General features: G+C 37.1%; 10 protein-coding genes across 23 annotated transcripts in view; 7 read left to right on the top strand and 3 right to left on the bottom strand.

Annotated features, from left to right (window-relative positions):
* LOC141652999 (F-box/kelch-repeat protein SKIP30-like) overlaps window positions 1-118 on the top strand; it is a 4846-nt gene extending 4728 nt beyond the window's left edge. For all 5 annotated transcript variants that reach the window (XM_074460644.1, XM_074460647.1, XM_074460646.1 and 2 more), the window contains one exon: window positions 1-118. This exon is cut by the window's left edge and continues 1280 nt beyond it. The gene's annotated coding sequence lies outside the window, so the exon portion shown is untranslated.
* A 1912-nt stretch (window positions 119-2030) lies between these two features.
* On the top strand, window positions 2031-7768 carry LOC141652998 (uncharacterized). The gene is made up of 10 exons (XM_074460643.1): window positions 2031-2352; window positions 2969-3133; window positions 3954-4134; window positions 4225-4281; window positions 4362-4432; window positions 5733-5811; window positions 5943-6006; window positions 6432-6516; window positions 6655-6715; window positions 7113-7768. The coding sequence occupies exons 1-10, from the start codon at window positions 2165-2167 to the stop codon at window positions 7509-7511; spliced, it is 1350 nt and encodes a 449-aa protein (XP_074316744.1). The 5' UTR covers window positions 2031-2164; the 3' UTR covers window positions 7512-7768.
* Window positions 7769-8132: 364 nt separating this feature from the next.
* Window positions 8133-11303, bottom strand: LOC141652997 (uncharacterized). Of its 2 annotated transcripts, none has more exons than XM_074460640.1 (3): window positions 11112-11303; window positions 8830-10954; window positions 8133-8408 (listed from the first exon to the last, which is right to left on the bottom strand). In XM_074460640.1, exon 2 carries the CDS (start codon window positions 10634-10636, stop codon window positions 9980-9982), a length of 657 nt encoding a protein of 218 aa, XP_074316741.1. In that variant the 5' UTR covers window positions 10637-10954; window positions 11112-11303; the 3' UTR covers window positions 8133-8408; window positions 8830-9979. The 2 variants fall into 2 exon arrangements, with proteins under 2 accessions (XP_074316741.1, XP_074316742.1); XM_074460641.1 differs by having other exon boundaries at window positions 8830-10976; window positions 11112-11298.
* Window positions 11304-24897: 13594 nt separating this feature from the next.
* On the top strand, window positions 24898-25881 carry LOC141651080 (uncharacterized). The gene has a single exon (XM_074458805.1). The coding sequence runs from the start codon at window positions 24898-24900 to the stop codon at window positions 25879-25881; it is 984 nt and encodes a 327-aa protein (XP_074314906.1).
* A 483-nt stretch (window positions 25882-26364) lies between these two features.
* On the bottom strand, window positions 26365-28949 carry LOC141652996 (small ribosomal subunit protein eS24z-like). Its single transcript, XM_074460639.1, has 5 exons — window positions 28763-28949; window positions 28605-28646; window positions 27053-27223; window positions 26781-26867; window positions 26365-26670 (listed from the first exon to the last, which is right to left on the bottom strand). The coding sequence occupies exons 1-5, from the start codon at window positions 28832-28834 to the stop codon at window positions 26641-26643; spliced, it is 402 nt and encodes a 133-aa protein (XP_074316740.1). The 5' UTR covers window positions 28835-28949; the 3' UTR covers window positions 26365-26640.
* A 923-nt stretch (window positions 28950-29872) lies between these two features.
* On the top strand, window positions 29873-31921 carry LOC141652994 (uncharacterized). Its single transcript, XM_074460638.1, has 3 exons — window positions 29873-30241; window positions 31013-31154; window positions 31523-31921. The coding sequence occupies exons 1-3, from the start codon at window positions 29937-29939 to the stop codon at window positions 31604-31606; spliced, it is 531 nt and encodes a 176-aa protein (XP_074316739.1). The 5' UTR covers window positions 29873-29936; the 3' UTR covers window positions 31607-31921.
* Window positions 31922-32594: 673 nt separating this feature from the next.
* Window positions 32595-34105, top strand: LOC141652993 (splicing factor SF3a60 homolog). The gene is made up of 2 exons (XM_074460637.1): window positions 32595-32918; window positions 33020-34105. The coding sequence occupies exon 2, from the start codon at window positions 33034-33036 to the stop codon at window positions 33976-33978; it is 945 nt and encodes a 314-aa protein (XP_074316738.1). The 5' UTR covers window positions 32595-32918; window positions 33020-33033; the 3' UTR covers window positions 33979-34105.
* Window positions 34106-47950: 13845 nt separating this feature from the next.
* LOC141652991 (splicing factor SF3a60 homolog) lies at window positions 47951-52344 on the top strand. Of its 9 annotated transcripts, XM_074460634.1 has the most exons (5): window positions 48013-48111; window positions 48927-49377; window positions 50240-50355; window positions 51040-51186; window positions 51288-52331. In XM_074460634.1, the coding sequence occupies exon 5, from the start codon at window positions 51302-51304 to the stop codon at window positions 52244-52246; it is 945 nt and encodes a 314-aa protein (XP_074316735.1). In that variant the 5' UTR covers window positions 48013-48111; window positions 48927-49377; window positions 50240-50355; window positions 51040-51186; window positions 51288-51301; the 3' UTR covers window positions 52247-52331. The 9 variants fall into 9 exon arrangements, 6 of the variants coding, with proteins under 6 accessions (XP_074316731.1, XP_074316732.1, XP_074316735.1 ...); XM_074460630.1 differs by having other exon boundaries at window positions 47951-48111; window positions 48927-49395; window positions 50240-51186; XM_074460635.1 differs by having other exon boundaries at window positions 48013-49377.
* Window positions 52345-52479: 135 nt separating this feature from the next.
* Window positions 52480-55120, bottom strand: LOC141652992 (uncharacterized). Its single transcript, XM_074460636.1, has 2 exons — window positions 54382-55120; window positions 52480-52904 (listed from the first exon to the last, which is right to left on the bottom strand). Exons 1-2 carry the CDS (start codon window positions 55015-55017, stop codon window positions 52614-52616), a joined length of 927 nt encoding a protein of 308 aa, XP_074316737.1. The 5' UTR covers window positions 55018-55120; the 3' UTR covers window positions 52480-52613.
* Window positions 55121-60908: 5788 nt separating this feature from the next.
* Window positions 60909-62836, top strand: LOC141651079 (F-box protein CPR1-like). Its single transcript, XM_074458804.1, has 3 exons — window positions 60909-61984; window positions 62404-62551; window positions 62663-62836. The coding sequence occupies exons 1-3, from the start codon at window positions 60909-60911 to the stop codon at window positions 62834-62836; spliced, it is 1398 nt and encodes a 465-aa protein (XP_074314905.1).
* The last annotated feature ends 7325 nt before the right edge of the window (window positions 62837-70161 follow it).

Genomic DNA, 70161 nt, shown 5'->3' with positions numbered 1-70161 from the left:
TGGTCTATTGCTGAAAATTTCGAAATGAATGGAAGTATGGCTAAAACATTTTTAGTGTTTCTGTTTGAAGAATTGGCTGAGTTCTTTTAGTAATATTGAGGATGGAATACAATTGCAATTTAGGATCTACTGTTGAATGCTGATAAATGTGATTACAATTACTAGGCTCCATTTGGCACGATACTTCAGGTAACTTATTTGACCAAAATAGCTTATTTGACCAAAATTTCAGCTATCTGATTTTTTTGCAAGTGTTTGGCAAGTAGCTTATTTGGTCCAATAAGGTACCTGAAATGAAATGCTACCACATGTAGCATTTGAGAAATCAGGTACCTGAAATGACTTATTTTCCATTTTTTACCATTTTATTCTATAATATTAAATAATTTATATATTCTTTTACGTCATTTTACCAAAATCATTCCTTTTTCAATTAGTTTGCAAACACATTTTTATATAATCGATTCCTTATCAACTCCTAATTTTCACTACATTATCGATTCCTTTTCAGTTTCGATTAGTTTTTCGATTTTATTCTACCTTTTTTCGAGTTTCAAATTACTTTTTTCGAGTAGTTTTGCCAAACAGAGCCTTAATCTCGTGCAATAAATTGCACGGGTATATTATTATAAATATTATTATCTTCATTATTTTCTAAGATGGTTTATCTTTTACAAATATGTCATATTTAAAATTTTAGTTGATAAATTACATTTGCAATTAAGAATTTCTTAAAAACGAATCTAATTTAGACGTAAAAAATATATTGCACTTAAAAAAATATATCTATAGAAGTTGTCATCTAAAAATAAAAAAAATAAAAAAATGGTAATCCAAAATGTTATATAAGTAAAATGATATTACAAATTTTGAAAATTTTATTTGTACATAATGACAAATGTTGTGCTACTTTTTCAATGGCCCTTGCCACAATTATCATTTTTCCATTTTTCCTTTGTACACAGTAGGTATTAGACCCGTCAATTTCTGAACCGACCCGACTCAACCTGTTTTTTCCAAGGTCAAGACCCAAAAAATTTGACCCGCAACTCAAATCCGAAATGACCCGTTAATTTAGGGTTACGACCTGTTTTGAACGGGTCAACCCGTTGGGTTAAAGATAAAGATATTTATTAAAGTATTAATATTTATATGTTATATTTGAAATAATAGTTAAAAATTTATTTTTTTAGTACTTAAAGTTACAAACATGAGTAAAAAAAATCATTTTTTTTATACTTTTTATAAAATTAAAAATAATATTAAAATAATATTATTTTTATAGTTATGTCAATATAATTAATGAAAAAACTAAATGTGATTAAATATTAATTTTAAATATGTTTTAATTTTTTTTTAAAAATAGTTTTTTTTTTATTTTAAAAATGGTAAAAAAAATTGTCGTTAGAAAAATAGCGTCAAACTAAAGAAATTAACGGTTTATTGTAAATCTCTTTTTCTACTCGTATTTGATTTTTAATAAGTAAAAGGGCGTTTTACTGATTTTTAATAAGTAAAGAAGTTGATGACGTGGGTGCATAAAATTGTACTAAATGTTCTTGAATTTATTAAGATAAGATACGAAGTAATTTTCCATTTGTTACACATTGAATGAATAATGACTCGGGTTTGCTTCATTGTATACATACAACTATCTTATGTAAGTTTTTTTTTTTTTTTTGTTACTATTGTGGTCAATGATAATTTAAACCTTATTGCGAGTGTTGTTTTTGAGTGGACGAATTGATTAAAGTGAGTTTACCATCATGTAGATAACTAACACTCGAGAAAAAATTGCAACGTGGAAACTCTTTTAATCAGCGTCTAATCAAAAATATCATAAATTCATACGAAATTGCATTTCTTTTGTGTATTGAAAGGCACAATGACGAACATGATATTGACGAGATTTGAACTCAATTTACGAGTGTCACCTCTCATAACTTTACCATTAAATTAGTTAAAATCTGCACATTTTATCATATAACCAAACCCGTTTCGATTCAGATTTCGGATCGGATACTCTCCTTAGACATCTCAAGCCCAAACCAAAATAATTCAAGATAAACCCTCCAATTCCCCAAATCTCCAAAACCCTAAAATACCAAAACTTTCCCAGTAAAACTCCCTGAAAATTAAATCAAAACACTGTTTGATAGCAAAAATGGAGGACCCAAGAACAAATGATGAAGCTTGTAATAATAATGAAGAAACTGAAGATACCCAGATTAATTTTGATGACAAAGATTCATACTTGACTACTGAAGTTGCACCTGCTTTGATTGCTCTTCACCCTTTTGATCAATTTGTTGTTGTCGCTGTCGGTTCCGAGCTCCGTATATTTGATCTTAAGTACGTCTTTTTTCTTATACTCCCTCCATCCCAGTCAATTCTTTATTTTATTTTATTTTTTGTTCGCGGGGTTTTTAATCAAAGGTAAACAAATGACGGGTATTAATCTATTAGTTATTGGTGCAAGTTCCTGTCTTTTATTTGAAATTGAGCTTCTTGTAGTAAATTTACTTCCTCTAATTATATGGGTGATTGGATTGTTAATTTGGTACAATATTATTGAAGAATTTGTGTAATTGAGCTGAAAAGAATGGATTTTTTTGGTAGGGAGTAATGTAATGTACTTGTTTAGATTTAGAGAAGATGATCGGAACGAAAATTGGAGGAATTGTCTTCATTTGACTTTGATTGTCGAGTGATTCGACTTTGATCAATGATTGTTCCAACTGTATTTAGAAGTGCAATGTGAAAATGTTTGGTTTATTTGTTTCGTAGAAATTATATAATCATGTTCTCATTTTCAACAAGTTGTAGTTTTTGCACATTGTGAAAAGATGGCAGAGTTAAATGAGTACATTATAAATGGGATAGACGGAGTAATACAGTATTGCATCTGTACACTTATCAATCTTGTTGGACTTGAGTGCAAAAATGTCAACCTTTATCATCTTTGCAGGAAAAATTGTCCAGTGTCTTTAGCAGATGAATCAAAGGAGATGCTTCATAAGGAATCTATAAGAGCGGTGTGCTTTAGCAAAAACGGGAAGTTTCTAGTGTCGGGAGGTGATGACAAGCTTGTTAAAATCTGGAGCTCAGATACATGGCAGTGTTTGTGCACTATGTAAGTTTTTGTTCAGCTACTGGACTGTGTGTTGGTATTATCAGAAGTCTGACATAGTCAAGCGATAATTGACGTGTCTTATGCAGAATAATATTCGTAGACCCATTTTTCATAACTAGGACTGTTTTTGGCTCAGATACTAATAGTATTGGTAGGGTAGCACTTCTTCTATTTGGAACGTTGTTTCCTTGGATTTCAGCTACTAACTACTAAGGGAACTGTATTTCAGTGTTGATGGTTACTCTTTCCGTCTCAGTCATTTGTGTACCTTTTATAGTGAGGGGTATTTTAATCAAAGGTTAATAAACGATTGTGATCGAGGGTGTTCTTGATAATGGGATGTCCTTTATCTTCAATATCCGATGAAGCCAAGGATTCTCTAATCTTTGGCTTTATCGTGATAAAATTAAGTAAATGGCTCACTAAACTATTGGCACTTCTTACATTGCGGAATATTACCAGAATACCAGACAATCAGCACAATTCTTAAGTTTGTCATTATGAGTCATCTAAGAACAATTTATCTTGGTTTAAAGATTAAACAAAGAGGAAATGTACACATGCAGTGTGGTTGCAGCTATTGTTACGAATTATAATCAACAATGCATTATCATCCCAATTCCCGAGTGTAATTGTGGCTGAAGAGCGTATTGAAGCTTTGATTGACTTATCGGGAGCAACAGAAACTACATTTATAAGATTCTTTCCTATCTGGGATGCTTTTCTCTTGTAGCATTGGTGTTAGTCATTTTGTGTAATCGAACTTCATTGGCTTTGTACGCTTGCCTTATTGAACCAATATAGATGTGTAATGTAACAGAAATTCAGAGAAGAGAGTGAGTGCAGTTGCTGTTAGCAAAGATGAAGAATATGTCTGTTTTGCGGACAAATTTGGAGTTGTGTGGATTGTAGATATCGCAGAACTTGCTGAAAATCAGCCTATCCCAAGTAAAAAAGCGGTGGCAATGTTTGGCCATTATTGTAGCATCATTACCAGTCTGGTATGTCAATCATTGCTACCCACCACTTTCTTTTCTTGTGTTGCGTGGATTGTAGATATCATGTCCTCAAGTTGTGATATCTTCTTGCAGGAATTCTCTCCAGATGGACAATTCATAGTCAGTGCAGATCGGGACTTCAAAATTCGCGTAAACTAACTTTTCTCACAATTGAGAGATTCTACTTTCGTATCTCCAACTTGTTTAACCTCAATTTGTTCTGGTGACAGGTTACTGTTTTTCCTAAGAAACCCTTGAATGGAGTCCATGAGATTCAGAGTTTCTGTCTTGGTCATTCGGAGTTAGTCTGCCTGTCTTTCTTCTTCATTTTTTTTTTATTTTGTTGGTTGCTTTATATGGTAGACAATGATTAAAAATAAAATTCTATAATGTTATGTTTGAGTACAGAATATTAATGAACATTTTACCGGGGGAATGTATAGACTGAGTGATCATTTTGGTGCTGAATCGTTTTGCCACGGACACAATATGCTTGTAACATCTCAAATTCTCAACTAGTTTGGCATCTTAAATGTATAGATTTATAGAATGCTACTTTTAGTGACCTGACTTACTGACGAGCTCTACACCAGTACAGACGATTCCTTTCAAGGATTGGTTAAACTTTCAATGACCTGAAAGGGGGAGATGTAGCAAATTACCCCCATAACTTATGAACTATGTGCAAATCAGCCCCTTAAGTTTCACTTGTAGCAAATTAGCCCCATAACTTCCAAAAATGTACAATTAAGCATAAATCAAGTTTTTTTTTTCCAATTTTTAACTAAAACCTATTGTTTTCTATTATAAAAACTATTATAAATATACTCCCTCCGAGTTCCTATTATCTTCCCCTTTCAATAAAATACTCCTGACATATATTAGAGAAAGGGGAAGATAAAAAAAAATTGGAGGGAGTATTTCTTAAATAATTAAGTATAATATTTACATATTCAACGAAAAATGCGAACCAATTTTAGTATAAGCAAAAATTTGGTATGTGACTTTTCATTGTAACATCGTTAACAATTCTCATATTAGGAACATTTTTCGCCAAAAAAAAATATTTGAATATGTTTTTTAATAAACAAGAATTTTAGGATTAAAATCTGATCAATAATTTTGATTTTCAATAATAGTAAAATATTTAATTAGCAAATTTTATTCTTAAAAATAAGATATGTGGTTAATTGCACATTAAGAGAAACTTATGGGGTTGATTTGCTACATTTGTAAGTTAAGGGGCTTGATTGCACATAGTATCAAACCTATGGGGGTGATTTGGAATTGCTATATTTACTAACAAGGGGTACACCAGTACGGACGATTTCCTTTGGAACGGCTAACCAAAGCCAAATGACGTAACCTTGATCTTAACATAGCTTAATTTATAAAAGTAAAAGTAATCTGATATTATGGCTTACCAATTTGTAGAATGGATTTTGGCATATTACAAGGGTTGAGACTGAACTGTTACTAGTGTAAATAATTTATGCAGTTCACGATGGTGTTAGAATAATTTCGTGTGAACCGTTATCTGGCACGCTTAGACTAGTGATGGTCCACAAGCTGCTAAGACTTCCATCTTTTTTTGTCTTCAGGTTTGTGACTTGTCTTACTTTTGTGCATAACTCAGAGTTTCCACAAGGCTATCTAGTGTCTGGAAGTGGTGATTCGACGGTTAGTCGAAATTTCTTACAGAACATATAATACAAACAATACGTTCTCTTTTCTGTTGCTGCGATAGGTGGTAAAATCCAACGGGCGAGAAATTCTGATTTTATTTTTCTTCTTCTCTTTTCTTACCCCAGGTGTGCTTGTGGGATATAACATCTGGATCACTTCTCTCTTCAAGTGAAGTGGGAAAATATGTTGGTCAGTACTCCTGACTCGAGCAATAATCCTTTCGTGTCTTTCTAAAGTCTTCAACTTGCGTTCTTTGTTGACCTAGAAGAACTGTCATTTCTGTTCGCTGCAGTCTCTATGCTGCGAAGCTTGTAATTTGCTACTAATGGATAAAACGACCTTGTGTGAACGTGTGATTCTTGTTAGAGCACACGCAAGCTGTTAATATGTGTCAATTATTTAAGGAAAATAATGATGAGCTATTGAGCGGGAAGCCTGGAAGTAGGATTTTCACATATATGCAGCCTAATACAACCTCTGTTCCGATTTATGCAGAGCAAGTTGATGTCATTTGATTGTAAAACGTCAAAATGGGACAATATGCTCCTTTTGATGGTTTCCAAAACTGTCCGTATCTTGAAACCATTGTTAATTTCGCTGTTTCGTGAAGGTAGGTACTGAAGACCATCAACTTCCTGCTGCTGTAACTGACATATGCGCCACTCCTGATGGTTCCTTGGTTGCTGTTGCAATTCAAAGGTCAGCTATTGATATTCCATGACTCAATGGTTCTCTCAAGTATATGTTGCTCCTATATTGCAAGTCTCGATCACTTTTATGGCTTTCTTATTATTCTCCTAGTTCAGTTAAATATCTAATCTGTTGTTTCGTTCTTAGTTTGCAAGGAATATTGATGATGAGCTGTGACCTCTCCAACAAAACACTCAACATTCTCGAGGTTCGTTCCTCTTTTACATATTAGCCGATTTTGGTAAAAGAAACAAATGCCAACCACCATTCACCATTCACCATTCACACCCCCATACACTCAACGATGCCCGTGTGTGTAACCGTTTAAGGGTTGGATAACAATGTTTATCCATAGAATTAAACTTGGATTATTTACAGAAGCCTTCAAACTCTTTCTTACATAGTTACGTTGTATTTACTCCGTCTCAACCATTTTACATATTAATGTTGGCCTTTCTTAGTCAAACCGCTTCCTACATTTTTCCTATTTAGGCAAGTTTTAAAGAAACTAGTTTGCCTTCATTCATTTTCTTATGGGTTCATCTGACAAGTGAATCCCGATTCCCGCCATTATACACTCTAACAAAACACTCTGTGTACTGCAGGTAGTATCGATACAGGAAGAAGCATTCTTCCCAACAAGTTTAAAGATGTCATCAGAGAACAAGCTATGGATGGTCTTAGGTGCCTCTAACCTACCCGGTTCGAACCCCGGATCCTTCACTCGTCTGAAAGTCACATCGGATATCAAGAAAGGATCCTGTGATGACTCTATTGAAGCTAAAGGTTTGAAAGATGACGAAATACCAGGAGGAGAGCCTTTACTCGAGAAATTACAGGGCAGTGTGGCTATTGAGAGCTCAGTCATTTCTGCTGTTTCTGACGCCGTAAATGTTGCAATGACTAATCTGTTGAGAAAGAAACACTACCCTGACGACAGGCGTGAGCTGAGAAAAAAGACCAGAAATGATAAGAAATTCAAACAGCGAGTTGGAAGCGATTGAGTTTGTGTATTGCTATTTAGCGGCAATTGAAGACATCATCTCGTCCGCCTTCCGCCTTGTAGTATGTGATATTTAGAATGAGTCATTCAGAAACCATTTCTCTGTTGAACACACCTAAATTTTGACAACCCTGCCCCTTCAGTGAGGTATAACTTGTAAGGTATTTGATTTGATGAACATTTTTTTATTATAGAAACATCTCGTCGGAATATGATGCAAGGTAGATCAGAAATTTATATTATGCTTGCATCTTCTCACCAGTTTTGCACCTACTGTCTCTTTGACAGGACAATTTTTCCCAAGTGTCTGTTTGAGTGACTTTTACCAAACAAAATAGGTTTTCCGTTTTCCAAGATCTACAGAAATGTGATGGTACTCTATGGAAACATAATCGCGATAGTGATGCTAGAAGTGGCTTACTTCATATCATTAGCTCGTTCAGATTTCGAATAGCAGTCAAAGCGAGTCCAAACATAGTGAACGTGCAAACAAGTCGATAAGACCAAAGAAGGAATCACTTCATTAAAAGATGCTTTCACAAACTTCAACGTCAATGAGCAAGGAAAAACGCCAAAACACAGTGACGCGAATATTGAACAATAAATGTCTACGAGAGCAAGATAAACAGAAATAACAATGCTACATTGATACTAAAGCTGGAACTAGGAGAAAACAAGAGTCTACATTGAAATTGTAGGAAAACCCACACGAAACACGATTATGTAAATATTAAAACTACTTGTTCCTGGATATGAAGTACACAAGCTGAACAACGAAAACAACTCGAGAGCGAGAGATGGTTCCACGACAAGTTTGATAAGTGCGTATTTGTAGTTAACCAGATGCCATCGTTGATAAGACCCTCCAAATCCTTTCTCCAGTGACAGATTAGTTCCGCTGCAGACATGATAAAAACATATTGATCAAACCAACATGAACATTCAAACCATAATAGTCGAGCAAAAACTCTTTCGTAAGACGATTATACTTCAATATTATTGTAAACCATTGAGTTATCTACCGAAATATCACAAGATACCCCAATGAATCAAGGATTCCTCCACAATATAAAAGAGGCTATTATTAAATGACCCATAATGAAAATTGCGTCGACCATTGCATCTTGACTAACTGAGGCTTAATAATAAGAAACGCAATTAATTTATTAAGTTATTTTGCATTATTTCATCATAATCAAACCCGAAGAATAGCGAGTATGTGGCTCTGTTGGAAACAAGGTTCCCCTTTTCCTTTTTACAGAGTAAAAAAAAAGGTTACTTAACCAAATTAACAAGTACAAGTAAAGCAGAGTAAATACCTTAGTAAGAATCAGCAGTTGATCACCAGCAGCCACGTGAAGAGGAAAAGGAGACGACGAAACTCTAGAAATATTGCAAAATGAGAGGGAGTGTAATTTAAGAAGCAGAGGAAGGATGAACTACAAGTGCCATGCAATCTTTACCACTCAAAAAACCGGAAAGAAGGCATGCACTGATTCCCGATACTATAGTTATGTAGAAATTATCTAGAAGGAAAGAAGGGAAAAAAAAAGAAAAAAGAAAAAGGAACCAAGGGAGTATGAACAGCAGGGTCATTAAGAAGCCATTTCATGATTTTGGCCTAGCAAGGGGAAAGAAGACTTAAGTAAGGAAGATTAAGAAGGAATACGTGTTATAAAGGAGCTGAACATATAAGGAAAAGAAAAAAAGACGGGGATCAAAGTTGAAGGTATTATGTTCAGAAGCCAAGAAATATACAAGAAGGTTAGTTTTAAAACTATAGGCAAGAGTATTTGTCAAATAAACTGAGGTAAAGAGTAAAAACCAGTGATCGGACATCATCTCGACTTGATAGGCATGATTTTGCAAACCAATCTGAGAAGAGATTTACTTCGTACTTCATGTCCAGCAGACCCACAAATTGCTCATTCACTGGCATCCGCTATACATGGGATAAAGTATCGCCCTTTCGGAATTTGGTAACCCAATTGCATTGTCACTTCTTCACCTTACCAATATTCTAATACAACTAGTCTCCCACCAGCATCACTACCCTCCACTGTTATACCGTCAACTTGAACTGTATATTACTAACTGCACTAGAAAAGCCACATCTTGAACTACTGAACCACAGTTACGTGGCCCTGGATTCGGCCAGTAAACTCCTCAGTGGCACTCTATGAACTCGAACCGTTCCACGAACCATATCAAACAACAAACCATGCTACAGCATAACTAAGTGTCTAAGTGCATCTTATCAACTGCACTACAAATACTACATTTTATAAAATCTTAACGATATGAAACCTCTCCCGTTGATACCAGCTGTAACGACTGTCCAGTGCACCATCTACTATAGCTACTAAGACTTAATATGTGCCTTGGTAAAAGACATTTTTATTGATCGATATACCTACATAACTACACTACGATTCTCCTAGTACCTAACCCAGCACTCCCAGCCTCCACTCAATCATCAGCTATATCAAGATTAAGGATTCGGCGGAGTGTTTTAGTGGCAGAGTCATCATCACTGAAAAAACCATTGGATGAACGGTCACTTTTGCTAGTTGGGGAAGTCGGAGCTGACATGGCCATTGGTGACATATTCAAATCAGACACAAAATCAGGCAAGTCAAGTGAGACACTCCTCTTTGGTTTCATATCAAACTTAGGCATAGGCAAAGAAGTCGGAGGAGGCGAGTTTGAGTAGGCAGGCCCAGCCCAAAGCTCCGAAAAACAAACATTCTCTCTCACTTCCTTCTTCTTACTACTACCACTACCACCCTTAAGGTTAATCGCAATCGGACTACTTTTCACAACCTTTTTCGACTGCTTAATATCCTCACTCTTAGACCTCACGCCAGTAACACTGCCAAATGGTGACTTCCCACCAACACCAACATATAAATTTTCTGGTTTCTCAGACAATACTCCGCGGTTCGACACTGGAGACCCATAACCCCTAAAAGGGATAGGAAGCAAACCCCTTCCAGCCTCAACTCCCCTACAATTAACATCCATAAACCCTCTAGAAGACGAGCCAAACCTCGCCGGACTATCGCCCTTTCCATACCCAATATGATACTCATTCCTATGATGTGCTACTGCTAAGAGAGTGGCCATTTCAATCTCAATACTAATTAGAGAAAACTTAATCCTTCAAAACCCTACAATTTTTCAATTTCTTTCAACAAATTATTATCAAAAACTACTTCCAAATCTACTAAAGTTCCAATCTTTTATCAAACTACGATCATCAAAATCCACAAATCACTCACAGAGTCACAGGTCACAAATATCAAATCTTTCTTCTCCAGAACTCAACAAACTGATCGAAATTACAATCATAAACAACAATAAGTACAAATAGATCGAAATTACCCAGATTTTTTCCCTCTTTTTGCTCAGATTCAAGATCAATACTTGAACAAATTCAACAAACTGCAGAAACCCAGATAAAATCCTTAGAAAATACACAAAACCCATGTTACAAAATCATGAAAACTAATCAAAATCAATCAAAAAACAATGTTACAAAATCATGAAAACTAATCAAAATCAATCAAAAAACACAGTATAAATTCAACATTTTACTTACCCTAAAGAAGAAGAAGATGAATTAGAAAGTGTGGATCAAAGTGATGTGAAATATTATTTGAAGTTGTTGTTATATAGTTAGTGATTTTTAGGAGTAGGGTTGTTGAAGGTGATTTTTTTTAATTTTTTTTTTTTTTTAGATTTGATGTATAAATATATGAGAAATGGTGTAACAGAAAATGGAGGAAGAGAGAGTGGAGTGAAGGGAATATGGAGGAAATGGGTGTGGTTAAAGGGTAGTTTGGTCATTTTGGTGTGTCATCATAAATTGATAACTATGGAATTGTATTCATTTAATTTGGTTGTTAATTATATTTAGCTTAAGGTAGGTTGATGTTTGACCTATAAATCTCACCTAATTTCCAACATTTTTAAGTACTGATTTAGGAGTAAAATTTACCCTGTCGATTCTGATTTATACCCGTAGCTATCTTTGTTTGAAATCTTGTTCATTAAAAGCAAATAGATAAAACCCTAGTTATATATGTTATGAGTATTAGATAAAACCTATTTTTATAATTTATCTGCACGAAAGATCAAACCTCATCAAATAAATACTCGATAATGTTTGTTATATTAGATAAACCTATGTTTACAATTTATTAAACGAAATATCAAATCTCTCATGAGCCCAATCGTTTACTCAACTAAAAAGATTGTAATTTAATTTTAGATATTCGTATAAGAAATCGACAATAGTAGACTGCGAATTCAGTCACATCTTCGTATCATATCTTGTATCTCACTACCGTTGGCTTTTGACACGTGATCATTTTATGACATTTACACAACAATCTTTAATGACGAACATTTATACTTCAACTGATAGGTGAGAAACAAGACATACGAAAATGAGACCACCCATGAATAATATGAGAAACTTCAACTCAAAACACACCAGTTTAACACTAGTTTAGTTATACACTCTCGCCCTACACAAATACTACTATACAACTTTAATCGAGCTTATGTGTATTTTTTTCAAGCTTTTATAATTTTTGGTTTATATTTAAATTTTTTTATATCAAAATTAAAATCTAATTAAGCTTATATATACTATTCTTGAATTTCATTATAATTTTTTAAAATCAATATTTTTAAAATGGAGCTCAAGTTCTTTCTAATAAAAAAAGTAATGTATAGGTCTAATTTCAAATAATTTATTATAAAACTCAAATTCTTACTATACAACCAATACAATTTGTATTGGTGAAGGGAAAACAAGGAGCTCAAAAGGGGGGAGGGGTTCGAAGTTATAAGAAGTTAGCGAGGAATATTGGGCAGGGCAATGAAAGTGGTGGGGGACGTGTTTGAGGAAGGAACAGGATAGCAACAAGAGGAGCCGTGAGGAACAGGAGGCCGATGAGAATTCGAAGCGTGCTAAACCTTTTATAGACGGGGGCGTCTTAATACCTGAGGCGGAGGTTGACGGTGGTCAACCCCGCCAGGCCCAATGAATATCTTAAGTATCAACTGTCGGGGCTTGGGCAACCCCGACACAGTTACTGCACTCTGTGCGCTTGTACGGAGAGAGGCCCCGGCCATTTTGTATAGAGGCTGGATGGGTACTTTGGTATAGAGGTGGATAGTGTGGGGAGATCAGGGGGTCTTGCTATGCTTTGGAGAAAGGAGGTTGATTGTGTTTTTGGGTCTGCGTCGGTCCATCACATGGACTTTACTATCCGGGAAGAGGGTCGGGAATGGCGTCTTACTGGTTTCTATGGTTGGTCATCGGTGGCTGACCGGCATCTCTCCTGGGAACTTTTTCGGCTGCTGAAGAGCCAATCACAGCTTCCCTGGGTCTGTATTGGTGATTTTAATGAAATTTTATTCTCTACTGAGATGAAGGGAGGCAGCCGCCCTCAAAGGCAGATGAATAATTTTCGTGCGGCGATTGAGGACTGTGGGTTACGTGATGCCCCGTGGGAGGGGTATAACTTTTCGTACGATAATGGTCAGGTTGGCGAGGCAAATAGACAGAGCATGATTGATAGAGCTTTAATTTCGTCGTCATGGTTAGACTTGTACCCTTATGCGAAGCTTCTTTACCTCAATAGGGAATGGTTGGACCATGCCCCTATTAAACTTGTTCTAAATTATAGGGAGAGGGAAGAGGTGAAGCGCTCAAAATTCAAATTCGAGCAAATTTGGGTAGAAGAGGAGGGATGCACTGAGGCGATTGAGAGGGGCCGAGGTAGTCTACCTGGGCTGCTGGAGGCGTGCGCACAAGAGTTGGGGGCATGGAAGAGGATTAATATCTCGAAGATTGGCAGGAGTATTGGGAAAAAGCTGAAGCAACTTGGCTCCTTAAATGAGATGGAGAGGACAGTGGGGAATGTGAACAGGAGACGGAAAATTGTGGCTGAATTGGCAAGCTTGCGAAAACAGGAGGAACAATTTTGGCGACAACGATCTAGAGCGCTTTGGCTTAAGGATGGGGACAAAAATACAAAATTCTTTCATACTCGAGCCGGAGAAAGGAAGCGGAAAAATTTCATAGCTAAGCTTGTTGACGATGACGGGGTGCCACGCGTGGGAGATGAAGGCGTGGCGAGTGTGGCGAATGCCTATTTCCAGCAGCTGTTCACGTCGTCGAATCCTATTGTTGATCATAATATTTTGCAGGGACTTCATAATCGGGTTACTGATGAGATGAATGCCGAACTTAGGCGTGAATATAGCGAAGACGAGGTCTTAGAAGCCTTAAACCAAATGCATCCTTTGAAGGCCCCGGGACCTGACGGAATGAATGGGCTTTTTTATCAGACCTACTGGAGCAAGGTGGGAGGCAAAGTGATGAGTACTGTTCTTGCTATCTTAAGAGGTGAGCTCTCTCCTAGGAATTTAAACAAGACAAATATTGTCTTAATTCCAAAGAAAAAGGCACCGGATAAGATTCGTGACTTTCGACCAATTAGCCTGTGCAATGTGGCGTATAAACTTGTCTCAAAAGTGCTGGCCAACCGTCTGAAGTTGTTCCTTAATGAGATCGTCTCGGAAAATCAGAGTGCTTTTACTCCTGGGAGGGCTATTGCGGATAATGTTATGATTGCTTTCGAGGTTTTTCACTATATGAAGTGTTCGCATAGCACAGAGGGTTTTATGGCTATTAAGCTCGACATAGCTAAAGCGTACGACAGGGTGGAGTGGCATTTTCTGAGGAGTATACTTGATGCTATGGGGTTCGATAGGGCGTGGGTTAGCAGGGTGATGGCCTGTGTCTCGACTGTATCTTTCTCTGTGCTTATTAATGGTACACCGTCTGATGAATTTACACCTTCTAGAGGACTCAGACAAGGTGACCCGCTATCACCTTATTCATTTATCCTTTGTGCTGAGGCCTTATCGAGCATGATGCGAAGGGCTGTGGAGCGGGGTAGTCTTCATGGTGTAAAGATTTCGAATGGAGCACCAATTATATCGCATTTGCTGTTTGCCGACGATAGCATTTTCTTTACGAGAGCTAATGATGCGGAAGCAGATGTAGTGTTGGATATACTTCGGCAATATGAGTATGCCTCGGGTCAATTAGTGAGTGTCGACAAAACCACTGTCTCGTTTAGCAAGGGTATCCCACGGGTGAAGAGGAGTAATTTGGCGAGGCGATTGGGCTATGTCGAAGTTGAGGAACAAGAGCGCTACTTGGGGTTACCCACGGTTATAGGGCGGTCGAAGAAGGTTCTGACGGATATTTTGAGAGATAAGCTAAGCAAAAGACTGAGTGGCTAGCGCGGGAAGATATTGTCTAGGGCTGGTAAGGAGGTTCTTATAAAGGCTGTGGCCAATTCACTCCCTACCCAAGTCCTACGATTCTCTCAACTCAAACATTGGACAAGGAACACTATTGACGATATAACCAATCTAGCGGCAAACTTTCATTGTATTACTTTTGCTTATCTTCCTAGAATTTGTAACAAAGCCGCTCATAGGATAGCTAAGCGTGCTATTAATATGTAAGTCTCGTTAACCCGATTGTCAAAAAAAAAAGAGTATTTTTAAAATTCCCGTCAACTTTTGCGACGAGCTGAGATCTTTGATATCCCGATTTTGGTGGGGACATGAAGAAGGGAAGCAGGGTATTAGTTGGGTGGCGTGGAAGAAGTTATGCAAGTCGAAGAGTCGAGGAGGTATGGGTTTTCGAGATTTTAAATTGTTTAATGTTGCTCTTATTGGTAAACAAGTTTGGCGCTTGATGACTGAGAATAATGGGTTATGGGCACGCCTCATGCGTGCTAAGTGTTGGGAAAAGTGTCCTCAACAATAGTGCGATTACATGATTTAAATATCATTATTAAATCTCATTTTAAAGAATACAATTGGGAAGTATTTATACTGTCAACTGGTCAACATATATCGGTAATGATTGGCTGACTAGAGTTTGACATTACTGTCGTGCGACGGTGGTGATCAGTTGACCCCCTAGGTCATACCTATAGGGCAACACTCTTAATTGATTATTTAATTAATCGTATAACGTTACGAGTTAATTAAATTACTTGAAAAATTGACGGGCGATTTTGGAAGTGAAATTTACGTATCAAATTGAAATGTGATTAAATGAAATACGGTCTGAGTAATCGAATTGTATCATTACTCGGATGAAATTATTGTTTAAAGAAACAATCGGAATTGAATGAATTATTATAAATACATTCTGTTGTGATTTATAAATTGGTAAAATATTTTGGCACAAGTAATTATGAAATTACTAAGTCGATTTTTGTATGTGACGTATTTTTATTAATACGTTGATTTTTAATATGTTAAAAATACATAACAAATTTATGTGACATGTGACATGTGACATATTGACAATTGACAAAAATAATATGGAATCCATATTAACTAAAAGTGCCGAAATATTAGAGGAGTATTAGGCTAAAATTGTGTTTATATTTTAAATAGAAAACATAATGATTAAAAAGCTAGAGTAGCCATGCAACCCTATTTACCTTGTGAAGACAAATATGGGCATGCATTGGCTCCCCTAAAGCTCATCCCCCCACCGGTTTTTCCTAGAGCATTTAGAGAGTTTTTCTCCTCTAAATTATTCATTCATTCACATTCATAATTTCTAGTGTAAGAAATAAAATTTCCTCTCTACATTTTAATGATAAATTAGAGAGATAATATACTCCAAAATTCCTTCTCCTCTACCCGGTTTTAGGAGCTAAAAACCAAACATTTTTGGTTCAATTTTTCACAAGATTAATATTATACTAGATCAAATAATATTAATTAGATTAAGGGTTAGCTTTGGGTATTATTCCTAAGGAGAGATCCTACACTTGGATCTTGTTCTTCCATTAAAGGAAAGCTCAAGAACAAAAGAAAAGGAGATTTCTTTTGTGCCCATTTGAACCGAAATTTCAATGTAAGGATATGATTTCTTCTCTATTTTATTATATTGTTTGCATGCATAAAATCCACATTTAATTTTATGACAAATTAATTTCGACATATATGAGTATGTTAGTATGTATATGAATCTACATTTCCTTCAATCGGTATCAGAGCCGCGGTTGTTTGCATGCAAATCGGTTAAAAGTTTTTCCGAGTTATAAGAATAACAAATAAAACTTGTAAAATTTGTGTTATTATGATATATCACGAAATTAAACCATGCATGTTAATATTTCTGGTCCTAAAATGTTTTAGGATATTTTGGTTAATTTTTCGGATTTTTATTGTTCATAATTTACAATAATGGCATTTAAATGTGATTTTATGAGTAAAAATGTCATTTTTGGTCTAAAATTATCTATACTTCGAATTTTGCATTGATTTTTGGATATGTTTTCACATATATTATTTTGAGATAACCTGTAAATTTTCATAATTTTTGGACTTGTTATGCTCGAAAAATGAATTTTTCATTATTAAATTCGGATTTAGGTGAAAAATAGGTTAATATGAGTTAAATTTCGAATATGGTCATAGAAAATTAATATGTTGTCAGATGCAATTTTACAAGATGTGTGTAAAATAATTGAATATAAAGAAGTATTTTTGCATGATTTATGGATTTTTGAAGAAAAATAGCATAAATAGTGACATTATTAGTGGAAAATTAATAAAACATAATCTATGACTTAGGAAAAACGTCTAATGTTGTATTTTATTATCTTTTTCAGATCTAAAATTGAAAAGTTAGTGAAAATAATTTTTCCATGTTTTTATGATTATTTTATTAAAAATCGATAAACCGCAACATTGTTTTTCCGGTAAATTTTCGAAATTTTTAACCTAAGATTTTGAACATTATGAGTGTCATGGAAATTTTCCAGAATGTTCATGAGTTTAAATTTCAAATTTTGAATTTATTTGAAATTTTGTGATTTATTTGAAGTTTAATAGCTTATTTTTGTAATTTTTTGCCCATTTATGAACAATTTTTATAAAATATGGGTTAATTATGGTCAAATTATTAGTGAAGACTAAATTTTGAGTCCTAAGAGGTTAGGGTAATTAACTTATGCATAAATATGAGTTTATGCATTTTTGTGATTATAAAATGTTGAAATCACGCAAATCCGTAAAAACCGAGTAATATACGATATTGGCTAATTAAAAGGCGATTTAGCATAAAATTGAGTATGTTCTTACATATTATAATGCTGCATTTTCTTTATGATTGTCATAATTTTAATTTATGTAATTTTTGAATTATGTAATTTTACTTAGTATGGCCTTAGATTTTAATTGGTATTTCCCGAAATGTATGGGAATATCAATTCGGTTGTAATTTTTATTGTGATCTCGTATCACCGTTTTGTAATTTAATAGATTTATTTTATTTTAGTTACAAATGTATAATAGGAAATTATGTAATTTATTATGTAATTTTATTCATTCTGGAGTTCCAAAAGACGGATTTCTTCAAGAATGACGATACATAAAGACGGTGTTACCTCGAGATGCGTGCCACAACCGAAGTTCAAGGGACCAATGGAGTTGGTTTCCGAATATGTAATAGTTAAATAGTTTTTCTATTTTAGGAAAGGCCATACTAGGATTTATTTATCTTTATGCTTGCATTTTAGTTTATGTCACATGCATCGCTAAATCGCCATAACTAAAACATGCATTTTTTATCTTATCGAGTTTATCGACCGTGTCAATTCAAATTATCGTAGTTCACCGCTTTAGTTCACTTAAAACGTGATAGATAATAAATTGGCATGACCTCTCGCTAAAACAATTAATTGAGACATAGCCTTACCAAATAGTAGAAACCATGAAAACCTATTTCGCGAGGGAGTGCACTCGGCTACCCCGGGGTACAAACCTTGTTACGTAGGGGAAGTGGGTGATGAATGTTAATCCACCGAATTCATGTTGATAAGGGATGTATCGGCTACCCCGTGCCCAAGTTGATGTGGGTTTGGATAATGGACACATTTATTCGAAATTTGGATTGAACTCAACAAAAGTTATTGATAAGGGTTGCATCGGCTACCCCGTGCCCTTGTTGATGTGTTTTGGGATATAGATAAACATTAGAGTAATTTTATCGACCAAGAGTTCTAAAAGTAGAATCGATTAAAAGGTTAATCCACCGAGTTATATTAATGAAGGTTGCATCGGCTACCCCGTGCCTAAGTTGATATGAATTTGGGTCTTGGAATCATTTATAATAGTTGGGTAGAGGTCACTATATAAATGTTCATATCTTGTTAATTTGCAAGTATGATTTAAAAAGACAAATGTTAATATTTCCTTTCCTCCATATTTGTAGTGCATTACAATGAATCCAACAAATGCTACCGCAACGATAACTATTGAGTCATATCACCATGTTCTTGACGACGTATGCTCCAACAATAATTTCGATACAACTAGAGAACTTCATTTCGGGATAGGTTCAGATGGAAACCTTAACTTCATCACCTCTTCTAAACCACCCACTTCTACTAGACCTTGTGTGAGTCCGTCTCAGGAAGACTACCTCATACGATCTATAGGGTCTTTATCTCTGGAAGATAAGGATGCCAAAGCTAGTGGGAGCTCTAGCAATCAAGTTCTTGCTTCAAAGGGCAAGAGGTTCAAGAAGAAAGGAAATAAAATCAAAAACTTCAAGCAAGTTAATGATGAGTGCCATTATTGCTATGGCATGGGACATTGGCTTAGGAATTGTCCCATGTATTTGCGAAATATAAGGGAAGGACTCATTGCTCCAAAAGGTACAATTCCTAAAGAAATTTATGTTATTGATATAAATTATACTTCCACTACGACATGGGTACTAGATACCGGTTGTGGTTCTCACCTTTGTAATCATTTACAGGGTTTAAGAGATGTGGAGAGGCTTAGCAAGGGAGATGTGGATCTACGCCTTGGAAATGGAGCTCGGGTAGCGGCCGAATCCAAGGGAACTTATGTTTTAGCTTTGCCTAATGGATTTGAGTTGTATTTGCATAATTGTTTTTATGTGCCTACGCTCTCTAAAAACATTATTTCAATCGCCATGCTAGACATGGACGGTTTTTGTTTTGTCATTAAGAACAATCGTTGTACTATTTCTAGGAACGACTTGGTCATAGGCCAAGCTTCCTCTATCAATGGCATTTACATTTTAGAGACCTCAAATCCGACAAATGATATTTATAACATTCAATCAAAGAAACTCAAAACAAGTGACCCAAGTGAAGCGTTCATTTGGCATTGTCGATTAGGTCACATAAACGAGAATCGCATCAAAAGATTAGTTTCGACTAATGTGATTACACCATTTGATTATCAATCATTTGGTACATGCGAATATTGCCTACTTGGCAAAATGACTCGTAATCTTTTTAGTGGTAAAGGGACACGAGCTAGTGAGCTATTGGGACTCATACACACCGATGTATGTGGACCAATGACTATCACCGCTCGTGGTAATTATGACTACTTCATAACCTTCACCGATGATTTAAGTAGATATGGGTATATCTACTTAATGAAACATAAGAGTGAAGCGTTTGAGAAATTCAAAGAATTTCAAAACGAAGTAGAGAACCAATTGAACAAGAGGAATAAGGCACTACGATCCGATCGTGGTGGTGAATACCTTAGCCTTGAATTTGATTCACACTTGAAAGGTTGTGGTATCATATCACAACTTTCTCCACCCGGAACACCACAACTAAATGGTGTTGCCGGAAGGAGAAATCGAACCCTACTTGATATGGTTCGATCCATGATGAGTCAAACCGAGTTACCTAACTCGTTTTGGGGATTTGCAATCCAAACTGCAATTCTATCTTTAAATAATAGTCCCACTAAAGCCACCGAAAAGACTCCATTTGAAACATGGAAAGGAAAAGTTCCTAATCTATCCTACATGAAAATCTGGGGATGTGATGCTTACGTCAAAACTAAACCCGACAATAAGCTTGCCCCAAGATCTGAAAAGTGCATCTTTGTAGGCTATCCTTTGACCTCTCGAGGTTACTATTTCTATAAACCTCAAGAGAACAAAGTGTTTGTGTCTTGCGAGGTCATCTTCTTAGAACGGGAATTTATTTCTAAGAGACAGAGTGGGAGAAATTTGTAACTTGATGAAGTTCAAGAGCCACAAACCGAGGTAGAGACGCAAGAAGATGTTCCTTCGTCGTCTAACGCGGTTGTACCTCCTCCACTAAGAAGGACGAGTCGAGTAATTCGCCATCCCGATCGATATGTGGGACTTATCGAGGAAGATGGAACACTCGATGTGTTACTTATAGAAAGTGACGAACCCGCCACCTACAAGACCGCAATCTCTAGTCCGAATTCCTCCTTATGGCTTGAAGCCATGAAGTCCGAAATGGATTCTATGCATGAAAACCAAGTTTGGGACTTGGTAGATTTGCCTAAAGGGGCAAGACCCTCCAATGCAAATGGATATTCAAGGTCAAAAATGGCATAGAAGGACATGACGATGTCTACAAAGCTAGGCTAGTGGCAAAGGATTTACCCAAGTCCAAGGTCTCCATTATGATGAGACCTTCGCCCCGTAGCCATGCTAAGATCCATACGGATTTTGTTAGCGATCGCCGCATTTCATGATTATGAAATTTGGCAAATGGATGTCAAAACCGCTTTTCTAAATGGGCATTTAGAAGAGGAGGTGTACATGATACAACCCGAAGGTTTTGTTGATTCTAAAAATCCTAACAAAGTGTGCAAGCTTAAGAGATCCATTTATGGTCTTAAGCAAGCATCTAGAAGTTGGAATCATCGATTCAATCATGTTATAAAGGAAAATGGTTTCACTCGAAATATTGAGGAACCATGTTTATACATGAAATTCAGTGGGAGCAATGTTGTGTTCTTAATCTTGTATGTCGATGACATACTACTCATTGGAAATGATATTCCAATGTTGTCTTACGTAAGAAGTGGTTAGGTAACCACTTCCAAATGAAGGATTTAGGAGAGGCACAACGCATATTAGGTATCCTGATCTATAGAGATAGATCCAAGAGGATATTGGCACTAAGTCAAGAGTCTTATGTTGATAAGATTCTTCGACGATTCAGAATGGACAAATCCAAAAGGGGTTTGGTACCTATGGTAACCGGGACGATATTGAGCAAGACTCAATGTCCCTCCGAACCCCATGATGTTGAACGCATGAAGTTGATCCCTTACGCTTCCGCTGTTGGATCAATCATGTATGCCATGATATGCACACGTCCTGATGTCTCGTATGCCTTGAGCATGACGAGTAGATATCAAGGAAATCCAGGTGAGAGTCACTGGATTGCTGTCAAGAACATCCTTAAGTACTTGAGAAGAACTAAGGACTCTATCCTTGTGTTTGGAGGAGACACCGAGTTGCGTGTTAATGGATACACGACTCAAGTTTTCAAATGATAGAGATGACATGAAATCACAAGCGGTTTTGTTTTCATGCTCAATGGTGGTGCCGTAAAAGTGGAGAAGCTTCAAGGAAGTCAGAATCATGGATTCGACAACGGAGGTGAGTACATAGCAAAGATCGGGAAGCTCGCCAAGGAAGCTATGTGGATCAAGCAATTCACGGAAGGTCTAAAAGTAGTACCTACCGCCAATGATCCCATCACTCTCTATTGTGATAATAGTGGGACGATCTTCCAAGCTAAGGAGCCCAAGTCTAGTAATAGATCTAGACATGTACTTAGAAAATATCATGTAATAAGAGATTTCATTGAAAGAAAGGAAATTGCGATTTGTAAGGTTGGGACGGATGACAACATAGCCGATCCGCTCACCAAGCCTTTATCGCAGGCTAAGCATGATGGACATGTTACGTCCATGGGACTTAAACGTGTACCAAGTTTTTGTTAGATTTTGAAATGAAATAAAAGTGTTGTTTTTGTTCATGTTCACAATCACATTTGTCTTTTATCTTTAAATTTATACATTGTTACATCCAAACGGGTTGTAAAGACAATTGAACCCCGTTAAAGTGAACACGGATTAACATTGTATTTGCCCATAGTCACTTGTATGAGGTGACGTCTCGAAGTGACTAGAGTGTGACGCGATTGATGGCAAGTTCAAGTGCCATAGAGTCATGTGAGATGACTAGTCGATCACATAGGCAATCAGAACGTTTTGTCGGGCCTTATGACCGCTTATAGAGTTCTGGCAAATTTATATAGCCTGGTCGTGGTGAGAGCTGCTATAGTATTCAAATGAGTCGATTCTTTTGACTAAAGACTATTCACCTAAGATGGCTCGGGCCGATTAACTTTGATTTGTGTTACTACGACCTTCGTAAATGGGGTCAAATGGGCATATTTTGGGTTATGATGGCTGTGGCTAGTCGAAGGGAATGAGTGCGATAGGAATTGTCCATCCCCTTGTCAGGGTTAAAACAATATCTCAGGGCCACTCGAGGAGTAATGAACTGGAAATGCGTGGCCACGCTCGGAAAGTATCTATGATAGATAAGTCCGGTCAATCAGTTATTCTCCAGATCGAGGAAACCACTCTCGATATGATCACTTGCAAGTACGACCTGAAAGTCACCTTGCATTGAGTGGGAGATAGTAATAGGACAAGAGAATTGGTGACGCACACTTGTCGAGGACAAGTGGGAGATTGTTGGGAAAAGTGTCCTCAACAATAGTGCGATTACATGATTTAAATATCATTATTAAATCTCATTTTAAAGAATACAATTGGGAAGTAATTTTGTTACTGTCAACTGGTCAACATATATCGGTAATGATTGGCTGACTAGAGTTTGACATTACTGTCGTGCGACGGTGGTGATCAGTTGACCCCCTAGGTCATACCTATAGGGCAACACTCTTAATTGATTATTTAATTAATCGTATAACGTTACGAGTTAATTAAATTACTTGAAAAATTGACGGACGATTTTGGAAGTGAAATTTACGTATCAAATTGAAATGTGATTAAATGAGATACGGTTTGAGTAATCGAATTGTATCATTACTCGGATGAAATTATTGTTTAAATAAACAATCAGAATTGAATGAATTATTATAAATACAATCTGTTGTGATTTATAAATTGGTAAAATATTTTGGCACAAGTAATTATGAAATTACTAAGTCGATTTTTGTATGTGACGTATTTTTATTAATACGTTGATTTTTAATATGTTAAAAATACATAACAAATTTATGTGACATGTGACATGTGACATATTGACAATTGACAAAAATAATATGGAATCCATATTAACTAAAAGTGCCGAAATATTAGAGGAGTATTAGGCTAAAATTGTGTTTATATTTTAAATAGAAAACATAATGATTAAAAAGCTAGAGTAGCCATGCAACCCTATTTACCTTGTGAAGACAAATATGGGCATGCATTGGCTCCCCTAAAGCTCCTCCCCCCACCGGTTTTTCCTAGAGCATTTAGAGAGTTTTTCTCCTCTAAATTATTCATTCATTCACATTCATAATTTCTAGTGTAAGAAATAAAATTTCCTCTCTACATTTTAATGATAAATTAGAGAGATAATATACTCCAAAATTCCTTCTCCTCTACCCGGTTTTAGGAGCTAAAAACCAAACATTTTTGGTTCAATTTTTCACAAGATTAATATTATACTAGATCAAATAATATTAATTAGATTAAGGGTTAGCTTTGGGTATTATTCCTAAGGAGAGATCCTACACTTGGATCTTGTTCTTCCATTAAAGGAAAGCTCAAGAACAAAAGAAAAGGAGATTTCTTTTGTGCCCATTTGAACCGAAATTTCAATGTAAGGATATGATTTCTTCTCTATTTTATTATATTGTTTGCATGCATAAAATCCACATTTAATTTTATGACAAATTAATTTCGACATATATGAGTATGTTAGTATGTATATGAATCTACATTTCCTTCACTAAGTATTACCCCCATGGGGATGTGATGACGGCAACCTTGGGCACTTATCCGAGTTATACCTGGAGGGGCATCTTAGAGGCGAGAGATATGTTGCGAAGTGGCTGGAGAAGAAGAATTGGAAATGGTTTGTCTACTCGGGTTTGGCATGATGCGTGGTTGGTTGGGACGCAAACAGGGAGGGTTCTTTCTCCTAGAGTGGATGGGTTAGACGGTATGGTAGTTGCGGAGCATATGCATCCTAATGGTAGCGGGTGGAATACGGAGCTTGTCTCGTCCTTGTTTCTTCCGTTTGAATGTGAACGCATTCACAACATCCGGGTTAGTGCGCTGAAGCCGGAGGACACGTGGTATTGGGTGGCGGAGAAAGATGGCGTCTTTACTGTGAAAACCGCCTACTGGAGACTAGCCGGGGAGAAAGAAGCTTTGGAGTTTGGGGGAGTGTAGAATGGGAATATGGAGAAATGGCTCTGGAACAGGCTCTGGAAAGTCCCGGTGTGGCCCCGAGTGAAGCTCTTTTTTGGCAGCTTTGCAATGAGGCATTGGCAACAAGAGCGAATATAGCAAGCCGGGTTCGAGGTGAGTGTTCTTTCTGCTCCTTTTGTAATTCTTTTCTAGAGTCTAGTGTCCATTTATTTCGTGACTGTCCTATCGCTAAACGGGTGTGGGAGGGCCTTGACCTTTCGATGGAGGAGGAAGAGGGGTGCGGGGACTTGCGTAGCTGGGTTGAGGAAAGGTGGAGGGTGTATGGCAGCCGGGAGCATATGCTCTTTATGGTGGGATGCTGGGCCTTGTGGGAACATCGAAATAGTGTCATTTTTTATACAAAGGAGGTGAATCCGCAGGGGGTGATAAGGAGGACGTGGGATGTGGTGGAGGAGATCGAAGGTGGGGGTTATGGTAGGCTGAACCAACGAGGTGTGGGAGGACGTGAGGAGCAGGCTGTGAGGAAGGGTTGGACTCGGCCACCTGAGGATTTTGTCAAGGTGAATGTTGATGCGGGTACTAAGGAAGGCGAGGGGATTAGCGTGGGGGTGATTTGCAGGGACGAGAGGGGTGAAGTTATGTGGGGGGTGTCCGAGGTCATGGAGCAAAATTGGGAGCCTCAATTTGCGGAAGCTGTGGCGGTGCTGGAAGGTATGAAGGAAGCGAAGAGGCGCGGGCATCAAAAAATCATGGTAGAAAGTGACTGCTTGGTGCTGATTGAATCGTTGAAGAAGAAGAAGTCCGGAAGAAATATGTTTGCTTTAATTTTAGATGTAATTTTATTGTTATGCATCTCTTTTAATTCGGTTGCATGGTCGTATACTAGTCGTACAAACAATGGTGCGGCGCATGCTTTAGCTCATTTATTTCCTAGGGTAGTTGGTAGATTGCTTTGGTCGGGAGTTTTACCACCGACTGTGGACGATTTTGTTACCGTTGATTCGTTATTAGTAATGCAGTAAAGCCTTCGGGCTTTCCCTTTCAAAAAAAAAAAAAAATACAATTTGTATTGGTTGTATAGTCTACTTCGCCCTAAGAACCAACCTATCCACTAATCTAGCAATTTATCCACTAGACTTGGGTTGTTGCAAAGCAGTAGCGGACTACAAAAACCACTAGGGCAAGATGTATACACGTTGCCAAATCGATAGACACAAGAATTAAGGTAGAAATACTTGACAATAATCACCCTTCTTAGACGTTGGGTTCAGAAGCCACATAACAAGGGCGGTAAAGCAATGGACAACTGTGCAATGGCAACAAAAGGCAACCGTTCCAAGATAGTGAAGAATTTTTTCCCCAACAATAATCAAGCAAGCCAATTCACATATACTCTGTACAGTACATATGAGGGTTGAGGCCGTCTCATTTTGGATAAACATACAAGTCGCACAATATAACATCGAAAATAAAGCACGTGGACAAGAAAAATTACGCAACGAGGGTCACCAAAATTTGAACTTCCAAAATATAGTGCAAACTGCAAGGAGTGGAGGTCCTCAAACTTGAGTAAATAAAGATCTTAAAAGCTAATATTGTACCCTGTTATAACAAAAATAATCCATTGCACGACAAAAGTCTAGAAACATTAACTCAAGCGACTAAGTCGAATTAAGGAGAACAAGATACAAAAATAGCCAAGAGGGAAAATGTAGGGCGATTTTAGACCATGCTACGACAATAACTTCTCCACCAAGGCATACATCATCATCAACAGCAGCTTACTTCTTCTTAGCCTCGTTAGCCTTGATCTGCCAGAAAATTACAAGTCGGTTAGACATGCAGATATACGTCTTTTTGGAATGTGACCACTAAAATTATCTACAACTTTAAACAAGCATTTTCAAAATATAGTGCAAACCTTCTTGACACCACGGATCTTCTTTGCTCTGTTCTTCCTTTCTTTAAGCTGTTTCCTGGACTTCTCAACCCTGGTGTCCAATCCATTCTGCATCATAGAAACCAAATGAAAAAGGATCAAATACAAAGGAAGAATTTGTAGATGTATTAAGCATCAAATACAAAGGAAGAATTTGTAGAGGTATTAAACAGTAGCCAACTTTGAGATCTAATACAGTCCGTGTAGCTGTATTAAGCATCAAATACAAAGGAAGAATTTGTAGATGTATTTACCCTAACAAGTCTGTATTTGGGCTCAAACTTCTTGGCGCTCTCAACAGAGTCGTAAATCAGACCAAAACCAGTGGATTTGCCTCCTCCAAAATGAGTACGGAACTTAAAGACAAAGATTGCATTTGGGTCTCGTACATCATACATTCTGGTTAGCTTTTCCTTCAATTCAGCCTGAAGGTAAATAAGATAGCCAATGTGTAAATAGTAGCAAAAAAACAAGGTAAATAACTATCAGGAAGCCAACGCTAGTAAACAAGAGTAACAACATAAGAGAAACGATTAATCCTGTGAAAAATCCCAGCGTTTCTGATATAAACTCGGAAGCACATCGTTATGGTGTACCACTTAAATCAATACATAGATAAATAGACAAACATGACCATAAGTCTATGCTTGATAGATTTGAAATCATCAAATATCAAACTAATACTCCCTTCTTTCAAATGAATTCCATATGTTCGATTAAAATATACCTCACATATGAATATAAAATGTATGGAATCCATTTGAATTGGGGGAGTATGAGTGATAAATATATCTCATCCACGGTTTTAAGGCAATGAATACGATCAAACAAATGAGAACCATAGACACACTAGGCTTAAGCTCAACGGGAACGAGCTTAAGAGGCTATAGAATCATAAATGTAAGCAAAAGAAAATCCATAATTTATGGAAACAAGTACCCAATTAGAAGGCATTTCCTCCTAAAATGATTGAAACATTAACTGGGTTAAAATTAGACAACATTTCCTCCTAAAATGACACATTCAATATCATTACATATACTCAATTTCCTACAATCGAACTACTCTAGGCAACAACCCGAAGCTGCAAACAAATGCTTATCCATAAATTTACAAAAGCCGTGAGACTAAAACCTTCACATTGCTGAACAAGAGAAGCTGACATTTGTTAAAATCATGATAACTTGATATCAATGATTGCCCCGTGGCAAAAACATGATTGTCATAAAACCGTATACTCTATTCATTTCCAAGGAAGCTTTAAGGAGAACCAAATTCATCCATAAATTAACAAGTTCACATCGACGATATCATCATAATGTATACTTGCTATTGTTCGTATTAGACAACATATCCTCAAAAAATGAAGCATTTAATTTCAATGCATCCTAACAAAAACAATAGCGTCCTAAAATCTAACTACTCTATTCATCTTCGACGAAGATAAGGAAGCTGTATGCGAAATGAAACATTCCTCGTAAAATGAAACATTCAATGTTAATGCATCCTAACAAAAACATCAATGTCCTAAAATCTGAACAACTCTATTCATCTACGAGATGATAAGGAAGGGGTAAGCGAAAGCGAATCCATGAATTTAATAAAGAAAAAAAGCTCAACTTGATGAATTCATGATAACTTAACTAGTAATTAAGCAGATTTGACAGCAATTTTTTCACAAAATGATAACAATCAATATAATTACCTCCTAACTAAAACATCATTGAACTAAAATCTACTTTCTTCACGCATTTTCAACAAATCATACAACAAAACTTGAAACGAATTTGAGAATAATGAACAAACCTTAGATACATTAGCGCGTCCTGGATGAAGAACATCAATAACCTAAAAAAAACACACAAAAATCATCAATAACAAAATAAAAAATAAACAAAACTGAAATTAATTAACTAATCAATCAGTTAATTAAGTAAAAAATGAGAACGAAGAAAGAACCATACGAATTGTTTGCGAGAAAGGAGACGGTTGGTCATGAACTTGCGAGTACGGATAGTAACAGCTTTGTCCGCCATTGTTTCTCTCTCCTGAAGCTTGTCGTTGCTGCGAAAATGCGGCGGCGGTAGAGATTTCTAGGGTTTGTGATAAGAGAAGCGCAACAAATGAAGAGGGTGATACTTATGTGAGAATGCTAGGGTTTAAGTATTACCGTGTATTAGTAGTGGACTGCTCATGGTAGAGGTTAAGTTGGCCCATTTTGTGTTTGGCCCATGTGGCTTCTTCATTTAAGCTCGATTTATCGAAGATGTCTTAGTCTAGCGATTAGGTGTGCACTTCGTAAATTTAAGCTCGGTTTTTTTCAACTTATTTTTAGTTCCATTTTAGGTTATTTTAATTAATAAATAATTTTCTATTTATTTATCAATTTTATTTATAAAAAGAATATACTTTTTACAAATTAATTTATTTATGTAAAATTCATTTCATATGTATGAATAATATTACATGCATAAAAAAATCTTCGGATACAAAATTGGTAAAGTTCTATGGAATATTATTAAATCTGTGATAAATGTTACAAAATTGATAAAATTTTCAACAAAAAGAAATTGTTATAAATATTATAAATATTTAACTAAAATAAATATTTTATGCAATATAAATCTTACTATCAAATTTTTTATGTTAGTATTTAGGTTAAAATATACGAATGAAATTCAATTTTAATTTTTTTTTTGACAAAGTTAAGGGAGGAAATTACTACATTTGAAATTTCAGAAGTTTAATTTATCCTACGGATTATTGGATTAAGCCTCATTTGCCTTTCCTAATCACAATTAGACCACGGCGACCAGTACCTGGCCCGATACCTGAACTCAAGACCCGCACTCGACCCTTATTGACTTGACCCAGTATAAGCCAATATAAATGTATATTGTTGCAAACTGATTATTATCCATAATTAACTTGAAAATAATTGCTACGAAAATGAGCGGAATTCGAATTACCTGACCCAAGCCGAAATATGCAAACCAAAATTAACCCGGCCCAAGCACGATTACGTTGATTGATCGGTCTAATCACAACAAAGGAAATTCCTAGCAATCCAAGAGTCGAACCAAAACCTTCGTATCTTTGCAATATCAAAGACCAAACCTTGAACAAACCAAGCAAAAAATGGCACTTCAATGCACCAATCTTACCTTTCCTAGTGTCACTCTCTCCAATCCCTTGAGAACCCATTATCACCAATCAAAAACCCACCTCAATTATCCAAATTTCACCTCAAAATTCCCATCTAACATCCATCAATTTGTTAATTACAGCAGTAAAATTGTAAAAATAAGAAGCAAGTCTAATAATGAGAAAGTAGAGGCTTTTGAGTTCAAAGATGATGATAAGGGTGTAGTTGATGATATGGAAGGTTATCTTAATTCTCTTTCACTTGAATATGATTCTGTTTGGGATACCAAACCCTCTTGGTAATTCTTCCTTTAATCATTAAAATGGCTTATTTGTTTCATTATTGTAGTCGGGTTATTCGATTCTTGTCGCAATTTTCATCTTGGGTCATCGGAAAAGAATTGATCTTTATCCTGTGTTAGTTAGTGCTTGATGAAGTGATTAGTCATATTTAGCTTATTGAATTATGAGGTGTTTTGTTACATACCTGGTACCACGTCCGCGTCCCATTTATTTGTTTACCTTTTTTTTTATTCTTTGCGATGAATAATTTAAGCAAAGGTAAACAAATGATTTAGACGGAGGGAGTATATGAAATAAGGTAGGTAATTGCATATATATTTCTGAAACATAAGACTAGAACTGGCTGTTGCATTAGTATGTAAAAGCAATGATGCTTGATTCCATAAGGCTATGTGTGGTAGGATGTCGTCGCAATGTAATGATCTTGGTTATCTAGTGTATTAGTGCAAATTGGATGACGGAAATGAAATGTGTAGGTGACCTTTGGAAGCACTGAATTATGAATACTGTTATATTTGATCCTGTATAATGGCTACTGTATAACTTTGATTCGAGCCTCCTTGAAGCTACTGAAAAAACGGTCATAGAGCTGTAGCCTGTTACGGTATCCTTTGAGCAAGCTATTGATGTTAGGTGACATAAAACATGGAAGCCTGATTGTGTATGAATGATAAATTGATAAAAACAAATGTTCATGTTGTCGAACTTTGATGTTGAATATTTGAGATTTTTGTCAGTCTCATAGGGAGCATCGTATTTTCTCATAGGTGCCAACCATGGACGATAGCCCTTACTGGTGTATCAGTGATAGCATGCAGTTGGCTCATTCTGCATTCGGTCATTGTAACTGCATTAGCGTCATCTCTAATCGCTGCATGGTGGTACATCTTCCTATATTCGTATCCAAAGGTTTGCCTCCCCTTTACTACTAGTACTACAACTTAGTTGGATATATCAAATCTGAAATATTATGTCTCTTCAAAATCGTCTTATGACAAGATAGAGTAATCATTCAAACAAGGACGGCACTTAATTGCCAGTATATCGACATTTGAGACTATCAGAAGGAGTTATACACAAAGGAGAGTAATTATGGTCATGGATCCCTAGTATTAGGTTCGGAATCTATGCTAAATCATCTTTGCCCTTTTTACTACATTTTTGATTAAGTAGGTTGAATGTTATGGTGTCCATTCTCTCATTTGTGTGTGTCAATTTTTACGTCTTGGATATGAAGACGGTGTAAGAGTAAAGGGCTGATTTTTTCAATATTGCAGTCATATTCAGACATGATAGCTGAGCGAAGAAAAAGAGTGTCAGGTGGCCTTGAGGATACGTATGGATCTGCAAAGAATCAGTAATATGATTAATATGAACATCGGCACTAACAGACATCCTCTCGTTCAAGCCATTCATTAGTGATTTGTAGATACGCATCAGATAGACTTTACAGTACTCCTAAGTTGTAAGGTAGCTCCTAAGTTCCTTCACGGAGGCCTTGTACGCAAAACTTGGAATTCATTCTTAAGCACTGGCATTTACATTTCAGGATCCAATTCTGTATATGCAACTTTTTTTGTAATTCTTTTTTTTGAAGGACATATCAGAGTTATCAGACGGTATCCTGCAATTTCCCGGAGCCATTGAGGCACAAGGGTATTGTTGTTGTTGTGAAATACGGAGTATCAGATGGTCATTCTATTTCAGTGAAGGCTCCCTTAAAAACTACTCCTCAGTCACCAAACAAAACTGTTACTATGTCAACTCCCACCACCCATTTGGCAACACGAACGCTTGTGGGTGCTTAAGTGGAACGAGGTGAGACTAGCAATGGGACATCGCCCTTTGCCAATGAAAATTGAAAAGTTCGAAATTTCTAGTGTTTTTTTTTTTTTTTTTTTTTTTTTTTTTTTTTTTTTTTTTGTAAGTTAGTCCCGCTATTACATCAATTCATGATTCCCTCACTGAAAAGCAGAGACATTAGAGTAAAAATGATCTGGATTTGCATGTTTAGTACCCATTGTTAGACTCATGTTAGTTAACTGACCCCAGATCATTTTTGGGTTAGGGCTTTGTTGTTGTAATCAATTTTTTTTTTCTTCAAGTCTCTCTTAAGACGGATATTCGTCTTAAGGTTAAATCGGGTCAAATACTTTAAACAAGACAAAAGTGAAATGCCTAGGTATTAACTCGATGTTTGTCCAATTCATATAAATGGTTAATATTTGACCCGTTTAAAGCATAAGACGGGAGTATCCGTCTTAAATGAGAATTTGTGTTTTTTTTATTGGTACAAAATAATCTAGGAGTGTCTAGCAAACGAACCTAACAGGAATAGAATTTATATGAGATTAGGATTAGAATTTAGGAAATCTTTCCAAAAGAACCGGATTAGAGATCAACTTAAACCGTCATACTATATGTATATATATATAAAGCAACCTTTCCACCAAACAAGAGCAAGAAAAAGTGATTAAGAATCAAGAATTTGTTTAACAAACTAACCCAAATTATTGCAGACAGCAATAACATGACTTCCCTGATGCATTCGAGACTACAAAACCCGGTAACAGCAGGTTCGCGGGTTGTTCGTGATGGAGAGGATATTGAGAGTATGCTTGCTGTATTCGAAACACTCGTAATTCCGTTCAGTGGTGAAGAATGTTTTGGAAGGTATTTAGATTTACACCAACATTATAATAAGTACATTAACTCTGAATTTGGCAAACGCGTTACCGTTACATATATTGAGTATTTAGCCAAATTTCCTGCAGTTGATGATGAAGATATGATTCCTGCAAGGCTGAAATCTAAGAGGGAGTATCAGGACTACATTGCAGGAATACTTGAGTACTTGGTTTCGTTCTTGGATCGTGCACACCCGTTGATTTTCTTGGATAGGGTGTTCAAGAATTTGGAGACGGAGTTGGAGGAGAGGTGCGCAAAGAAGCGGCCTAGGGATGGGTTCGAGCTTGATCAGTATGACACGGTGGAGAGTTTGATGGAGTTGGGACCGGAGAAGCTGAAGGAGGTGTTGGATTGTTTAGGGCTGAAGTCAGGAGGGACTTTGCAGCAAAGGGCGGAAAGAGTGTTTCTTGCTAAAGATACTAATCTAGACGACATGAGTCGAAAATATTTCAGGAACGACAAGAAGGAAGAGAGAGGTAAAGAAACTGCCCTTGTAGAAGCTAAAGTGAAGAAGCTATGTGAGATATTGAAAGAGACTATTGAACGAACCCGAGAACATGTCGTGAACAGGCAAGGAATGAGTTCGAATGAACGAAAGCTTGAGGATGAGTATTATGAGGATTCAAGTCGGGATGACGAGGGTGGTGAAGAGGAGGAAGAGGAAGCGGTGTCCAACCCGTTAAAGTTACCATTAGGGTTTGATGGGAAGCCGATACCATATTGGCTATACAAGCTCCATGGATTAGGGCAGAAGTTCAACTGTGAGATATGTGGGGATCATACTTACTGTGGCCGGAGAGAGTTTGAGATGCACTTCAAGGAGTCGCGTCACCAGCACGGTATGCGATGTCTTGGTATACCTAACACCAAGAGCTTCCATGAAATCACGTCGATTGAAGAAGCAAAGAAGTTGTGGGAGGAGATTAAGCAGAGGCGACAGTCGAGTAAATGGCTACCTGAGGTCTATGAGGAATTTGAAGACAGTGAGGGCAATGTTTATAATAAGAAGACTTACACTGATCTATCCAGGCAGGGCCTTATTTGATGCTTAAACTCGAATTATTATTTCAAGTTCATATGTTAATTTTGATGAAATTTTAGTTATGTTTGTATCGAATTATATGTCATGATTTTTGATGTTCTATATTTCAACTAAAGGAACTAGTTTTTGTTGGTGTATGGGGGAGTATAGGAAGTAGACTGGAGATTAGTTATTAGTTTCTTTAGTTGATTAGTTTTTTTTTTTTTTTTTTTTGGTAGCAGAAAAGAAAGGTTCCTTACGATTCTCCACTTCTCGTGCACATGATGAGTAGAGGGGTACCTGCAAAGCATAGGAGTAAAAGGGGCGCCTGATGGCTTCTTAGACGAGAGAATCTTACACATCTTAGGACGAGCTGAAAAGATGAAAGGCAGAGAGGCAGGAACGCTTGGATCATTAATACCACCTCTAGTGTTATTTTGGGGGATATGAGTACTAGGAGAAGAAAAATTGTCACAAATTGAAGATGCGCTTGAAGTCACGGCCTCAGTAGATGACGCGCTCAAGCTTGCGCTAGGAATATCAAGTTTCACATTGATAACCTCAGAAGAAGTCATGTCTTCGTTCATAGCCCCCATCATCTTAGATTTCCACTTTTTAGGACATCTCCTCCTCTTCTTCTTCTTTTTACATCGTTCTCTTATACTGTCTCGTTCCTTAGTAGTCTCACCATTAAGAATACGAATTGTTAAAGTTGACAAATTACGTTTACGGTAAAAGCTCACCGTTTTACCATCCATCAACTTTTTATAAGATTCCGCGGGGATCCTTAGACGGGAATTACCCCCTCTCTTTTTGGAGAACTCCAGAACTGACTTATTGGCACAAAAATTTTGACCCTCCGTCACTTCCATATTCACACTCTCATTATCCTTTATACTCACATCCTTTGGATCATCCATCACCTCTGTGACCACACTTTCACTATCTTTTATACCTACATTAGATACCGAGATATCCGGGACATGAACAGGCTTCTTATTGTTCTCATCCACGCAATCTTTAGTAGCAACCTCCAGCATTCTTTTACCATTTTCCTTAATGAGAAGGTGACCTTTTACCACATCTAATTCCCTTAAAACATCCTTATTACTAGGTTCAACCACTAAGGCCTCCACCAAATCCAATCCAGCTTTCGAAAACTTTTTCAACTTCATATAAGCAACCGCCCTACGAAAAAGTGCCTTAACATTACAAGGAAATGAATCCAAAATCATGGAGCATAAACCCGAAGCAGCTCTATACTCCTCAAGTTTCAGGGCACAAGCAGCCATATTAGAAATAAGGGAAACAGCAAGGTCAGATAATGATTGAATATCTTCACCTCCAATATTTCCCAAACTTAAGCTAAGCAATTTACAAGCTTCATCATAACACGTTGCAGCACTATCAAAATGATTTTGCCTAAAAATACCGTTCCCCTATCTTTAAGCTCCCTCACCTCAGCTAAGATTAACGGAGCTGACCCCTACAATTTCATAAAAGAGCCTAACATCCTATCCCCATCATTCTCCATAAACTCATCGCTCACATGGGCACAAGCAAAAGTTTCAAGAAATTTATAGTGACCGGTAGAAGAAGACATCATTCAACTACCGAAAAAGCGGAAACGAGTACACCTTAAATCCCGAAAAAAAAACAGAACAAAAGTGACTAACCAAAGACCCAGCGAAGACAGATGAAAGATCAAGCACCTCGAAACAATTAACCACTAGAAGAAACTCGGAGCTTGACTGGCAAGAAAATGGAAAACACAAAAAGCAGGAAAAAAGGGGACCTTATATCAAAACAACCAGCAGAAGGATGCAAGCAAGATCCCCACCGAAAAAAATCAAGTACCAACCGGCCGTGATGCACAAAACGCAGCTCCCAGCAGGAAAAGCGCTCCAAGGAAGTCGCACCAGATGAAGAAATCCGCGACAAACGATCGATAAACAACCCTCGAAAGCAACGAACAGACCGAAGATCAATCAAAATCCCTCTTATTCCAACAACAGGAAAGCAATCGACTGATAGCAGAAAGGAACCGAATTGAAAAGGTTGGAAAAACCTCGCCGGCAACCTAAAGAGGCGACCGGAGTAGTCGCCGACGAGGAGGTGGTCGATTTTTTCAGGGTTTTTTTAATTTTGGGGCTTTTTTTGGGTTTCTCTCTCTACGGGAGCTATTTACGTACAAATTCCTTTAGTTGATTAGTTGAAGGTTGATTAGTTGAATTTTAGTTTGAAGGAATTAGTTTGTGTATTATTTGTTTGTGAAATTTTTGGGATACATCAAAATGGGAGGGTGGACCTCTATTTATAGTGTTCCTCCTCCTATTACAACCCAAGAACACTTTAGAATTGAGCATTCTAGAGTAACCTAGACATGGACGTCTTTAGACTTTTCATATACATACAAAATATCTTCTAGAATGTTCTAGGTTTTTCTACATACACCTAGAACATTCATGTCTCTTCTAGACCCTTTTACTCTTCTAGACTATTCTAATATGTACATGAGTATTCTAGAATATTCTAGATGTTTCTACATTATTCTAGAATATTCCGCAACCTTCTAGAACACTCCAGAAAAGTCTCACACTTCAACACTCCTCCTTGAGACTTTTGGAGTGACGCCGAGCTTTGATCTTAGAAACTCGAACCTTGCTATCGGTAAAGCCTTGGTTAAAATGTCAGCTAGCTGGAACTCGGATGGGCAATGGATAAGTTCCACTTCTTTTTCTTGCTCAGCATCTCGAAGTACATAGAACCTCACTTTCATGTGCTTTGTCTTGCTGAAGCACACTGGATTCTTCGCGATGACAATTGCTGACTTGTTATCCACAATAACCTTGGTTGCTCTTTCTTGCTTGTAGCTCAAGTCCTCAAGTATCTTCCTTAGCCATATTACTTGATTGACGGTGGCTGAAGCTGCAACGTACTCGGCCTCGGATGTTGATTGAGCTACGATGTCTTGCTTCTTTGAATTCCATGAGAATACTCCTCAGCCGAAAGTAAATGCATAGCCTGAAGTACTTTTCATGTCATCTACCGATCCTGCCCAGTTAATGCCGAAGTAGGCTATTAATCTTCGATTGTCGCAAGGCTGGTAAAATACTCCAAACTCTAGAGTACCCTTTAGATATCGAAGTACTCTCTTCGCTGTACCCATGTGAACCTCACTTGGTTTGCTCATAAATCTTGATAATAAGCTTGTGGCGAACATAAGATCAGGTCTTGTAGCTGTGAGGTAAAGTAAGCTTCCAACCAAGTTTCAGTATTGCTTGAGATCAACTTCTTTTGACCCATCATTTTTGGATAGCTTCTCATTCAAGACCAAAGGAGTAGAAATCGGCTTAGAGTTCTCCATCTTGAACCTTTTGAGGATTTCCCGGGCATACTTAGTTTGAGAAATGAAGATTCCATCTTCTGCTTGATGGACTTCCATGTCAAGGAAGAAATTCATTAAGCCTAAATCCGTCATTTCAAACCTTTTCTTCATCTCCTCCTTAAATGTAAGGATCATTTGGGCATTGTTTCCTCTGACAAGCAAATCATCAACATAGAGAGAAACAATAAGAACATCACCTTGTTTTTTCTTCACATATAGCGTATGCTCATTTTTACTCCTCGTAAATCGTTGCTCAAGGAAGTAAGAATCAATCTTGCTGTACCACACCCTTGGAGCTTGTTTGAGGCCATATAGAGCCTTTTTCAGCTTGCACACATTTTCTTCATTTCCTTGTGTGACAAAGCCTGGAGGTTGCTCAATGTATATCTCCTCCTCGAGTTCTCCATTAAGGAAGGCAGATTTGACATCAAGTTGATAAATTTTCCATCTTTCTTGAGCAGCTAGAGCAATAAGAATCCTTACCATATCATGACGAGCAACTGGAGCAAATGTGTCTCCGTAGTCTATTCCAACTTTTTGTGAGTACCCTTTCACGACCAATCTTGCTTTGTACTTATTGATTGAGCCATATGGATTCAACTTTGTTTTGTAGACCCATTTCACTCCAATCACCTTTCGATCCTTGGGTTTTTCCACTAATTCCCAGGTGTTATTCTTCTTTATCATGTTTATTTCTGTCTCCATTGCGTCTTGCCACTCTTTGTACTTGGAAGCCTCATCATAGTCTCTTGGCTCCTCAAAAGCGAAGTAGCATCTCTCACATTCCTCTTCATTCAGATTAATAACGGGACATTCTGCATAAATTTCGGAGAGATCTTTCTTACCTCGAGGTCCCATAGCATTCTCCGAATTGTCGTTTGAGGATGGAGAGTGTGCATGCATTGGAGTTGATGGAGGTGTAGGAAGATCATTATTGTTGATCGTATCATCATCACCTTCTGGTGGATGTTGGTGATCAGGAACTAGGATCACATTTCTTTCCATATTGCATCTTCATCAAACTCCACGTCTCGGGTTATCATAATCTTCTCTGTATTGGGATTGAAAATCCAGTAAGCCTTTGATTTTGAGTCGTAGCCAAGAAATATACCTTTCTCCCCCTTATTATCAAGCTTGCTCCTTTTTTGTGCTGGGACATGAGCATAACAGATCGAGCCAAACACCTTTAAATGTTTAACCGTTGGTTTTTTACCACTCCAGACCTCTACTGGAGTTTTTCCTTTAACTGCCTTTGTTGGTAGTCTATTTAGTAGATAAACCGCGGTGTAGACAACTTCTGCCCAAAATTTCTTTGGCATTTTCTTTTCGGCCAACATGCATCTGGCCATCTCCATCACCGTCCTATTCTTTCTTTCGGATACCCCGTTTTGTTGTGGAGTATATCCTGCCGTGAGCTGATGTTCTACACCTTCATCTTCACAAAATTGGTCAAATTGTGAAGAAGTATATTCTTTCCCGCGGTCAGATCTTATCATCTTTAATCTGCACCCGCTTTGATTTTCAACGAGAGTTTTGAATTTTTGAAAGACTTGGAATACTTCTGATTTTTGTTTCATAAAATATACCCAAGTCATTCGAAAAAAGTAATCAATAAACAGGATAAAGTACCCCGTTTCTAAGATGAGATAAAGTTCTTTGAAGACCGCATACATACGTCTGTGTGAACAAGCTCTAACTTTTTACTTGCCCTCCATGCTTGACCCTTTGGAAATGGCAGGCGGTGTTGCTTTCCAAGTTGACAAGGTTCGCATAGTTCTTTAGTTGCTTGAATCATTGGAAAATCCCGCACAACTTTCTACTTGTGTAAGTCGGCTAGTGCGCGTAAGTTGAAATGTCCGTACCTTCTATGCCATAGCCAGGTCTCCGCGGCGTGAGCTCGATATGATGACTCTAGGCCATACTTCCATTTCAAGGAGAAGCTTTTATTTTCCATGGCAACTTTAGCAATCTCCTTATTTCCGGGGTCATATATGGTACAATGATTATTCGCAAAGACTAGTGAATAACCATTCTTGATCATTTGTGCCACACTTAGCAAATTTTCAGCAAGATCCAGGACAAGCAGCAAATCTTTAATGTATTTTGTACCCCGATTAGTTGGAACAATGATCGTACCTTTGCCCTTTGATGTCAGAACTTCACCATTCCCCATTCGTACCGGAGTTTGGACGGAAGTATCCAACTCACTAAAGATTCTTGTATCATTCGTCATGTGACTTGTACAACCACTGTCAATTAGCCACCTACTTTCTTTGCTTGAAATCTTTGCTTGGCCGGCATAGAAGAGGTGCTCATTATTAACGTTACTTGAATAATGAGCTTGGTCTTTGGACTCCATTTGTTTTTGTCTACATTCTTTTTTAATGTGCCCATACATCTTACAATGGTGACACTGGGGCTTGCCTTTGAAATAACAATTCTTTTCTGCATGATTATTCTTTCCCCAAATGCCACAAGGAGGAAACTTACCCTTTGATTGTGATATTTGTTTATTGCCACCATCGTCGCTTTTCTTCTTCCAATCTCCGGATCGTTTTTCTTTATGTGATGACTTGAACACATCCTCGGAAGAAGATTCTCTAGTCTTGAATTTTTGATCATAGGCGAGTAAGGATTGATAGGCTATCGCATACCTATGCAAAGATAATATTTATACCCTAGCAAAACAAATGAATGTAGTACGTAGGGGTCGAACTATAGAGAGACGGGAGTTGTTAATTAGTTGTTATGGATTGAATTTTGCCTTGGTAGATTAACGTTTGTTGATTGGTTGGTTGGATTATGGAAGAAAACAATAATGATAAAGAAATTATCTAGGGAGGTCGGGTCACACATGCTAATTACGTAAATGTTTATGTCAAGTTAGGAAGTTGATTTTGCGGTAAATGTTTAGGCTTAAAGACACCCACTTCTCGATCTTAGCGTCAACCATAGATCGGGTCCTAGAGAAACTCTCGGTTATGACTAGGTCGTCCTACTACACATGCTTAGTCTAATCCGATTCCGTGCCTCTCGACTTATAGAATGAATTAACAAACTTAATCTACGATTACGGCCAATAACCAAATATTAAACGTTGTGGCGCAAACATGTGATAGAAACATTTTATCAATTTAACTTAGCCTCATTTTAACATTTACAATTTACTTAGTCATGCATGGTTTCCCTTACTCCTTAGACAAATGTAACTACTCAAACATGATGAAAATGTAAACTACACTAATGATAATTAAAATGATAAACATAATGGAAATGTAAATAGAATTACCTTGAAATGGAAATGGAAATGGAATTGAAGAACAATGCAAATATAAATAACTTGATATGTAAATTGTTTATAACTTGAATTGAAATTGTTTATAACATAATGGAAATGCTAAAAGGAAATCTAATCTAACCTAAACTAAGAACTAAGATGAGAGTATAAAAGTGGTGTAGAAAGTATGTAAGAAGTGTATATGAAATGTGTTTGAGGTCCCGGATCAACACCCTTTATATAGGAATAAGGGAGTAACGTAAACAATCAAGAGGGGGCTAACCCCGATCGGGGCCACCCCACCCCGATCGGGGTCGTGGGTTTTCTCAATTTTCACTTAATTCCGTCTTAACTTTGCACTTAATGTTGATGCGAAATCCGATGCTTATGTCTTAATGCGTCCGTCTAAGGTATCTTAGGCATCCTTTGACATCCAATGCAAACTCTTATCATGGGCTTTCATTTGGATTTCATTTCTTTACATATCCACCAACTAAGATTGGTCTCCTCTTGCTCGGGTTTTCCAATTTCTTCCCAAAATACCCCTATACTTCCCGGAACTACTTTACATGATCAAGACTTGCTCTCATTAGCCTTGTGAACTTGGGTGAATGCTAATTTGACGGGAAAAAGCTATTAAAAGCTTAATTTCCTACAAAACACAATGAAAAACAAGCAAACACAACTAGAACACGGAATTAGCTCACAAACACTAACATTAGTGCAAATGACATGTAAAATAGAGCTAAAATAGGGGGTTAAAATGTATATAAAATGGACCTATCAAGGATCCAAGTAGCTTGGTTACTGTGAGCTTTGAAAGATTCCTTTATTCTTTAATAACAGTGACAATCATCTCAAACTTTTTGGTTAAAGTCGCGAGAATTTTTTGCACGATTCTCGTGTCGGTAATATCTTCACCATATATTTTCATTTGGTTAACTATCTCCGTTACTCTCGAAGTGTAAGTTTGTATGTCTTCATTCTCTCTCATCTTCAAATTTTCAAAATCTTTTCTTAAGGCATTGAGATGTATTGCTCTTATCCTTTCATCACCATGAAATTCTTTTTGGAGTGAATCCCATGCTTCTTTTGCGGTAGATGCCCGCATTATTTTTGGAAAAATGGTCTTCGAAACGGCATTAAAGATAGAAGACAAAGCTTTAGCGTCCTATATCTCATCCTCATTTATTTTCTTTATAGATGTTTCGGTGGGTTGAACACCTTCTTGTTGCTTTTCGGGACCGTTTTTCACAACTTTCCATAGTACATTTGATTTTAAGAAAGCCTTCATTTTAATGCACCAATAGTCGTAATTTTCTCCTCCAAAAATTAGAAGAATAGAAGATAGTGTGTTTGATGTGGAAGCCATAGTTTTATTTTGTTGCCCTAAGATCTTTAGAGCTCTTTATACCACTTGTTGGTGTATGAGGGAGTATAGGAAGTAGAGTGGAGATTAGTTATTAGTTTCTTTAGTTGATTAGTTGAAGGTTGATTAGTTGAAGTTTAGTTTGAAGAAATTAGTTTGTGTATTATTTGTTTCTGAAATTTTTGGGATACATCAAAATGGGAGGGATGACCTCTATTTATAGTGTTTCTCCTCCTATTACAACCCAAGAACACTCTAGAATTGAGCATTCTAGAGTGACCTAGACATGAACGTCTCTAGACTTTTCATATACATACAAAATATCTTCTAGAATGTTCTAGGTTTCTCTACATACACCTAGAACATTCATGTCTCTTCTAGACTCTTTTAGACTCTTCTAGACTCTTCTAGACTATTCTAGTATGTACATGAGTATTCTAGAACATTCTAGATGTTTCTACATTATTCTAGAATATTTCGGAACCTCCTAGAACACTCCAGAAAAGTCTCACACTTCAACAGTTTTTATACCCGTGCAATGCACGGGCTAGAATTGGATTTCTCGCGTATGTATTTATCAATTATTTTTCTTTATAACTATTAACTAATAATATAGATATTTTTTAATATTACAGGAAAATGAGTATTAATCTTACTATGACGACTTTGTAGGTATTATATTAGAAATTTAGTATGCGGTTCTACTTTGTAGAACTTATAACCTTTTTCTATCCAACGTTTTAGGAATTGTATAGTCCATATATCATATTGGAAAATTAAATTCAAGCCTATCATTTATTGATGAGACCGTGTTCCTCTATATAAATTAGATATATTAGAGAATAAACAAATTCATTCGAATAAGAATGATAATTGCAAGGTTAAATTCTTTTAAAAATAGATTAACTAATTAATAAATTAACATGAAGGGCACTTTATAGAATTGGGCCGATTTTGTAAGTGGCTTAGCGAAAGGAAAAATGAGTTACTTTATTTATCTAGCCATTTTCCTTCTTAAGAATTATATAACTATATATATATATTGACAATAATTACGATGCAAAATAATTATATAATATTGGGTATAGAGCTGTTACTCATAATACCAAATTTATTTATTATATAGAGGTTATACTTCAGTTGATTAGTCCAATCTTCAAACTTAGTTTATGCTCATTTATAATTTGTACGTGATTTACACATTTTTTATGAAAATAATTTTTTCAATAGTATTAATTGTCGGAAGTTTTAGTTATATTGAATATGCAAATATTTTTCGTTAAGCATAAACTAAACAGAATTGTACAACTAAATATCTTGACAAATTAGTATAACAACAAAAAACACTATAATTAAATGTAATCGTAGTCTCTATTACATAAACAATTATATGAATTTATAGCAAAAAAAATTAAAATTAGCCTAAAATGGTTGATATGCACGATTAATCAATTGTATTATTAATATCAAAAGTCAAGTCTTATATGTAGTTCCGTTTGTTATTTATACCATGATCATTGAACATGATTTGCTTTCCAAATATCATCTAAAAATGAAATCATAAGCGAAATTAATAGAGATTCGATTTTAAAAATATTGTGTACGATTCATAAAAATTCAAATTCACACGAGTAAAAGGGTTTAATAAAAACTATTAGGTACCAATATTATCTTTGATCTTGCTCAAGAGTAAGAACCACTTCTTGTTCTAAATTTGTGTAGCTCCTCCATTAGTAATTCACCTGCCAAATAATTTATATTTAAGTCAATAACCTCTCTAAATCATTTTTCTGAAATATCAATAAAAAAATCTATAGTAATAAACTACCAAAAATGAAAATTTACAGCGAAATCAAATTAATAGGAGTATTATAAACTAAAATTAGTGACCACTTTTGTATATGTGAATATTATTACCATTTAACACTATTTATACATAAATTTTTCCACTTATGATTAAGGAGTAAATTAGTTACTTTTGGAATTCCTTAATAACTTTAATGTTGAAGATAAAATGTTGAAATGTTAAAAGTTAAAAATTTATGTGGATAAAATATACTGTAAGTATTACTATTGAGAGAAGAAAGGTCAAAAGTTTGCTAGAACCTATTAACATTCACATATTGACTACTTCCCCCCTAATATCCCCTTTAATATTTTTTAGATGACTTGTAAAATATAGTAATAAATTTTTATTTTTTAGATAAATATTTTGTAAATAGCTTATCTTGGCACGTGGCGATTAAAAATTACTTAAATGAGCTTTTTAATTATATTTTATATGTATACTATTTATACGATATATTTTTTCACTTATGATTAAGGAATAAATTAGTTATTTATAATATTCTTAAAAAATTTAATGTCGAAGATAAGTTATTGAATAAATTATAAAAAATTATTATTGAGAGAAGAAAGTTTAAAAGTGTATATAAGCTATTAATTAACTTCACCTATTAATCTTCCCTTTTAATATTTTTTTTTAGATAACTTGTGAGATAAAATAATATATTTTTATTTTTTAGATAAATACTTTCTGAATAGATTATCTTGGCATGTGACGCCAAAAAAAAAATGCTCAAGTTAGGATTTAAATGATATTGTATATATAGATGTATATAATAATTTAATGAAATTGAGAAAGTTATAACAAAAAGAAAGAGTTTTTTAATTATATTTTATATGTATACTGTTTATACGATATATTTTTCCACTTATGATTAAGGAATAAATTAGTTATTTATAATATTCTTAAAAAATTTAATGTCGAAGATAAGTTATTGGATAAATTATAAAAAATTATTATTGAGAGAAGAAAGTTTAAAAGTGTATATAAGCTATTAATTAACTTCACCTATTAATCTTCCCTTTTAATATTTTTTTTAGATAACTTGTGAAATAAAATAATATATTTTTATTTTTTAGATAAATACTTTCTGAATAGATTATCTTGGGATGTGACGCCAAAAAAAATGCTCAAGTTAGGATTTAAATGATATTGTATATATAGATGTATATAATAATTTAATGAAATTGAGAAAGTTCTAACAAAAAAAAAGAGTTGCGTTTATGAACGATGAAAAATTAGAGTGATGTAATTTTTATTTGTAATTCAACATATTCTAATAATAAACACATGAATTTTAAATTTAGTATGTATTTTGATTTGTTAATTATTATTTAATTTTTAAAAAAATTAAAAGGTTGAACTTTATTCTTTATTATGCTATTTAAAAGTACGCATTTAATGTTTGTAAATTTATTAATTTTTTTTTCTTTTATAAATTATGGTGATGAGGTGGCTTGCTAGAATTATGTCAAAAGTGAATTTGTGTAGTTTGGTGGTTTTGGATTATCAGGGCCATTCATTAGTGATTTGTAGATAAGCGACAGATAGACTTTACAGTACTCCTAAATTGTAAGGTAGCTCCTAAGACCATCTCCAACCATGACCATTTCTCTTCCTCATCTCGCTTTCTCTTATCACTTCTTACTCATCCACCTCATTAATCCCCAACTTTTCAATTTTACACCTCCAACAATAATTTACACTTATTCCTCAACACTCTCTTTCATCATTTATCTTTCTTACTTTAACATACCCACACATTTTTTCATTAGTTTTATTTACGTGTTAGCTTTATTTTTCCGTCAGTTTTATTTATGTGTTATCAGTTGTCAGTTATCAATGTAATCGTTTTTATTAATGTTGTTCAATTTACTCCACAAATTACGAATCTTAAATGTCCACTAAAAAAACGATATCTAATAGAGTAATGAAAATCAAAGAAGGAAGAGAAGGAAAAGTATGTGAATATATGTAAATATTACTACCTATTTGTAAAGAAAAAAAATATGAATTATGGTGTAATTATTTTTTTTAGAAAAAATAATTACATACTCCCTCCAATTCAATCCAAACTACCCATTAACTTTTCAAAGTCAACCTTGTTATATTTTGAAATCGATTATATTTAATCAAATTTTTAAAATTTATACGTAAAATTGACATATATACGTTTGTTATAAATAGAGGTTTCGGAAAATTATAATTTCGGCACAAAAAAATAATATATAAATCAAGAAAAACGTGGTCAATTTTTCGTCTCGTAGACCGTGAAAAGTCAAATGGGTAGTTTGAATTGGATTGGAGGGAGTATTAAATATTGCCAAAAATATGAAATAGGTGTAAAATTAATTAGTTGTGTAAGTGTGGGTATTTGTGAAAATGCAATTGCAGTGTGTTTTTTTGAGAATAAAAAATTGAAAAAGGCATAAAAAGGATATCATGACACGCAGCGTTTGTTTCCTCGATTTCTCGCTGCATGCTTTCATCCTCACTAACATGAGGATATATGCTCACCATTGGAACCCCATTTTTTCTCTTCCTCAGCTTTTAGCGCAGTGTAATGCTCATTGTTGTCGATGCTCTAAGTTCCTTCACGGAGGCCTTGTACGCAAAACTTGGAATTCATTCTTTTTTAAACAAAATAACACTGGCATTTACCTTCAGGATCCATTTTTGTACACCTTTTATGTAATTTCTTTTTTCCGAGCGACATATCAGACGGTACCCCGTAATTTCCTGGAGCCCTAGAGGCACAAGGGTAATGTTGTTATCGTTGATTGTTGTTCTGAAATATCAGATGGTCATTCTATTTCAGTGAAGGGTCCCTTAATTAAAAACTACTCAACTCCCTCTACCCATTTAGCACGTGAGCATTTGCGGGTGCTTTAGTGGAACGATGTGGGGCTAGCAATCAACAATGGAAAGAGAGTCTGGTATTGTTATTTATTGTCACTACCTCCTCGTATTAGGATTAGATAATTTGCGCGCCTGTTGCCTCCATTGGGTGTCGTAGCCGTTTCTCAGGCCCCCTCTCCGAAATTGAACCCTAATTCTCCGTCACCCGTCACTCGTCACCACCATGGTAAGCCATTATCCTACCATCGAAAATTGATAGGGCAAAAATTTGAATGATGCGTCGCTAGCGCAAAGACCGTGCGATCCGTCGAGTTATCATGAATCATCAGAGTAACAGGCAAAGCCCGCGTTGATCTTTTATCTAATAAATGCATCCCTTCCATAAGTGGACGATGTTGCACGTATTAGCTCTAGAATTACGACGGTTATCCGAGTAGCAGGTACCATCAAACAAACTATAACTGATTTAATGTTCAGAGTCTGAATTAGTTTATACATAGACATGACTTAATATTTGAGACAAGCATATGACTACTGGCAAGATCAACCAGTAGCATCCCGCAATCAACAACCGCACACATGAGCCACCCGAGCAAATATGTGGTCAACGTATACCGATAGTCGTTCATCTTGAGCAACAACTCTTGAATGGGCGAATGATTAGATCAAACAATCCGAAAAGCATGGGTTCGGGGTGTGGGGGGGAGTATGGTCGCAGCAAGCCTGGAACTTAAAGGAATTGACGGAAGGGCACCACCAGGAGTGGAGCCTGCGACTTACTAGGTCCAGACATAGTAAGGACTAACAGAGAGCTATTTCTTAATTCTATGGGTGGTGGTGCATGGCCGTTCTTAGTTGGTGGAACGATTTGTCTAGTTAATTCCGATAACGAATTAACGAACGAGACCTCAGCCTCCTAACTAGCTATGCAGGGGACCTCCTTCGCAACTAGCTTCTTAAAGGGACTATAGCCTTCCAAGCCACGGAAGTTTGAGACAATAGCACGTCTATAATGCCCTTAGATGTTATGGGACGCATGCGCATTACACCGATGTATTCAACGAGTCTATAACCTTGGCCGACAAGCCCGGGTAATCTTTGATATTTCATCGTGATGGGATAGATCATTGCAATTGTTGGTGACCGTCTAAAACCCACCTCAGATCAATTTTTATCAAGCTTTTCATGGATAATAATCCGTTGTAACAATAAACATTCAGGTTGGATCAATTCGAATTTCGGGTCTTGAGTTCGGATATCGGGTTGGTGCATTTGCCAACTTTGTGTTCAACCTATTTCTCGTTTCTTTACTCATACTAATGCTGGAATTGCTTGTTAATTGTTATATCATCGCCCCGTTGATTTAGGGTTTGCTGTGGGATTCTCCTCTCAACTTCTTGCTTCTGTCTACACCAGTGGTAACTACTCTTTCTCTCGTCTTATTGAGTTTTGAGTTTCAGTTGAATAACAAAGAAAACGAGATGCTGAGTATTCGTTGCAAATGTAGCAGCAGCGTTCAAGTTTTGTATTATTATCTGCATAATAATTTTCAATATCATCTTCTCTACTCAACCAAACCATCCTCTAATCAAATCCCTAAATCCCCAAATCAATCTTACACTAATTATTTAATTAATCATCTGGGTTTCTCTCGTGAACAAGCTCAATCCACTTCTACCAAACCTCCTACCACCAAGAACCCTAACTACTCCAATTTCTGTAATAATGCTAATTCTGTTATTGATTTCTTAAAACAACATGATTTTGATGATACCCATATCAAAAAGGTTGTATCTTCTTACCCTCAAATCTTGGCTGCTAATGTTGACCAAACCCTAAAACCCAAATTTCAACTTTTCCAAGATCATGGTTTTTCCAACTCTAATTTAGTTTCTGTTATTTTGTCGACTCCTCAAATTGTATCAAGAGATATGGTTCCTATTATTCGTGATCTCAGGGCAATTTTGGGCAGTAATGAAAACCTAATCAAGTTTTTTAAAAAATACCCTTTTACCCTGGGACCATCTGATTTGGGAACGCTTAATGCAAATATTGCATTCTTGAATAATGAGTATGGTGTTGATATTAATCGTATTCGGAATGGCATGCTTCAGTATCCCCGATCCTATTTCAGGAATACCGAGTCTTTCCGAAATATAGTGGTTAGGGTTGTAGAGGAATTAGGAATTCCTCGAGATTCTAAGATGTTTATATACGGCATGCGTTTGTGTAGTTCTGGTAAGAAGAGAATCGAATCGAGATATCAGGTGTTTAAAAGCTTTGGATGGACTGACCATCAAGTATCTGAATTAATGAGGAGAAATCCTCGCATTTTTGGAATATCTGAAGAAAATATCAGGAAAAAGTTGGGTTTTTTGATGACTGAGCTGGGTTACAAGCCTGATTACTTAGTTACGCGTTCTGTGATGTTGGGTTGTAGCATCGAGAAGCGACTGGCGCCTAGGCATCGGGTTTTGATGGTTTTGAAGGAGAAGGGTTTGTTAGATTACAACTTTTATACTGCCATCCTTAAAAATGAGAAGCAGTTCTTAAAGACACTTATTGAACCTTTTAAGGAGAATGTACCAGGTCTTCTTGAACTTTATCGAAGCAACAAGGGTTATTCCAACATTGACGCCATTTCGAGGCATCAGCGATGCCAAGCCCTCTAGGGTATTAGTCATGTTTACCAAAGTAGCAAGGTTGGTCAAACTTTTTTCTCTCTTCCCTAAGCTGCACTGAAAAAAATTATCGAATGTGTTTTATAGCTGTAGTTGGTTAATGACATTGTATGCTTGACTTATCATTGAAACGACATTCCTCATGGTTTGTTTTCTGCGTGTGCAGTCTTCACGTTGTCATGGTCATTGTTTTGTTAATTGTATAGAAATATTGGAAGCCAGAGCCCCTCTGGTTGCTGTCTTCAATTCTGGTTCTTTAGGAATTACTTGACTTCCTGTTCATGTTGTGTGCTCGTTTTCCAACTTCTATAGCTCGTCTTCTACGAATTAGCTTCTTTGTTAAAATATTAGCATGTGAATTCGTATAACTATGATCTCTCTTACTTATGTTTTTGGTTGTTTCCTTTTTTGAGCTTCTGGGTCGGGATTTTTGAACGTGGAGACTATATAATGATTTCTAATGGATATTATGATGGCCTTGTGGTGTGATTTGTGGAGAGTGTAGAATGTTTGAGTTTTACCTTATTGCTTTTTGATTTGGAGTGAGGTAGTTGTAGCTTGCTTGCCAGCTTGTCAATGGCTGAGGTGTGTATGGATGGGTGGAGACTATAAACGGCAAAGCTTGTTAAAGAGACACTATGTCAAAAAAGAAAAGAAAATGGAAGCTGAGTAAAAGTTCTTGGATATTTGAATCAAAGTGGGGGATTGTATCAACTTGTTATAAAGCGTCAGCCATCAAGCAGTACTGAAGGATTCAGACATTCAGTACGTTAATATGTGAAGAGATGGTCATTTTATATGATTATCCCGAGGGATGTTATCTGTAGATTTGAAACTGAAACAGTATGGCTTTTGGATTTAACAGGCGTGGGAACCGTGGCAATGAAGGCCCTTAGTGACAAGGTGCAACCGTGCAAGGTGCGAGCAGCCTAACATTGGTATCATCAAGATGTGCTTCATTTGACTATCTTCCAGTTCTGTGTAAGAGCAGTATCATTGTATCAAGTTTCAATATGCATCAGTTTCTATTTAATGATTGTTGTTTGCGCCTTCTATTGTTTTTGAATTACAGATTCGAGTAACACTCAAGTATGGATACATATTCTGCACAAAGCTGTAGTGAAAAGCAGAAAATTTTCAGTCTATTATTTATCCCTCTATTACATCTAATCATGATTCCGTCACTGAAAAGCAGACATTAGAGTAAAAATGATCTGGATTTGCAAGTTAAGTACACATTGTAAATGTACTCCGTAGTTGTTAAGCCAATATAATCGATAATTTTTTTTTTCCGCATTGTTTCTCATGCCATATGGTTCGTATGATGATAATTCATGTTGCCCGTCCCCATATCAATTTTGGATTAGGGCTTTGTTGTCGTAGACTTATAGTCGATAATTTTTTTATTGGTACAAAATAATTTAGGAGTGTTTAGCAAACAACCTAACAGACTGCCGTTGACTAGGCGCATAATATTAAAAGTCAATTTAGAATTTATATGAGATTAGGATTAGAATTTAGGAAATCTTTCCAAAAGAACAGGATTAAAGATCAACTTAAACCGTCATAGCTATATCTATATATAAAGCAACCCTTCCACCAAACAACAGCAAGAAAAAACAATTAAAATTTCTCTGCAGCGTAATAAGCAATCATCAAAAACAGCAAAAACATGACTTCCCTGGTGCATTCGAGACTGCAAAACAAGGTAACAGGTTCGCGGGTTGTACGTGATGGAGAGGATATTGAGAGTATGCTTGCTGTATTCGACACACTCGTAATTCCGTTCAGTGGTGAAGAATGTTTTGGAAGGTATTTAGATTTACACCAACATTATAATAACTATATTAACTCTGAATTTGGCAAACGCGTTACCGTTACGTATATTGAGTATTTAAGCAAATTTCCTGCAGTTGATGATGAAGATATGATCCCTGCAAGGCTGAAATCTAAGAAAGAGTATCAGGAGTACATTGCAGGAATACTTGAGTACTTGGTTTCGTTCATGGACCGCGCACACCCGTTGATTTTCTTGGATAGGGTGTTCAAGAATTTGGAGACGGAGTTGGAGGAGAGGTGCGCAAAGAAGCGGCCTAGGGATGGGTTCGAGCTTGATCAGTATGACACGGTGGAGGGTTTGATGGAGTTGGGACCGGAAAAGCTGAAGGAGGTGTTGGATTGTTTAGGGCTGAAGTCAGGAGGGACTTTGCAGCAAAGAGCGGAAAGAGTGTTTCTTGCTAAAGATGCTAATCTCGACGACATGAGTCGAAAACACTTCAGGAACGATAAGAAGGAAGAGAGAGTTAAAGAAACTGCCCTTGTGGAAGCTAAAGTGAAGAAGCTATGTGAGATATTGAAAGAGACTATTGAACGAACCCGAGAACATGTTGTGAACAGGCAAGGAATGAGTTCGAATGAACGAAAGCTTGAGGATGAGTATTATGAGGATTCAAGTCGGGATGACGAGGGTGGTGAAGAGGAGGAAGAGGAAGCGGTGTCCAACCCGCTGAAGTTACCATTAGGGTTTGATGGGAAGCCGATACCATATTGGCTATACAAGCTCCATGGATTAGGGCAGAAGTTCAACTGTGAGATATGTGGGGATCATACTTACTGTGGCCGGAGAGAGTTTGAGATGCACTTCAAGGAGTCACGTCACCAGCACGGTATGCGATGTCTTGGTATACCTAACACCAAGAGCTTCCATGAAATCACATCGATTGAAGAAGCAAAGAAGTTGTGGGAGGAGATTAAGCAGAGGCGGCAGTCGAGTAAATGGCTACCTGAGGTCTATGAGGAATTTGAAGACAGTGAGGGTAATGTTTATAATAAGAAGACATACACTGATCTATCCAGGCAGGGCCTTATTTGATGATTAAACTCGAATTATTTCAAATTCATATGTTAATTTTGATGAAATTTTAGTTATGTTTGTATTGAAGTATATGTCATGATTTCGATACAATAAAACTCTCATCAGAAGCATCGTATTAAATTTTGGTTTGCGACTTCATTTCAGAAATTTTGGTTTGTGATTTCGTCTCAGAACCCATATTGGTTGCCACAACCTGAAATTGGTTTTGCATTAGGCCAACATAATGAGTAATTAAAAACTCCTCCATATATATATATAACACTATAACAGTATGCATTCTTTCAACTCGGATTAGAAAAATTTCAGCTTGTACATTACTAATATACACCTAAAATCGAGAACAAGTAATGTCTTAGTTGACAAATCATGCATCTTGTATCCAAATCCTCACGGTTCTATCATTATCCAGGCCAGCTGAAGCAATCATGTTTCGTTTAGGATGACAAGTGACAGAAATCACGGTGTCAGTATGACCTTCGAGTTTCTGAATCATGTTCTTGCCCTGAAGATCCCACAGGTATACACAGTGATCTTCTGATCCGCTCACAATGTACTTTCCATTTGTCACCGAGAAAGTCGGGGTTATACAATATACCTTGTTGACGTGACCCTGATAAACTTTCAAGAATTTGCCAGTCAAGTAGTTTGAGAGTTTCTGCAGCCAAAAGCATCAACATCAGAACAGAGAAAAGACACATTAAGGGTCTGTTTGGATAGGAGGATTCGGAGGGAAAGAGAGGGGAGAGAAAGGAAGGGATGATAAATCCTTTGTTTGGTTAGCAAAATGGAGGTGGAGGGATTTTGAGGGGAGGGAAAATGAATCTCTCCACTTCCCCCCTCCAAGCCAAATTATTTCCTCTCCAACAAAGGCAAGATTTGGAGGGAAAATGACCTCCTCCATTCTCCCTCCCCTTCCCTTTCATCCCTTTCTCTTCCCTCCTTCTCCCTCCCCTTCCTTTCCCTCCACTTTTACTATCCAAACACACCCTAAGAGAACAAAAAATATGAAAACACAATGGCTTCAAAGTTGATTGAAGAAGCTCGGACAGAGCAAAAACAATGAAAACATTACAAGTACAAAAACGAAAAGTTCCAACTGTACAGAGGTAACTGCGTATCACGCCTAATCAGTTTTCCCGCGTATAACTGCTTATAACTAATCAAAAGACTCAGATGAACAATATAAATGCAAAATGTTGATCTGACTATGTCATTCTAGCAGGAACTCCATCAATTCAACGAGCGATCAACTTCCAGTTGCGGAATCTTATTTATACCTTGCTTATTCAAACACAAAGTACAATTGTATCGACCAACTAAAGAAGTTTTAATAAGCGTATCTCACTAGTTCATTACAATGCCTGAAATCAATCAATCATCCTTCACTAAAACAAAAGTTAATATTGCTGTCAAAAAAAAAAAAAAAAAAAAAAAAAAAAAAAACAAAAGTTAATAGCTTAAGCTTAACAAATACAACATCTACCTAATTCCAAAACGGAACTCATATCCTTCATCAATAAATACACTCCAACCGTATTTTGTGAACAGAATAACGGTGACTTAAAAAACCTCCTCTAAGTTTAGACAGACACAGAGGTTCTTCTACTTACCGGGAAGTAAGTGCAAACTAGTTCATACTTATCATCCTACCAATCAAGCTCCATAATTCACTTCCAAAACTATAGCCATATTAGAATTAGCGATTCAAACAAACACCACCCTAACTCAAAAGGGCGAAACTTCAATAAACTGCAGCTAAAAGCTCGCTCAGTACGCTCACAGTGATATATCCAAAAACTAAGCTCAAAGCTCATCCACATAACCTTAAACATACCAATAACCGTGTTCTACTAACCAATTCCCGCTGTCCACAATGCAATGCAATGCAATGCAATACATAACAAAACTAAAACTCTCAAACACTTCAATTACAATAACACACAAATATAAAAACTTCTCAAGAACAATCATTGAACAAAAATGCACAATTCTTTCCCTTCATTACAATGAACCATATACATTCTCCAAAATCCACCTCACATCACTCATTTTCGTAAAATGTATACAATTCATTGGAACGGAGTTTTCCAGCTGCAAAAACAAACTAAACAACGATTAAAAAGGCGGTATACCAGACTATTATCCAACATTGCAACAAGAATAAATTTCCCATTCGGCGAAAACTTAGCAAAAGAAACCCCAACTTTATCATCAATCAAAACTTTCAAACAAGCGCCAGTAACAGCATCCCAAATCTTACAAGTACCATCATGCGAACCCGAAACAATCAAACTACCATCCGGATTAAAACTAACACTAGTTACCGGCATCGCATGTCCTTCAATTACTCTAACAGTTTTCCCATTCTTAACATCCCAAACCCTAACAGTCTCATCAAACGAACCCGAAACAATCAAATTACTCTGTTGATTGAAATTAACACAGAAAACGACGCCGTTGTGACCGCGAAGAGTTTTAACGGAGGTACAATCACGCGCGTCCCAAATACGTAGGGTTTTGTCGTCGGAAGCGGAGACGATGTAGTGTGAATCGGAGGACCATGCGAGGTCGGAAACACCATCGCTATGGCCGATTAGGAGAGAGATTAGGGTTAGGGTTTTGGTGGAGTAGACGGCTAGGGTTTTGTCGAGAGATGCGGAAGCGAGGAGATCGCCGTCGTTGGAGAATTTTACGCAGGAGACTGCGCGTTTGTGGGGTGTTAGGGTTTTTATGTGGTGGTATGGGGAGTATTGTGGTGGTGGTTGCATTTTAGCGATTATCGGTTTTTCTAACGTGTGTCGAGGATGTAGAGGTGGTACGGGATTTATTGTGGTGGTCGGGGTTGTTATTTTGGTTGCCGTGGATTTGAGGGGATTTGAGGGGGGGATACCGTTAGTTAAAACTGAATATGGGTAAAATATTGTGGTTGCCTTTTTGATACTCCTACCTAAGGGTGATAAACTGATAATGAGACGAGATAGCTTACGAGCAACTCGAGATTGGTTCGGTCAAAGCTCGATTTGTGTAGATTGGCTTGAGTTCGGGCTCGGCTCGAGAGCTTAATGAGTCAAGACGAGCAAACGTTGGCTCGATTAAAAAAGTTCGCGAGCGGCTCGAAGTTGTGTGATTAGATAAGATATTACTCATATTTTACAAAAATATTTTATCATAATTATATTTTTGTATCATACATATATATCAAACGTCTCATTGATTGGCCAAATATTTTTACGTATAACATTCGAGTCTTGTTATTGCAAATATTGGAAAATTAACCATTATATATAGGCTCGATTTGAGTTCGAATTTGGCTCGAGCTCGCGTTAAAGCTCACAAGCTTGGTAGTGATACGAAAACATAACAATCTTCGATAGATGCGGAAGCAACCTGTGAACTAAGAGTCACACGCCTGAGTGAAAAACGAATTAAGGGTCGATTTTTGTTTGATGTTGAACGAAGTAAGATAAAGAACCAAAGGATATTTGAGCGAACTAGACCTATAGTTCGGTCAATGGGGATTGCTTGCTAGACCTATAACTCACAATCAAATTACTACTTGAAACGCGTCAAGTAATAACGGAGTCGGAACGATCGCGTCGTACCAAAGTTTACAACCTAATATGCAAACGGGAAATTCTAAGTTTTTTTAAAAATTCAATGATTAATAACAAAGAATTCGACTCCTATTTATAGTGCAGGAAACCGGCCCTTGCCTTGCTTCACACGAAATCAACTATGGCATATTTGCTTTATTTGCTAATAACAAAACCTAGGAAATATAATTCTTTACTAAATAAAACCATAAAAGTTTTTAGGAAACTCTTAGGGGTCGTTTGGTTCACTACTTAGGAATGGAATGGATTGGAATGAGAAACCATAAAAGTATGGGGTTCTAATTCCATACCTTCCAAAACATGTTTGGTTCATTAGAAAAATAAACATGAAGGAATGGAGTTTGAATCCATGGGAAGGAGGTGGGTATGGGATTCCAAGGGGTTGGGGTGTAATGAGAATCCATCAGGATTCTAACTCCATTCCAAAATACCCCAGCCAAATACTAGAATGATTAGAATCCATTCCATTCCATTCCAAACACCCCCTTATTCTTATTCCTAATAATAATAGTAATGGAAATAAGTAATCTTCAATGAACTGAATTAGGACTCGAGTCTTAGTGTAGTATTCGAACCCAAGTAGGATACAGTTCCTTGTTCCGATTCCTCATCGACTTCACTTGCCTTATTCATTTTCGTATCATCCCCTCCTCCTTTAAAGGAATTGTCCTCAATTCTAGTTGTTGGAATTCACCGGGATGAAATACGAATAAGACGAACAAATAGGCAAACAAAAAGACGTATGCAAGCGGCGAGCTCGAATCATCTTCGTCACTTGGCTGCATCTTGTTCCTTTCACTTGATTTTAGCGTGTCCTTGTGCCACCCACCCCACCTCCCTCCGTGCACAACCATAGACGCATTGTCTCTACCTACATCGCCAATTAAGCTCATCGAACAACTAAAAATTTGCGCATTTGCAGCCGCTTTAATTTTAGAACATGAAATTTATTTAAATAACAACATTGTTGAACAAGAAACTTGTTAGCATCGATTTTATGCGTGATTGGGTCAGCAAACATTCCGAATTCCTGGTCAGAATGGTATAAATAACACGATTCCTTGGCCATAGCACTAGACGCCCCATCATCACCATATTCGTCCCAGATAGGTGGTAGGTCGAAATTTAATGACGAACCAATGTTGTTTTCCATCCACGGTTCCTCACGTCTTTCCACTATTGCCAACATTGAGAGACTCAGACTCCTTTTACGACCAGAATACATAGCTCGGATGGCCTGAGAAGGCATAGGCTTCAACACCACCTTCTTTCCTTTAGAGAACAGTGTATACTCATTGCTCCGACCCATGTGTGTAACGTCCCGATCATATTGCCAAGGTCTACCTAAGAGAACGAACCACATCGCATAAGACCTCGTCTTTATAAGAACCCATGGTGAAACAAATACGAACCTGTTTTGAGACTTGCACTTTCTTGCCGTCATTTAGCCAATGTAAAGCATAAGGCTCGGGATGAGCCGTTGTTTGCAACGCCAATTTTGAAACCATCTCACTCGAAGCCGCGTTAGTACAACTCCCTGCACCATCGATGATCACACTAAACCACCTATCATTTATTTGACATTTTGTATGGAATAGCTGATCTCGTTGTTCCATTTCAGGCCTTATTGGTTCGGATTGGACCTGCAAAGTACGAATTACCAAGCTTACATCGTAGTTCGGTGCCTCATAAGCCACGACATCCAATTTTTCCTCCTCAACTTCATTGAGATTAAACAATCCACCAAGTGACTCGTCCTCCTTAACTAGCAAGTCATCACGGACAGCCACCGCTTCTCTTAATGTAACAATTCGCTTGTTAGGACAAGCATTTGATAATGTCCAAACCCTTGACACTTGAAGCATCGGACCTTGGTTAAGCTTTGCTCCCTCGACGGTGCATTTGCTTTTGTAGCAGCAGCAGTAGCTACGGTTGTTGTAGCGGGCTTATGGCCTGAATTGGTGACGGTATTTAACCCACTTGCCTCAGAAGTTTCTGGTTGAGACCAAGTTACACCCTTATTTGAGCCACTCATACCATACCTCTTATTCCTTTGCGCCTCAAACTTTAAGCACAACCCACATAAAGTATCGAAATCAGAAAAGGGGTACATCTCGACAGCATTAGCAATGTTTCGATTAAGCCCTCGCAAAAACCGAGACATCTTATGCTCCTCATTCTCCTCTACTTCTCCCATTAAGGCCAATTTTTCAAACTCATAAATGTACTCACTAATACTCAGTTTTTCTTGCATCAAATCAGAAATTTTACGATACAAAGAAAGCTTATATGTCGCAGGTACATACCTCTTCTTTAGCTTCCGTTTCAAAAATTCCCAAGATGTAATCTTTGCCTTTCATTCTCGAGCTCTCTTTGATTTCAGACTCTCATACCATAACGATGCTTCCCGACTCAATTTGAGAATAACATACTTGCACCGTTTATCATCCTCCAAGTCTTTAAAGTCAAACATTCGATCGATCTTGCGCTCCCAATCGAGGTAGTCTTCTGGGTCGGTGCCTCCTGTGAACTCCGGAAGTTCTGTGACCTTGAACTCGTCTATGGGCTTCAGTCTAAGACCGGTTCGGAGTCTTGTCGGTCTAGTGCGTAGATAATCTCGTACTTGAGCTAGTAGGGTTTCATCGTCGAATTCGGCCATTGAATTGGGATTTCTAACCTGGCTCTGATACTACTAATGATACGAAAATATAACAATCTTCGATAGATGCGAAAGCAACCTGTGAACTAAGAGTCACACGCCTGAGTGAAAAACGAATTAAGGGTCGATTTTTGTTTGATGATGAACGAATTAAGATAAAGAACCAAAGGATATTTGAGCGAACTAGACCTATAGTTCGTTCAATGGGGATTGCTGGCTAGACCTATAGCTCACAATCAAATTACTACTTGAAACGCGTCAAGTAATAACGGAGTCGGAACGATCGCGTCGTACCAAAGTTTACAACCTAATATGCAAACGGGAAATTCTGAGTTTTTATTAAAATTCAATGATTAATAACAAAGAATTCGACTCCTATTTATAGTGCAGGAAACCGGCCATTGCCTTGCTTCACACGAAATCAACTATAGCATATTTGCCTTATTTGCTAATAACAAAACCTAGGAAATATAATTCTTTACTAAATAAAACCATAAAAGTTTTTAGGAAACTCTTATTCTTATTCCTAATAATAATAGTAATGGAAATAAGTAATCTTCAATGAACTGAATTAGGACTCGAGTCTTGGAGTAGTATTCGAACCCAAGTAGGATACAGTTCCTTGTTCCGATTCCTCATCGACTTCACTTGCCTTATTCATTTTCGTATCAGGTAGTGAGCACTTTTTTTACAAGCTCGCGAGCTCGAGCTCGAGTTTTTGTTCTTGAGTACAAGCCAAGCAAGGACAAGCTCGGGCTCGGCTCGTTAGCACCCCTACAAGTAGTCCCACCGTCCCGCTTAGGGTAAGATTATCATTAACACTCTTCCAGGTCTTTAAGACTATGTCACATCAGTTTTTCGCTAACTTTTATTATATTTCTTGTTTGTAAAGGCTCGCCTCAGACTCACCTCAAACCTTAAACAATCTGTCAGACTCACCTCAAACTCTACTTTTTCATTTCACTTCTTTTTTTTTACAAAAAAAAATGACACGTGAGATTCGCTCATTGGATATTTCCCTTCAAAATGGGGTCAAAACTCACACAAAGTGATAAGTTCAGTGACTTGAGTCTTAAATTTCCAAGACCCAACTTAAGACTTTGTCAAGACTATAATAGATTATTGGTAGTCTTAAGTAAATCTTGTCTTAAGACTACCAATAATCTTACTCTTATACGATTACGCCCTTGATATTCTATACAACCATGTTAATATATGTTAATACTTAATATATGTTATTATTATTATTATTATTACAAGACTCGACTTTGCAACAAGGAGGTGTTGGACGGTCTAGGCCTGAAAATAGGGGGACTTTGCAACAAAGGGCAAAAAGACTGCTCCTTGCTAAACGATACCCTCAATGACACAAGTCGAAAACACTTCAAAAATGATAAGAAAGAAGTGAAAGTTAAAGAAGCTATTCTTAGCTTGTGAGGGTTGCGAGTTGCGACCTTGTGGAAATAATCAAAGTACAAAAGTTGAAAAATTTTTAGGTTTTTCAAAAGGATCATTAATGCGTCGTTTTTAATCAATAAAAAGCTTTTATGCTAATATTTTTCTTATATTTACTTTTATATTTTATAACTCTTAAATAGAGATGAAGATTTCTTATTGGTTAGAGAGGACACATTAATGATACTCTCGAAGGACCTAAGAATTTTCAAAGAAGTTACCCTTGTGAAAGCCCAAGTGAATAATCTCTTGAACGAACCGCGAGAACATAATGAAATACCCATGGACTAAGCTCGCTCAAAGCTCATGACACAAACTTTATCATCTTGCTTTCGAACAAAAATGTATACAATTCACTAGAACCATATAACCTATTAGACAAACATTATCATCAATCAAGACTTTCAAACACGCCAGTTACATAACAATTGGCACTGCAAATGTTTGATATTTACAAGTATTTGAGTCCTAACGATGTTACCAAAATATGAAAATTTTCTCAAGACATTACACAAACAGATATTAAATTTGGTGATTCCTTATTTTTTTTGAAAACTGTTGCAAAGTAAAAAAAAAATAAAAAATAAAAATAAAAATAAAAAAATAAAAATAAATAGTAATTTAATAATTTCCTAAATTTTTGAAATTCCCATAATTTTAGTTGGAAACTAATCAAATCACTCGGAATTGTAAAAAAGGGACATACCTTGCGTCTCAAGTTTGCAAATATTATGGTAAGTTCTACACTTAGTTGAATTAGGAAAGAAATCAGCAAAATTGGATTCGTAACTACTAATTCGAACCTATTTAGGACAACGTACAACGTATATTACTCCCTATATATATACAACATCGATCATCACATAAAACATAAAACACTACGACAACAAATATTACTCCGTATATATAATTATATACATTGATCAAAAAAATGGTGGGCGAAGATATATTACGAGAAATATTATACAGGTTATCATTACTAGACTTGACAACTTGTAAGCTCATTAACAAGGAATGTCATACGTTAATCAACGATCCCGAGTTCGACCGTGACAAGCATCGTGTTGTTGGCGACAATGCAATCGTAAGTAGGTACGTTTATGATAAAGATACTTTTGACGTTGATATTATTCGTTGTAATGGTGCTAATAAAGAAGAATCAATAACTCCGTTCGAGTTTGAGTATCTTTATTGCAAAAATTCCGGGGCGAAGATGCCTTCGGTGCTAGGCTCGTACAACGGATTAGTCGGGATTAATTTTAATGACATTGATTACATGTTGTGGAACCCGGTAACGCAAGAACGGTTGGTTTTCAGTGGAGAACCGGGTTTGGTAACGAGTCCTGACGCGGTTGGGTTTTGTTATAATAGTTATACTAATGAGTGCATGTTTGTAGTAATTGGTACGCTCAGGATCGGGTTTGAAAATATCTCGTGTATCGAATTGATTAATTTTACGACCAACACGTCTAAGACGGTTCATTGGAGTCCAGGGGATCCTGCATTGGAACTCCGAGGAATTGGAACTGTTGTATGCGGAGTGCCTCATTGGGTCAAGCCATGTGACGATTTTGACCATCTATGGGATCGTAAGCGGATTATTTACTTTGACCCGAGTAATGAGACGTTTAATGAGATGGAGGCACCGGGTCATGCAGAAAAACATAAACGGATACTCGGGTTGGGTGCATTAGATGGACAACGTCAACTTGGTATAGTCCTTCAAGATACAAAGAATTTAAACTCGTATTACGATATTTGGGTGATGAAAGAATACGGAAAATTCGAAACATGGACGTATCTTTGTAAGATTCCGTCACTGGATATACAAAATTACTATGAGTATGTGAATCTTGTTGGAGTAAAACCCGGAGAAGTTTGGGTACATCATGTACAGTCTCCTTTTGAAAGTGAAGAATTGAAGCTTATAACATACGACCCGATTACCAAACGGATCAAGAACGTCCAAGTGTCGGGTGGCAACGACATGGTTGTTAAAGTAACTTCGTACGAGCCTAGTTTTATATCGCCATTTAATTACCAATATTAAGTTTTCCTATTCCGAAATGAAGAAGTTTGCCTAGCTATTATGAGTGAACATTAGGAATCTTCTTTTTCGGCTGCCAAAAAAAAAAAAAAAAAAAAAAAAGAAATCTAGTGATTCTTATTATTATTATTACTTGTTGCTTATAAAATTTTAACTATTTAGTTAGTTGTTCTGTACTTGTCAGTTCTTATTAATTGTTTTGATATTACGGTTGTTTTTAATGATTAGTAAAAAATTGTTAAGAATTTGTTAAGATGTTTACGGTAATAAGGTGGAGTAATACTCCGATCCGTCGATTCGTAGTAGGTAAATTACAAATTGAAGTTAAAATTGAAACATATTCATAATAGTAAAGTCTTATTAATGATGATTTTATCAGTGATTCAACTGGAAGCGTTATGAAAGCCTTTGCGGAAAGATTAGGAGTGGCTACAGTAACCCGAGCTGAACTGATGGCTTTGAAAAGAGGGTTAGTCATGGCGCTTGAGCTTCGTATTCCTCGATTAATTATTCAGACGGACTCCAAGGTGATACGAACCTTAATGGAGAAAACCTTTGATTTTCCGACTGTCCACTCACACATGGTCCAAATATGCCAAGCTTTCATTCGGGATAATCCTTGGAATGTGAAGATGTAGCACGTTTATAGGGAAGCCAACTCGTGTGCGGATTGGCTCGCTAATCAAGGGGTATCACAATCACAGCAACTGGTGTGCTATGATTATGATGATGTGCCTGACCTACTGTTTCGCTTGGCGGAAAATGATATTGGTGGAGTTTCGTGGCCGCGCCGTGTTCCGTTTGGAGCTTAGTCCTACTGATGCTCTGTTTGGTTTTGTAGTGTAGTTTTCTCTTTTTTAGTTGCTCTGTTTTTTGTTTCTGTTTCTTCCTTTTCTGGGATGTATGTCCTTCTTCGCAGCACCAAAAAAGAAAAAATCAGTGATTTCTAAATTTGGATGTTAGTACTCCGTAGTTTATTACTTCTACAAAACCTGGACTGAGCTCGGTAAAAAATTTGCGTGAGAAACGAAATTCCGAAATTTACACGTTTAAAATTTGTTATTTAGAAGAGGTATTTAAATCAAGTTAAATAAATCATTGTTGTCAGAATCCCGATTCGATTCAACGATTTTACGATTTTACAACCCAAAAATGCTTGACTGATCCTAGATCCTACGATTCTATAATGATTGTAGAATCTTACGATCCTACTAATTTGAAAATTTCTAAAGGTAGGATCATAATACGATTCTATGTTTCTACGATCCTACGATCTGATTTCATAGTAAAAATATTAATGTATATTTTTATAAACTGATATCGTAAAACCCTAATTTCGTGTAAGTTGTAAAAATATGTTCATACAATAATACTAAATTCAACCAATGATGTCTTAGTCTAGTGGTTAAGACTGAGGTATCCTGGACAATAGGTCTCAGGTTCGATTCCCCCTCCCCTCTATTGTAATGCGACTAAGTGCGCGCTTCGTTGAACCAGAAAAAAAAAAAAAATACTAAATTCATTAATTATCAATATTTTATTGATAAATATTAATAAACAAGTGTTTTGATCTTCAATTATATGTTTTTACCAAATAAAAAACTACATATAATGAGTTTGTAGAATCTTACGATTCTACGATCCGATTATACCGATTCGATCCTACTCTTCCCATCGATCCAAAGTAGAATCCCAATCCTAACAACATTGAAATAAATGACTAGAATGAAGGGAAATACGGAGTATCACTTTAGATAAAAGCACTTGGAGAAAAGAACCACAAAACTCAAATGGCATCTCGCTATGTCTATATCACGAGTTCATCCTCATGTAATTTAAGAACGTGTAAATATTCTTGAAAACATATTTACTCGTATATCAAAGTGGGAAATTTTAAATGAGTAATGTTTTCGATTTTTTTACACTATATAAAATTTTTTAGGGGATTTTTTTTTAAAAAAATTCAAGCCGAAATAATTTATTGGAAGAAAAAATTGTGCTCCCATGCCCCAAGTTCATGCATCCGTCACTGATAATACATTGTATTTTTTTTAAAGGAGCCCCAATTCACGATTTTGCCTAGGGTCTTAAGAAGTCTAGGACCGGGCCTGTCCTGTGGATTAGATCCCGATTACCTCTACTGTATTAGTTTAGGCCGGTTGATTTATTTTTTATAGATGTGCGATTTAGCTTGTCAGTACGGGCATTGCAGATAGAAATGTTGGGTAGTCCGTGGTGTTATGCACATTACGGAGACAGTTGCAGACAAGTTAAGTAGTGTTGTAGTGGGAGTGAGAATGATTAGCTAAGCTACATGGAATGAACAAACATTATCTTTCATGAATGAAGAGATAAAGAATGATTAGCTCGGCTATATAGAATGAGCAAACATCATCGTTCATGAATGAAGAGTTCAAGAGCCAAATAAAATAATGGTCTATCTAATTAATCAAGAAAGAATACAAATGATTATTAAGTTGTAAGTGAGTAGTACTAAGGCTCTTGTTCTTTCCGGCTTATTTTCGATTCATTCCAATTTCTATTCGATTCGATTCGATTCAATTTCTTCTCTATTCGATTGATTCGGCTCGGCTTCATTCATTCATTATTCGGTTATTTCACTCACCTCGATTCAGCTCCACTAAATTCAGCCAATTTTAATTTTGCGAATCTTAAACTTAATAGTTTTAGTTAATATTATTAATATTATATATTTATTAATATTATTAACATTTTGTTTTGTTTTTTTTAAAAAAAGATGCGCGCAGCTTTCATTAAAAAAAAAAAAAAAGTTTACATAAAAGTTTAATTTTTTGTTTTTTTATTAACATTATTATTATTATTATTATTATTATTATTATTATTATTATTATTATTATTGTTGTTGTTGTTATTGTTGTTGTTATTGTTATTGTTATTGTTATTGTTATTGTTATTGTTATTGTTGTTATTATTATTATTATTATTATTATTATTATTATTTATTATCATTAATTTATTATTAATTAAACATCCTCATTATTGTTATTATTATGAATATTATAATTATTAAAATCAATAATATTCATATTAATATAATTAATACTATTACTATTATTATTAATATGAATATGAATATTAATTAATAATAATATTATTAATAACATTGTTAATTTTAATATTAATATTATTAATACCTAATTATCTTTTCATATACGAACTTTAATCTTTCACATATATTTTTTAATAACGTTCTATTTTGTCCCATTTTAACCTAAAACCGAACCAAATGAACTCTTAAAACAATATTTTTCCCTAAAACTTAATTTAATTGCTCAAATGATTTAAAACTTACAAGATAGATTCGAATTTATCAAATAATAAATTAATTTACTTTTTATCAATTATTAATATTATTTGTTGAGTTTTAATTAATCAACCAAATATTTTTTATTTGTTAAAGATGAAATTATGGTCTATCAATTTTTATTTATCTAATTAATTAAATTAGGATTGTTGGTGCTTCATGATGGCTACCTAATCAGTCAAATTAGGATGATAAACGGCTAGACTTTGAACATAAATATAGCAAACCAATGCTCCATTATTTTACCTAATTAGATTGATGGTGAATCGTGGTTCATGGTGGCTACCTAGTTAATCATTCAATGGCGACTTTTACATATATGAATAACCATTTATTTGTTAGCGAATGTATTTGTTTTTTTCCGTCTTTATTCATAATAGCTTAAAATCGACTTCTTGATGGTTTTTGTTAATGGCGACTTTTACGTTTATGAATAACCATTTATTTGTTAGCGAATGTATTTGTTTTTTTCCGTCTTTATTCATAATAGCTTAAAATCGACTTCTTGATGGTTTTTGTTAATGGCGACTTTTACTTTTATAAGTAACCATTTTATTTGTTACCCGGACCTGAATATTTTGTTCTGCTGCAAATTTACCGTGAAAAAAATGTGTACCCGAAAAAAAGGGATATACTTTATTTGGTTTGGACAATCAATTGAATAGAATTTCCGCTAATACCTTTTTTCCGTTTCATTTAGGGCACAGCAATGAAACTTTTGCGTGGCAGGAAAAAGGGGGGTTTTTTTTACCCTTCATTCCTTGCCACGAACTCGATGTCTGGACAATCTGCAGTGATCGATGGAGAAACGACTGGGAACGTTTACAGCATGAGATTCTGAAAAATCCTAACAACTCAACCCCAGATCTCTCTCTATCGCTCAACCCAAGGTTGATGACCGCCTCGCTGCAAGGGGGAGGCATATGGTGGCTCTTACGATCTTTGGACTGATCATTTCTATACCACTAAACTGAATCTAACCAACCGATCATCGGTTTAAGCATTGCGCAGATTCCGCTACGAAGAGCCGACTAAATTTTCCGCATAACAACAGTTTAGTCTGGACTTTCAAGGCAGGGGTTTTCAGTCTTGAGCTACTGATAAAGCAGCAGCCTGAACCTGACGACTTCTGCAGCTTTGAAGCTGCACTGGATGCAGATTTAGATGAGAAACTAGAAGCTGCGTTTTTGGCAAAGTAGACGACATTTGAATAAAGTGAGGGCCTGGTAATATTAACAACATATATGCTAAAAAGACAGCAAGTCAACATATTAACAGCCTAACCGACAAAACCTGTCGGCCTGTCACTTGGGTCTCGGCTCGGCAACTAGCCGGCCGAGAGGCATTTCCGTGTACTCACATCCAGTCCCCTCGGCATGGAGTCAACCAGGCCTGCCATGGGTCCCTCGGCCGAGGGTAAGACAGTCTTTCCACCTGCTCGCCACTTGGCCACTACGTGACAAAAGGTGAAAGTCTATAAATACTCCACTTCTCTCATTGAGAAAAGGATCCGAAAATCATCTTAATCTGGTATAAACTCCCTTATCTCTCTACAATATACTTTGCCAAGTTAACACACAACTTATCTCTCTAAGTTTACTGACTTGAGCGTCGGAGTGAGTACGCTCGGTACCAAGCCGAGCCCTCGCCTTGTTCATCTTTACAGGAGAGAGTAAAAGGAAGAGACGAGCAACGACATCATTCAACAAGCTTAAGTGGTCACAATCACCGCTCCGAATTACACCCGAACAATTGGCGCCGTCAGATAGCTTGATACTGCGAAAGCGACCAACATGCTTAAGAACGTATAAGTACGGTTGAGAAACGCAAAATCGATCGCCTCGGCCAATCCGGAGTGGCAGAGGAAGCAATCAATATGTCTATAGATACGAATGCGGTGAGCCGTAATTCGATTGCCTCGGCCAAAGCCGGGAGTGACGAGGAAACGACCGATATGCTAACATGTTTACAACAGCAGTTGGGAAGCGCAAATCTGACCGCCTCGGCCAAAGCCGGGAGTTGAGGAGGAAGCGACCGACATGCCAACATGTTGCTAAGCAGATTGGGAAACGTGAACCTTGCTACCTCGGCTGTTCGGTGCGGCAAGGACACGACCAATATGCTAAAAACGTTTAAGTACAGTTGAGATACGCAATCTAACTGCCTCGGCCAAGCCAAAGGTAAAAACGAAAAAGCGCTCAATATGTTTAAAAACGTAAAAAGACAACTGAATGGAGGATTAGATCAAAGCCTCGGCCAAGCCAAAGGCAAATAAACAAACTTTATTAAAAATGTTTACAAGTGAGGCAAAACAAAGTCGACGGCCGTCCCCATAGGGATAGCCTAAACACAACCTATCAAAGTTTAACAAAAAAGAAGGAACAACAAAAGATTACAACATTAAGACATGAAGTGCCAAAAGGATGGCAGGGAGGAAAGGCTCAATAGTTGGCCCCCGAACAGCTGAAGCTGTCCGAAGGGCCGGGTGAATCTGGTGACGACCGCCCGTCTCCATATGCTTGTTGCTGCTCGCCACCGGCAGCGAGGCAAAGCATCACCAACGGTGGGCGGCCCAGAGGACGGTTTGGCAGCTCCACTTGCCTTTGCCCTCTCAGCCTCCTCTCTGGCCTCCTTCACCTTATCATCATCGCCCGCAGCTTTCTGAGCAGCCTTCGCCGCCTTTGCCTCGGCCGCGGCCTTGGCCTCTGCAGCAGCCGCCTTCTCATCCAGAAGCCTGTCAAAATCTTGCCACGGGAAGGTGCCGTCAGGAAGGAACTCTTTAATCGCATCCCTGGTAGCATCTTCAGCTTGGTCCCGTGTCGGCACACATGTCGGGGATGATGACGGTTTCGACATCTCAATATCCTTCTCCCCTCGAGCAAGGATAGCCTTTGTGCCCTTGTGCTCCTTCGCCTCGGCCGAATGCAGGGACTTCCATCTTTCCCTCTGTTCAACCATGGCCTTATAGCCGCCCTCAAATTTGTTCCTCTCCTCCCGCAGCTTAGCGGCATCAGCCAACGCAGACTCAACCTTGGCTCTCTCGGCCAGGACCACCTTCTCGGCGTCCTCCTTAAGCTTTCGCTCAGCGAGAAAGTCCTTCATGGTGGCCAGGAAGTCCTTCTTCGTCCTCTCGGCCTCTTTCTTAGCAGCGGCAAGCTCAAGCTTAAGCCGTTCGAGCGTAGGGGCAGTTTGAGCCACGAGCTTTTCTTGCTCGATAAGATGAGTGCTTGCTAGTTCGACCACTTCACCAGACCTCTTGGCCACCTTATGCCGTCCGCCCTGAGCTGAACGGGGGAAACCTTCTCGGATGAGGAGTCGGCGGTTACATTTTTATCGCCCGTCTCCACAGGCTGCTTCTCCAATTGCCGTTCAGTGAGAACGACAGCCGGCGACGGCTGATCTATAAAAAACCCAGACAAAGCATCCATGTCAACATTCATTGACATATCAGAAAGCCTGTCATCAGGAATGCCTAAAGAACCTGCTAAATCCGAGCCATGGATTAAATCCGTACCAGTCTTAGCCTTCTTGGACAGAGGGCCGGCTGACCCCTTCTCTTTCCCTGCCTCGGTAACAGCAGCAGCAGGCGTTGCTTCCTTCCTCTTATTTGAAGGAGGAGGACCCTCCAGAACGGTGACGTCCTCATCAACATTGACGACCACCTCATCCTTTTGGACTGCGGGGATTGGAGATTGAGTTGGAATTGACGTCGTAGCCGCCGTAGACGTTGTTTTTGGTCTCCGGCGCGGCACGTTACCGTCAATCTCCGTTTGAGTTGCCCCCACATCCATTGCCTTCATCGCCTGCTCCATGAGTTCGTGAGAGGCCTGTCTGCGATCACGCGGCGCGGCCTTAGTGTGCAGCTCAACAACTCTCCCGTCCTGGTCAAGTCCCAACTTGTTTAGGATGTAGACAGACAGATCCCGACCGAATCGATCTGCAAGAAACAAAGTCAACAGTTAAGCAAAGGAAGTAAACTAAGGCTCAAATACAGAAACATAAAAAGCAAAGGTGGGCCTCACACCGACCCCACTCACCCTGGCTGAGGGCCGGTATGAGGCCGACGTGGCAAAGAGGCTCGTCTTGAAGGACGATCTGCGTCGGAGGCATCCATCCCTTCGGCGTGCCATCCCTCTCAGCCTCGAACAGGCTCATTGTCCGCACTTCGTCGTCCTTAAGATAGACCTTCTTGGCGTCCATCTTAATCTTATTACGGTAGACATATCTGTCATGCTCCCCCTGACTCTCACACCGCAAATTGACGCGGCGCTGGAAGGACCGGGGCAGTGGGTAGTCCTCCGGAACCTCGACATATACCCACCGCCCCTTCCAGTCTTTGCAAGATGTCGGCTTGGAAACGGTGACATAACCCGGCTCGGCCTGCACGCTGTACCACCCCGTGCCGCCTAGGGTAGTCTGCCAAAGATGGTGGAGCCGGCGGAAAAGGTTCACCGTTGGGGCCTCCCCTTTAAAAAGACAAAGCCATACGAAGCCAATAATCGTCCTAATGGCCAACGGATGCAGTTGTGCCACGGCGACATTCATGGCTTTGATTATGGCCGCGACGTGTTCATTAAGAGGAAATCGGAGCCCATACTCCAGATGTCTGATATACACGCCGATACAGCCATCGGGAGGGCAACAGACCGCCTGATCACCCTCAGGGATAATAATTCTATACCCCCTGCCGAAGGAGTAATGGTCTTCAAAAAGTTCAGGCCCGGAGACACTAGCGAACTTGTTCGTCCAAACACGATCGGGTTTAATCGAGCAGGCTTCGCCGTGCCACAA

The sequence above is a fragment of the Silene latifolia genome, chromosome 4, assembly GCF_048544455.1.
Source record: "Silene latifolia isolate original U9 population chromosome 4, ASM4854445v1, whole genome shotgun sequence".
NCBI classification, from domain to species: domain Eukaryota; kingdom Viridiplantae; phylum Streptophyta; class Magnoliopsida; order Caryophyllales; family Caryophyllaceae; genus Silene; species Silene latifolia.
The sequence above is the reverse complement of the archived record's forward strand: the minus strand, read 5'-3'. Positions and strand labels throughout refer to the sequence as shown.

Bases quoted from the DNA above. Each gene is read 5' to 3' on its own strand.
- LOC141652998 (XM_074460643.1), top strand. From the start codon at position 2,165: ATGGAGGACCCAAGAACAAATGATGAAGCTTGTAATAATAATGAAGAA. The intron at 3,134-3,953 runs GTAAGTTTTTGT...GTAATGTAACAG, and splicing joins TGGCAGTGTTTGTGCACTAT to AAATTCAGAGAAGAGAGTGA. The intron at 4,433-5,732 runs GTTAGTCTGCCT...TTTTGTCTTCAG, and splicing joins TTCTGTCTTGGTCATTCGGA to GTTTGTGACTTGTCTTACTT.
- LOC141652997 (XM_074460640.1), bottom strand. From the start codon at position 10,636: ATGGCCACTCTCTTAGCAGTAGCACATCATAGGAATGAGTATCATATT.
- LOC141651080 (XM_074458805.1), top strand. From the start codon at position 24,898: ATGGCTCTGGAACAGGCTCTGGAAAGTCCCGGTGTGGCCCCGAGTGAA.
- LOC141652996 (XM_074460639.1), bottom strand. From the start codon at position 28,834: ATGGCGGACAAAGCTGTTACTATCCGTACTCGCAAGTTCATGACCAAC. The intron at 27,224-28,604 runs GTTTGTTCATTA...ATTTACCTTCAG, and splicing joins GACGCGCTAATGTATCTAAG to GCTGAATTGAAGGAAAAGCT. The intron at 26,671-26,780 runs GTTTGCACTATA...ATTTTCTGGCAG, and splicing joins AGATCCGTGGTGTCAAGAAG to ATCAAGGCTAACGAGGCTAA.
- LOC141652994 (XM_074460638.1), top strand. From the start codon at position 29,937: ATGGCACTTCAATGCACCAATCTTACCTTTCCTAGTGTCACTCTCTCC. The intron at 30,242-31,012 runs GTAATTCTTCCT...ATTTTCTCATAG, and splicing joins TGGGATACCAAACCCTCTTG to GTGCCAACCATGGACGATAG. The intron at 31,155-31,522 runs GTTTGCCTCCCC...TCAATATTGCAG, and splicing joins TCCTATATTCGTATCCAAAG to TCATATTCAGACATGATAGC.
- LOC141652993 (XM_074460637.1), top strand. From the start codon at position 33,034: ATGATTCCTGCAAGGCTGAAATCTAAGAGGGAGTATCAGGACTACATT.
- LOC141652991 (XM_074460631.1), top strand. From the start codon at position 51,302: ATGATCCCTGCAAGGCTGAAATCTAAGAAAGAGTATCAGGAGTACATT.
- LOC141652992 (XM_074460636.1), bottom strand. From the start codon at position 55,017: ATGCAACCACCACCACAATACTCCCCATACCACCACATAAAAACCCTA. The intron at 52,905-54,381 runs GTATACCGCCTT...TTTTGGCTGCAG, and splicing joins CAATGTTGGATAATAGTCTG to AAACTCTCAAACTACTTGAC.
- LOC141651079 (XM_074458804.1), top strand. From the start codon at position 60,909: ATGGTGGGCGAAGATATATTACGAGAAATATTATACAGGTTATCATTA. The intron at 61,985-62,403 runs GTACGAGCCTAG...TGATTTTATCAG, and splicing joins ATGGTTGTTAAAGTAACTTC to TGATTCAACTGGAAGCGTTA. The intron at 62,552-62,662 runs GTGATACGAACC...GTGAAGATGTAG, and splicing joins TTATTCAGACGGACTCCAAG to CACGTTTATAGGGAAGCCAA.